General features: G+C 38.3%; 1 protein-coding gene across 2 annotated transcripts; it reads left to right on the forward strand.

Annotated features, from left to right (window-relative positions):
- Window positions 1–21305: 21305 nt before the first annotated feature.
- Window positions 21306–41921, forward strand: LRIF1 (ligand dependent nuclear receptor interacting factor 1). 2 transcript variants are annotated; one of them, XM_040232073.1, is made up of 4 exons: window positions 21306–21797; window positions 35527–37036; window positions 38179–38451; window positions 39344–40327. In XM_040232073.1, exons 1-4 carry the CDS (start codon window positions 21730–21732, stop codon window positions 39782–39784), a joined length of 2292 nt encoding a protein of 763 aa, XP_040088007.1. In that variant the 5' UTR covers window positions 21306–21729; the 3' UTR covers window positions 39785–40327. The 2 variants fall into 2 exon arrangements, with proteins under 2 accessions (XP_040088007.1, XP_040088008.1); XM_040232074.1 differs by lacking the exon at window positions 35527–37036 and having other exon boundaries at window positions 39344–41921.
- Window positions 41922–72089: the final 30168 nt, after the last annotated feature.

Genomic DNA, 72089 nt, shown 5'->3' on the forward strand with positions numbered 1-72089 from the left:
TTAGTGGTGTTCAGCATATTTTCATCTAACTGTTGGCAATTAGTATGTTTCCTTAGGAAAACATAGGAAAAATACCTATTTCCTGTTTACATAGGAAAAATACCTATTCAGGTCTTCTCCCCATTTTATAAACAGGTTGCTTTTTTGATGTTGAGCTGCATGAGTTCTTCCTACCTTTTAGAATATAAAGCCTTTATCAGATATGTTATTTGCAAATATGGTCTCCCATTCAGTAGGTGACCTTTTCATTTTGTTGACAGTTTCCTTCACCATGCATATGTTTTTTTTTTTTTTTTTTTAGTCTGATGTAGTTTAGGGCAGAAAGTGAAGAGGAACTAAAAAGCCTCTTGATGAAAGTGAAAGAGGAGAGTGAAAAAGTTGGCTTAAAGCTCAACATTCAGAAAACGAAGATCATGGCATCTGGTCCCATCACTTCATGAGAAATAGATGGGAAAACAGTGGAAACAGTGTCAGACTTTATTTTGGGCAGCTCCAAAATCACTGCAGATGGTGATTGCAGCCGTGAAATTAAAAGACACTTACTCCTTGGAAGGAAAATTATGACCAACCTAGATAGCATATTCAAAAGCAGAGACATTACTTTGCCAACAAAGGTCCGTCTAGTCAAGGCTGTGGTTTTTCCAGTGGTCATGTATGGATGTGAGAGTTGGACTGTGAAGAAAGCTGAGCACTGAAGAATTGATGCTTTTTGAACTGTGGTGTTGGAGAAGACTCTTGAGATTCCTTTGGACTGCAAGGAGATCCAATCAGTCCATTCTGAAGATCAGTCCTGGGTGTTCTTTGGAAGTACTGATGCTAAAGCTGAAACTCCAATGCTTTGGCCACCTCATGCAAAGAGTTGACTCATTGGAAAAGACTCTGATGCAGGGAGGGATTGGGGACAGGAGGAAAAGGGGATGACAGAGGATGAGATGGCTGGATGGCATCACCGACTCGATGGACAAGAGTTTGAGTTAACTCCTGGAGTTGGTGATGGACAGGGAGGCCTGGCGTGCTGCAATTCATGGGGTCACAAAGTCTGACATGACTGAGCAGCTGAACTGAACGCAGTCCCGTTTGTTTATTTTTGTTTGTCTCCCTGAAGAAACATTTTAAAGAATTACTAAGACAGATTTCAAAGAGATTGCCTATGTTTCCTTCTATATCAGGTTTAATTGCTTTTCATCTTACATTTAGGTGTTTAATCCATTTTGGGCTTATTTTTGTATATTGTATGAGAAATTTTCTAAATTTATTTTTTCACATGTAGCAGCCCAGTTTTCCTAGCCCCATTTATCAAAATACAGTCTGTGGACCACACAGCCCTTGAAATCACCAGGCCAGAATATAGGCGTGTGTAGCCATTCCCTTCTCCAGGGGATCTTCCCAACCCAGGGATCGAACCCAGGTCTCCCACATTGCAGGCAGATTCTTTACCAGCTGAGCCACCAGGGAAGACCAATAGTACTGGAGTGGGTAAACTATCCCTTCTCCAGGGGAACTTCCTGACCCAGGAATTGAACTGGGATCTCCTACATTGCAGACGGATTTTTTACCTTATCAACTCTAGCTGCCTTGTACCCTAGGCCATCAGCTCCATCTTCACAACTCAGCTAGTCTGAAATGTTCTTCCTCACTTTCCCCTCCCTGACTTGTAGTGTAGAAACTCTCAAAGCAGTAATCTGAGGCGTTTGTAAGCTTCAACTCAGTTGTTTCCCATCTTTCAGGGATCACTGTCTGATGGGAATGTTTGTGTCTCCCTAAATTTGTATGTTGAAATCCTACCCACTGGCTCCACGTGATGATATTTGAATATGGGGCTTTTGAGAAGTAACTAGAATTAGAAGAAGGCATGAAGGTGGAGTCCTCATGAATGAGATTAGTGCCCTTATAAGAGTTAGAACTCCTGTCCTCTTTCTGTTCTCTTTCACGTGCGAATACAATGAGAAGTTGATAGTCTGCTCTCAACAGAATCTGAACATGCTGGCACCCTGATATTAGCCTCCAGAACTGTGAGAAATAAATGCCTGCCGTTTATTAGCCACCATTTTATGGTAATTTTTATGAAAGCCCAAGCTGACTGAAACATTGTTCATTATCTGATTGTCTTGAAAACAGTTGTTTCATACATTCTTGTCTGATTGTTGTTATTGTCATTGCTTCAAGTTGGAAGTTAAATCCAGTCCCTGTTACTCTATCTTGTCCAGAAGTGATTTTACTAAGAGTTTTTTAAAAATTATCTTTTCAGTCATTTTTAATATAGCATGATATAGACATTCCTGAAAATCTCCACACCATGCAAAATTATGCAATAAAAACCCATTTTGCTCATAGGAAAATTAGGTTATGAACACAACACCAGAAAATAATGACACATTAAATAAAAATATAAGTACTAAATAAAAATGGAAGTACACTTTTTAACAGGTTTAATGACTAATAAATACATAAATACTATAATAAACATGGCACTTTACCTTGTGAAAAATCTGAAATTTACTTGTGGGAGGGCATGCTCATTCTCCTGCCAGCCTGCCCACCTCACCCTCACCATGCTGTATGTATGAGAAAGAAAGCAAAAGAGCTTTTAAAAACATTGAGAGAAATGGTAGATTAAAAAGAAAAACAAGAAAGAACATGGAGAAAAAAGTGCAAATAATCTGACAAGACAGACAGGAAATTAAAGCTAGAATGTACTAGGCTGAGCAGCCAAATTGACCATTTGAAGGGATATTTGTGAATTATTGTCAAGTGATAGGAGGATTGTCCAAGATAATATGGAGAATTTCAACACCAGACATGGATGTGTGGGGCTCATTGTCCTTGAGGCATGTGGGAACATGTGTTTTATGACCTACATTTCTCAGTTCATCTGTGTGCAGTCTTTTGCAGTTACCTAGTGTTTTTTAGGTACAAAATTGTGCTTCAGTCAGTTCAGTCATTCAGTCGTGTCCAACTCTTTGTGATCCCGTGGACTGCAGCATGCCAGGCCTCCCTCTCCATCACCAGCTCCCGGAGTTTACCCAAACTCATGTGCATTGAGTCAGCGATGGCATCCAACCATCTCATCCTCTGTTGTCCCCTTCTCCTCCTGCCTTCAATCTTTCCCGGCATCAGGGTCTTTACAAATGAGTCAGTTCTTTGCATCAGGTGGCCAAAGTATTGGAGTTGCAGCTTCAGCATCAGTCCTTCCAATGAACACTCAGGACTGATCTCCTTTAGGATGCACTGGTTGGATCTCCTTGCAGTCCAAGGGACTTTCAAGAGTCTTCTCCAACACCACAGCTCAAAAGCACCAATTCTTTGGCGTTCAGCTTTCTTTATAGTCCAACTCTCACATCCACACATGACTACTGGAAAAACCATCGCCTTGACTAGATGGACCTTTGTTGGCAAAGTAATGTCTCTGCTTTTTAATATGCTGTCTAGGTTGCTCATAACTTTCCTTCTAAGGAGTAAGAGTCTTTTAATTTCATGGCTGCTGTTAAGGAAATGCAAAATTTACATCCTCTCACATTCTTCCGTAATATACCAAATGTCTAGTAACAAATCATGTTTTCAAATCAAGCATTATAGAAGAACTATCTTCCCCTTTTATTTCCTGGACTTGTTTTTCTTTTTATTTTAGTATTTAATTAAAATACTTTTCATGTATATATTAGAATGAAAATCTTTTTAAGGATTTGAATATCATATTAAGTGATCATTTTTCTTCATATAAATTTCTTCATTCTTTCAGAAAATTTGGCAGGAAATGGAAAAAAGATGACACATTCTTTCAAAGGAATGCTGGACTTTATCCATAATTCTCTTTAAGGGTTATCAGAGTCTATAGAATTTACACTTTCCATTATCTCTGATAATTCTTCAACTCTTTAGTGACGAAGTTAACTTTTCAAAAGCCTGGTAGTGATGAAACAAATGGTTCCTCTTAAAAAAGATGCAAGTGAATTTTATATGGTAGAGATGCATTTGATTCTACACCTCTCTCAAGCCTCTGTGAGAGAGATAATTTTAAATATTACATTTTGCTTTATTACCCAACAGATATTGGGTAAATATCCTATTTACACCTATTATCAAATTCAGTTCAGCATTCCCCATTGCCTAAATAGTTGCCTGCTCTTAGGATTCTGTTTAAACCTATTTCAACATCTTAATTGTTCCCTCATTAATTAATAGGTTATATGAAATTATTAATACATGCCCATTTAATTTTACATGAAAGCCATAAATTTTACTTTTCTTCAATTATCATTTAACAGTTCAAAAACTCCATCACACTTTTTTCTTTTTTTTTTTTTTTTTTGCCATGCTGCACTACCTGTGGGATCTTAATTCCCAGACCAGGGATCAAACATACAACCCCTGCAATGGAAATATGGGGTCTTAACCAGTGAACTACCAGGGAAGTCCCCTTCACCTTACTTTTGCATCAACTGTTTTTTGAGATGTATGATGCCAATATCATTTTTTAATGCTTCCTAGTTGTGGCAGGCAGCCTTAAAGATTGGTCTCCAATGATTCCCATCTTCTTCTGTTGACTATCTAGTGCAATCATCTCTTTTCAAGTGTAATTAATTGAATTCATCAAAAATGATGGGGCATCACCTCTATGTTTAGGTCACATGAGCTTGTGACCTTCATCTTGTTACTAGAATCTCTTCCATGTTGGATTTGACAAAGCAAGGTGCCAAATTGGGAAGGTCAGAGAACTGTAAAACTTGTAGCTGCAAGAAATTGTGCTCTTATGATGGCCCTATGTTCAGTTCAGCTCAATCACTCAGTCATGTCTGACTCTTTGAAACCCCATGGACTGCAGCACGCCAGGTTTCCCTGTCCATCACCAACTCCTGGAGCTTGCTCAAACTCATGTCCATTGAGTCGGTGATACCATCCAACCATCTCATCCTTTGTCATCCCCTTCTCCTCCTGCCTTCAATCTTTCGCAGCCTCGGGGTATTTACCAATGAGTCAGTTCTTCACATTAAGTATCCAAAATATTGGAGTTTCAGCTTTAGCATCAGTCCTTCCAGTGAATATTCAGGACTGATTTCCTTTAGGATGGACTGGTTGGATATCCTTGGGTCCAAGGGACTCTCAAGAGTCTTCTCCAACAGTTCAAAAGCATCAGTTCTTCAGTGCTCAGCTTTCTTTATAGTCCAACTCTCACATCCACACATGACTACTGGAAAAACCATAGCTTTGACTAGACGGACCTTTGTTGGCAGAGTAATATCTCTGCTTTTTAATATACTGTCTAGGCTAGTCATGGCTTTTCTTCCAAGAAGCAAGCATCTTTCATTTTATTTTATTTTTTTACTTAAAAAATTTTTTTTTTAATTTTACTTTATTTTACTTTACAATACTGTATTGGTTTTGGCATACATTGACATGAATCTGCCACGGGTGTACATGAGTTCCCAATCCTGAACCCCCCTCCCACCTCCCACTCCACATCATCCCTCCGGATCATCCCCGTGCACCAGTCCCAAGCATCCTGCATCCTGCATCAAACATAGACTGGCGATTCGTTTCTTACATGATAGTATACATGTTTCAATGCCATTCTCCCAAATCATCTCACCCTCTCCCTCTCCCTCAGAGTCCAAAAGTCCGCTCTACACATCTGTGTCTCTTTTGCTGTCTTGCATACAGGGTCATCATTACCATCTTTCTAAATTCCATATATAGGTGTTAATATACTGTATTGGTGTTTTTCTTTCTGGCTTACTTCACTCTGTATAATCGGCTCCAATTTCATCCATCTCATTAGAACTGATTCAAATGTATTCTTTTTACTGGCTGATTAATACTCCATTGTGTATATGTACCACAGCTTTCTTATCCATTCATCTGTTGATGGACATCTAGGTTGTTTCCATGTCCTGACTATTATAAACAGTGCTGCGATGAACATTGAGGTACATGTGTCTCTTTCAATTCTGGTTTCCTCGGTGTGTATGCCCAGCAGTGGGATTGCTGGGTCATAAGGCAGTTCTATTTCCAGTTTTTTAAGGAATCTCCACACTGTTCTCCATAGTGGCTGTACTAGTTTGCATTCCCACCGACAGTGTAAGAGGGTTCCATTTTCTCCACACCCTCTCCAGCATTTATTGGTTGTAGACTTTTGGATCGCAGCCATTCTGACGTGTGAAGTGGTACCTCATTGTGGTCTTGATTTGCATTTCTCTAATAATGAGTGACGTTGAGCATCTTTTCATGTGTTTGTTAGCCATCTGTATGTCTTCTTTGGAGAAATGTCTAGTTCTTTTGGCCCGTTTTTTGATTGGGTTGTTTATTTTTCTGGAATTGAGCTGCATAAGTTGCTTGTATATTTTTGAGATTAGTTGTTTGTCAGTTGCTTCATTTTCTATTATTTTCTCCCATTCTGAAGGCTGTCTTTTCACCTTGTTTATAGTTTCCTTTGTTGTGCAGAAGCTTTTAATTTTAATTAGATCCCATTTGTTTATTTTTGCTTTTATTTCCAGTATTCTCAGAGGTGGATCATAGAGGATCCTGCTATGATTTATGTTGGAGAGTGTTTTGCCTATGTTCTCCTCTAGGAGTTTTATGGTTTCTGGTCTTACATTTAGATCTTTAAACCATTTTGAGTTTATTTTTGTGTGTGGTGTTAGAAAGTGTTCTAGTTTCATTCTTTTACAAGTGGTTGACCAGTTTTCCCAGCACTACTTGTTAAAGAGATTGTCTTTTCTCCATTGTATATTCTTGCCTCCTTTGTCAAAGATAAAGTGTCCATAGGTGTGTGGATTTATCTCTAGGCTTTCTATTTTGTTCCATTGATCTATATTTCTGTCTTTGTGCCAGGACCATACTGTCTTGATGACTGTGGCTTTGTAGTAGAGCCTGAAGTCAGGCAGGTTGATTCCTCTAGTTCCATTCTTCTGTTTCAAGATTGTTTTGGCTATTTGAGGTTTTTTGTATTTCCATACAAATCTTGAAATTATTTGTTCTAGTTCTGTGAAAAATACCACTGGTAGCTTGATAGGGATTGCATTGAATCTGTAGATTGCTTTGGTACTATACTCATTTTCACTATATTGATGCTTCCAATCCATGAACATGGTATATTTTTCCATCTATTAGTGTCCTCTTTGATTTCTTTCATCAGTGTTTTATAGTTTTATATATATATAAGTCTTTAGTTTCTTTAGGTAGGTATATTCCTAAGTATTTTATTCTTTTCATTACACTGGTGAATATAATTTTTTCCTTAATTTCTTTTTATACTTTCTCATTATTAGTGTATAGGAATGCAAGGGATTTCTGTGTGTTGATTTTATATCCTGCAACTTTACTATATTCATTGATTAGCTCTAGTAATTTTCTGGTGGAATCTGCATCTTTTAATTTCATGGCTACACTCACCATCTGCAGTGATTTTGGAGCCAAAGGAAATAAAGTCTCTCACTGTTTCCATTGTTTCCCCATCTATTTGCCATGAAGTGATGGGATCAGATACCATGATCTTAGTTTTTTGAATGTTGAGCTTTAAGCCAACTTTTTCACCCTTCTCTTTCACTTTCATCAAGAAGCTCTTTAGTTGTTCTTCACTTTCTGCCATAAGGGTGGTGTCATCTGCATATATGAGGTTATTGATATTTCTCCCAGCAATCTTGATTCCAGCTTGTGCTTCATCCAGCCTGGCATTTTGCATGATGTATTTTTCGTATAAGTTAAATAAGCAGAGTGACAATATAGGGCCTTGATGTACTCATTTCCCAGTTTGGAATCAGTCTGTTGTTCCATGTCTGGTTCTAACTGTTGCTTCTTGACCTGCATACAGATTTCTCAGGAGGCAGGTAAGGTAAGATAAACTTCCCATGTCAGTTCAGTTCAGTCGCTCAGTCGTGTCCGACTCTTTGCAACCCCATGAATCACAGCACGCCAGGCCTCCCTGTCCATCACCAACTCCCACAGTTCACTCAGACTCGCGTCCATTGAGTCCGTGATGCCATCCAGCCATCTCATCCTCTGTCGTCCCCTTCTCCTCCTGCCCCGAATCCCTCCCAGTATCAGAGTCTTTTTCAATGAGTCTACTCTTCGCATGAGGTGGCCAAAGTACTGGAATTTCAGCTTTAGCATCATTCCTTCAGAAGAAATCCCAGGGCTGATCTCCTTCAGAATGAACTGGTTGGATCTCCTTGCAGTCCAAGGGACTCTCAAGAGTCTTCTCCAACACCACAGTTCAAAAGCATCAATTCTTTGGTGCTCAGCCTTCTTCACAGTCCAACTCTCACATCCATACATGACCACTGGAAAAACCAGAGCCTTGACTAGATGGACTTTAGTCGGCAAAGTAATGTCTCTGCTTTTGAATATACTATCTAGGTTGCTCATAACTTTTCTTCCAAGGAGTAAGCGTCTTTTAATTTCATGGCTGCAATCACCATCTGCAGTCATTTTGGAGCCCCCCAAAATAAAGTCTGACACTGTTTCCACTGTTTCCCCATCTATTTGCCATGAAGTGATGGGACCAGATGCGATGATCTTCATTTTCTGAATGTTGAGCTTTAAGCCAACTTTTTCACTCTCCTCTTTCACTTTCATCAAGAGGCTTTTTAGTTCCTCTTCACTTTCTGCCATAAAGGTGGTGTCATCTGCATATATGAGGTTATTGATATTTCTCCCAGCATTTTGATTCCAGGTTGTGTTTCTTCCAGTCCAGCATTTATCATGATGTCCCATGTCAGTAGGTGCTTAATATGCTACTGGAGAACAGTGGGAAAATAATTCCAGAAAGAATAAAGAGATGAAGCCAAAGTGAAAACAACGCCCAGTTCTAGATGTGACTTATGATGGATGTAAAGTCCAATGCTGTAAAGAACAATATTGCATAGGAACCTGGAATATCAGGTCCCTGGATCAAGGTAAATTGGAAGTGGTCAAACAGGAGATGGCAAGAGTGAATATCAAAATTTTAGGTATCAGTGAAGTAAAATGGAATGGAATGGGTGAATTTAATTCAGATGACCATTATATCTACTACTGTGGGGAAGAATCCCTTAGAAGAAATGGAGTAACCATGCTAGTCAACAAAAGAGTCTGAAATTCAGTACTTGGAGGCAAAATGACAGAATGATCTCTGTTCATTTCCAAGCAAACTATTCAATATCACAGTAATCCAAATCTAAGCCCCAACCAGTAGTGCTGAAGAAGCTGAAGCTGAATGGTTCTGTGAAGACCTACAAGACCTACTAGAATGAACACCCAAAAAAGATGTCTTTTTCATCACAGGGGACTGGAATGCAAAAGTAGGAAGTCAAGAGGTATCTGGAATAACAGGAAAATTTGGCCTTGGAGTACAGAATGAAGCAGGGCAAAGGCTAACAGAGTTTTGCCAAGAGAACACACTGGCCATAGCAAACACCCTCTTCCAACAACACAAGAGAAGACTCTACACATGGACATCACCAGATGATCAATACTGAAATCAGATTGATTATCTTATTTGCAGCCAAAGATGGAGAAGCTCTATACAGTCAGCAAAAACAAGATGGGGAGCTGACGGTGGCTCAGATCATGAACTCCTTGTTGCCAAATTCAGACTTAAATTGAAGAAAGTAGAGAAAACCACTAGACCATTCAGCTATGATCAAAATCAAATCTCTTATGATCATACAGTGGAAATGAGAAATAGATTCAGGGATTAGATCTGATGGACAGAGTGCCTGAGGAACTATGGATGGAGGTTTGTAACGTTATACAGGAGACATGAATCAAGACCATCCCCAAGAAAAAGAATTGCAAAAAGGCAAAATGGCTGTCTGAGGAGGCCTTACAAATAGCTTTGAAAAGAATAGCAGCAAAAAGCAAAGAAGAAAAAGAAAAATATACCCATTTGAATGCAGAGTTCCAAAGAATAGCAAGGAGAGATAAGAAAGCCTTCCCCAGTGATCAGTGCAAAGAAATAGAGGGAAAGAATGGAATGGGAAAGACTAGAGATCTCTTAAAGAAAATTAGAGATACCAATGGAATATTTCATGCAAAGATGGGCACAATAAGGGACAGAAACGGTATGGTCCTAACCGAAGCAGAAGATATTAAAAAGACGTGGCAAGAATACACAGAAGTATACAAAAAAGATCATGACCCAGATAACCTCAATGGTGTGCCCACTCACCTAGAGTCTGACATCCTGGAATTCTAAGGATGACTCCACTAAAATGCCTGCCCAAGAAAGCTAAACACTGCCAAGAGAATATACTGTTTGCTCTACCCAGTACCTAATGATAGGCCACTGCTATCTTCATGCTCCCTTAATTCGAGCTTTTACTATAAAAGGACTTACAATTATGAATCCTTTCTCTGTCCTTTTGAGATGTATATCTATGTCCTACAACTAGATGTGTCTTTCTCAAAGACCAGAAAGTCATTGCTTCAAAAAGTAATCATAAGGAAGGATAGAGCACTCCCAGTCTCTAGGGGAAGATAAAATCTTAACCTTGATAATTGCCAGCTAGCAGACACTGGCCCACCTGCATTTATACTGACCGACCCTTCATAATTTTTCACTTCTTTAACTCTCCTTGAGTCTCCATTCACCTTTCCTTGATTTTCCCTTGAAAATACCAGAACACTTCCTCACAAATTGGTATGAGGCTCAGGTTCTTTCTCTTACTGGCAGCAGAAATGTTTTCACTGCTTTAACTAATCCCCAGCTGTGATTATCTTTTACAGCTCACATAGTAAAGAAGTGAAAGCAGCCTCTGAAGAAACAACCAGCAAGAAAGTGAGGGCCTCAATCTAACAGTTGCAAAGAACTGAATTCTGATAACCACAGGAGCTTGAATGTAGATCTTGCCTAGTTGAACCTTCAAATGAGACCGCAGCCCTGGACAACACCTTGACTGCAGCCTTGTGAGAGCCCTTAAAGCAGATGGCTCAGCTAAGCTATGCCTGGACTTCTGACCCAGAAAAACCATTCGATAATAAAGTGTGGGTTCTTCTCACCAGCCAAACTTGTGGTAATTTGTAATGCAGCATTATATAACTAATACAGTCTTCCTCTCTAGAAGCTTTAAATTTTCTCTTTCTCTTTTGTAGTCTATATTTTCTCTATTTTTAGGCATGGTTTTTGTTTCTGTTTTTTTCCTTTTCTTCCCTACTCATCTCTTTACGGCTCTTTTCATCTGACATCTTTCTGCTTTATTTAATCCTGAAAAAATAGTTTACAGATTTAAAAATTGTTTTCATTTTTCTCTTTCTGCAACTCTTGTTATCTAGATATTGGCACATAGCTTCTATCTAACACAATTTTATTATTTATTACTATTAAATTTCAAAGATTGCTATTAAATAATTAATATTAATTTTTTATATTTTCCAGCTGCTTTCCAACATTTTTCTTGATGTGTTCTCTCAGTTCCCTAAGTTTTCCTTAGGCTGTATGATTCTACTAATTGTCATATCTAATGTATTTTTAACTCATATATTACTGACCTAATAAATTCATTTTTGGTGGTTTCCCAATTATAATTTCCTTTAATTTCCTTATCTTAACTTGATTGATAATGCATATTTAAAATTTTGGTTTATCTGTTTTAGTATCTCTTCTTCATATTGTATTTTTTCAATAATTCCATTTGTCTTCTTCTGAAATAGTGTATTCCTTTTTACTTACTTTGGTTTGTGATGCCATATTCTCCTGTTGACTGTGGTTGCTTTACCTGGTAATGCGTTTTAAGCAAGGGCCAAAGGCCTTACCCATATTTATGTCATTTTTTTCCAGTAAAATGAAGGAGAGTGGGTAGGTTGAGTCTAGAACAGCGAACTCCAGGTATCCCCAAACAGTAAACTACTCCTGCTTTCTGTCTCCCCACAAACTAGGTCCCCAAGTGAGGGTTTCACTTGACTGAAATAATTCACCAGAATTTTGGGAGGAAGCTGCATCCTAGACTTTAATCTATAAGTCTTAGGATTTTTTAGAGAGACAGAGATGCCTGCATCTCAAACTACTTATCTATTAATATCTTATTCAACTCTTCACTGCAGCAGTGCACTTTGTGTGCTTAGTCACTCAGTTGTGTCTGACTCTTTGCAGCCACACAGACTCTAGCCCACCAGGCTCCTTTGTCCATGGGGATTCTCCAATCTAGAATACTAGAGTAGGTTACCATGCCCTTCTCCAGGAGATCTTCCCAACCCAGGGATCAAACCCAGGTCTCCTGCATTACAGGAAGATTCTTTACCATCTGGGCCACCAGAGAAGCCTAAAGTGCTCTTTGCTGACCTGATATTATCATGAACACTTGCACCAGGAATCTTGACTATTTCTTTAACTTCCTTCTGAGTGGATGGACAGACATTGATAATCTCAGGCAATGTGGGAGAAAGGGAACAGAAATAACTTAAAACTGCCTTTTTCAAACTTATGGCTTCAGTTATCTGAGCTCAGACTGCAACTACTTTCTTCCCTACACATTCATTTTAACACAGCGTTCAGGCGGCGACAGTGGGCCAGCACACTAAGTGTGGCCGAGAGCTACCTCGCCTCTGAGATGGGGGGGGGGGCGTGCCTGAGACCAGGGGCGGCGGCCGGGAGGAGCAACCCTACACCCAAGGAGTGGTGGCTGTGTGGGTGCAGGAAGGCCTAGAGGAGCCACTCCACGTTGAAGGTCAGGAAGGGCGGCGGGAGGAGATACCCCTCATCCAAGGTAAGGAGCAGAGGCTGTGCTTTGCTGGAGCAGCCGTGAAGAGATACCCCATGCCCAAGGCAAGAGAAACCCAAGTAAGATGGTAGGTGTTGCAAGAGGGCATCAGAGGGCAGACACACTGAAACCATACTCACAGAAAACTAGTCAATATAATCACACTAGGACCACAGCCTTGTCTAACTCAATGAAACTAAGCCATGCTCACGGGGCAACCCAAGACAGGCGGGTCATGGTGGAGAGGTCTGACAGAATGTGGTCCACTGGAGAAGGGAAGACAAACCACTTAAGTATTCTTGCCTTGAGAACCCCATGAACAGTATGAAAAGGCAAAATAGTAGGATACTGAAAGAGGAACTCCCCAGGTCAGTAGGTGCCCAATATGCTACTGGACATCAGTGGAGAAATAACCCCAGAAAGAATGAAGGGATGGAGCCAAAGCAAAAACAATACCCAGCTGTGGATGTGACTGGTGATAGAAGGAAGTTCGGATGCTGTAAAGAGCAATATTGCATAGGAACCTGGAATGTCAGGTCCATGAATCAAGGCAAATTGGAAGTGGTCAAACAGGAGATGGCAAGAGTGAACATCGACATTCTAGAATCAGTGAAATAAAATGGACTGGAATGGGTGAATTTAACTCAGATGACCAGTATGTCTACTACTGTGAGCAGGAATCCCTCAGAAGAAATGGAGTAGCCATCATGGTCAACAAAGGAGTCTGAAATGCAGTACTTGGATGCAATCTCAAAAACAACAGAATGATCTCTGTTCATCTCCAAGGCAAACCATTCAATATCACAGTTATCCAAGTCTATGCCCCAACCAGTAATGCTGAAGAAGCTGAAGCTGAACGGTTCTATGAAGACCTACAAGACCTTTTAGAACTAACACACAAAAAAGATGTCCTGTTCATTATAGGGGATTGGAACGCAAAAGTACGAAGTCAAAAAACACTTAGAGTAACAGGCAAATTTGGCCTTGGAATGCTGAATGAAGCAGGGCAAAGACTAATAGAGTTTTGCCAAGAAAATGCACTGGTCATAGCAAACACCCTCTTCCAACAACACAAGAGAAGACTCTACACATGGACATCACCAGATGGTCAACACCGAAATCAGATTGATTATATTCTCTGCAGCAAAAGATGGAGAAACTCTATACAGTCAACAAAAACAAGACCAGGAGCTGACTGTGGCTCAGATCATGAACTCCTTATTACCAAACTCAGACTTAAATTGAAGAAAGCAGGGAAACCGCAAGACCATTCAGGTATGACCTAAATCAACTCCCTTATGATTATACAGTGGAAGTGAGAAATAGATTTAAGGGACTAGATCTGATAGATAGAGTGTCTGATGAACTATGGAATGAGGTTCGTGACATTGTACAGGAGACAGGGATCAAGACCATCCCATGGAAAAGAAATGCAAAAAGCAAAATGGCTGTCTGGGACGCCTTACAAATAGCTGTGAAAAGAAGAGAGGTGAAAAGCAAAGGAGAAAAGGGAAGATATAAGCATTTGAATGCAGAGTTCCAAAGAATAGCAAGAAGAGATAAGAAAGCCTTCTTCAGTGATCAATGCAAAGAAACAGAGGAAAACGACAGAATGGGAAAGACTAGAGATCTCTTTAAGAAAACTAGAGATACCAAGGGAACATTTCATGCAAAGATGGGCTCGATAAAGGACAGAAATGGTATGGACCTAACAGAAACAGAAGATATTAAGAAGAGGTGGCAAGAATACACAGAGGAACTGTACAAAGGAGATCTTCACGACCCAGATAATCACGATGGTGTGATCACTCATCTAGAGCCAGACATCCTGGAATGTGAAGTCAAGTGGGCCTTAGAAAGCATCACTATGAACAAAGCTAGTGGAGGTGATGGAATTCCAGTTGAGCTATTTCAAATCCTGAAAGATGATGCTGTGAAAGTGCTGCACTCAATATGCCAACAAATTTGGAAAACTCAGCAGTGGCCACAGGACTGGAAAAGGCCAGTTTTCATTCCAATCCCAAAGAAAGACAATGCCAAAGAATGCTCAAACTACTGTACAATTGCACTCATTTCACACACTAATAAAATAATGCTTAAGATTCTCCAAGCCAGGCTTCAGCAATATGTGAACCATGAACTTCCTGATGTTTAAGCTGGTTTTAGAAAAGGCAGAGGAACCAGAGATCAAATTGCCAACATCTGTTGGATCATGGAAAAAGCAAGGGAGTTCCAGGAAAATATCTATTTCTGCTTTATTGACTATGCCAAAGCCTTTGACTGTGTGGATCACAATAAACTGTCGAAAATTCTGAAAGAGATGGGAATACCAGACCACCTGACCTGCCCCTTGAGAAACCTATATGCAGGTCAGGAAGCAACAGTTAGAACTGGACATGGAACAACAGACTGGTTCCAAATAGGAAAAGGAGTATGTCAAGGCTGTATATTGTCACCCTGATTATTTAATTTCTATGCAGAGTACATCATGAGAAACCCTGGGCTGGAAGAAGCACAAGCTGGAATCAAGATTGCTAGGAGAAATATCAATAACCTCAGATATGCCGATGACACCACCCTTATGGCAGAAAGTGAAGAGGAACTAAAAAGCCTGTTGATGAAAGTGAAAGAGGAGCGTGAAAAAGTTGGCTTAAAGCTGAACATTCAGAAAACGAAGATCATGGCATCCGGTCCCATTACTTCATGGCAAATAGACGGGTAAACAATGGAAACAGTGTCAGACTTTTTTTTTTTTTTTGGCTCCAAAATCACTGCAGATGATGATTGCAGCCATGAAATTAAAAGACGCTTACTCCTTGGAAGAAAATTAAGAGCAACCTAGATAGTATATTCAAAAGCAGAGACATTATTTTGCTGACTAAGGTCCGTCTAGTCAAGGCTATGGTTTTTCCAGTGGTCATGTATGGATGTGAGAGTTGGACTGTGAAGAAAGCTGAGTGCCGAAGAATTGATGCTTTTGAATTGTGGTGTTAGAGAAGACTCTTGAGAGTCCTTTGGACTGCAAGGAGATCCAACCAGTTCATTCTGAAGGAGATCAGCCCTGGGATTTCTTTGGAAGGAATGATGCTAAAGCTGAAACTCCAGTACTTTGGCCACCTCATGCAAAGAGTTGACTCATTGGAAAAGACTTTGATGCTGGGAGGGACTGGAGGCAGGAGGAGAAGGGGACGACAGAGGATGAGATGGCTGGATGGCATCACTGACTCGATGGACGCGAGTCTGAGTGAACTCTGGGAGTTGGTGATGGACAGGGAGGCCTGGCGTGCTGTGATTCATGGGGTCGCAAAGAGTCGGACACGACTGAGCGACTGAACTAAACTGAACTCATTTCCCTCTGGAGTTTTCAAAATGTTCTTCAGTTTAGTTCAGTTCAGTTGCTCTGTCGTGTCTGACTCTTTGCAACCCCATGGACTGCAGCATGCCAGGCCTCCCTGTCACCAACTCCCAGAGTTTACTCATACTCATGTCCATCGAGTCAGTGATACCATCCAACCATCTTATTCTCTGTCGTCCCATTCTCCTCTTGCCTTCAATCTTTCCCAGCATCAGGGTCTTTACAAATGAGTCAGTTCTTTGCATCAGGTGGCCAAAGTATTGGAGTTGCAGCTTCAACATCAGTCCTTCCAATGAACACCCAGGACTGATTTCCTTTAGGAAGGACTGGTTGGGTCTCTTTGCAGTCCAAGGGACTCTCAAGAGCCTTCTCCAACACCACAGTTCAAAAGCATCAATTCTTCAGGGATCAGCTTTCTTTATAGTCCAACTTTCACACCCATACATGACTACTGGAAAAACCATAGCTTTGACTAGATGGACCTTTGTTGATAAAGTAACTTCTCTGCTTTTTAATTTCTTCCAAGGGGCAAGCATCTTTTAATTTCATGGCTGCAGTCACCATCCACAGTGATTTTGGAGCCCCCTCCCCCCAAATAAAGTCTGTCACCATTTTCCACTGTTTCCCCATCTATTTGTCATGAAGTAATGGGACCAGAGTCTTCCCTCATGGCTCAGATGGGAAAGCATCTGCCTGCAATGAGGGAGACCTGGGTTTGATCCCTAGGTTGGGAAGATCTCCTGGAGAAGGAAACGGCAACCCACTCCAGTACTCTTGCCTGGAAAATTCCACGGATGGAGGAGCCTGGTAGGCTACAGTCCATGGGGTCGCAAAGAGTCGGACACGACTGAGCGACTTCACTTCACTATGGGACCAGATGCCATGATCTTAGTTTTCTGAATGTTGAGTGTTAAGGCAACAATGTTCTTAGTTCTTAGAATATGTTTTCATTTTATAATATAGGAGAAGGAAACAGCAGTTCTTAGCTCATCACTGTAGCTGCTGCTGCTGCTAAATTGCTTCAGTCGTGTCCGACTCTGTGTGACCCCAGAGAAGGCCGCACACCAGGCTCCCCCGTCCCTGGGATTCTCCAGGCATAAACACTGGAGTGGGTTGCCATTTCCTTCTCCAATGCATGAAAGTGAAAAGTGAAAGTGAAGTCCCTCAGTCGTGTCCGACTCCTAGCAACCCCATGGACTGCAGCCTGCCAGGCTCCTCCATCCATGGGATTTTCCAGGCAAGAGTACTGGAGTGGGTTGCCATTGCCTTTTCCCATCACTGTAACAGGAGTCAACAAATGTTGTGTTATAATTATTATTTATAGTACTTGCAAAGAAAAATCTCTGCTGTATTTATATTTATTTCCCTTTTTTAGTCTGTATTTTTGCTTTTTTTTTTTTGGCTTGATTAATCTCTCTTAATGTCTATCTCTAGTATTGATTTTATCAAAGAATCAGCTTGTGGCTTTGTTAACTTACTGCATTATTATTATTATTTACTTCACTTGCTTATTCTTGTTTCCTTTGGTGTTCTGTTGCTTCAAAAATATGTCTAAATTGGATTCTTAACTTTCTAAAAATTAATTAATTTGACTGTGTTGTGTCTAAGTTTTAGTATGCGAGATCTTCCTTGTGGTATTTGGGATCTTTTTTCAAATTTTTTTAGTTGCAGCATGTAGGATCTTTAGTTACAGTATGCAACTCATGTGTTTAAATATTATTATTTTATGACAAACATTTAAATCACTTAATTTCCACTATAATTTCATCTTTAATTCAGGCATACTTTAGTAATAGGTTACTCAGTTTACAAATATTATCTTAAAGCTAATTCTTAATTATCTGAATAACTAATTTTAACCAACTTATAGTTGGTAAACATAGTATGTATAGTACGTTATTTTATACATATTCTATATGGTCTCAAAATTAATGTGAATTATTCAATGAGTGGAGAGTTATTTACACACCTGATGTTCCAATCTGGTTTTTGCATTGTTTAGAAATTTGAAATCTATGCCTAGCTTTTGTATGTTTTAACTATTAATTTCTCAGAGATATATGTCTATAAAACCATCCTCTACATTTGTTGATTTGTGAATCTACTGATTTCTGTCAGTTGTTGCTAAATTTGTCACTCTTTTAGCTAACTATATCTTTATCTTAATATGCTCTTGTTTCTCTTTGGTGTCTCATTCCTTTATCCATGCTGTTGTATTATTCTCTGTGCATCAGTTTCTCCACCAAATGTATTATTTTCCACTAGCTGTTAAGAGTAAACAAATTAATATTTACAAAAAGTACTTAGGGTAGTGCTTGGCATGTAATATTATGTAGGTTTGGTTAGGATAAAAATGGCTAGAGGTGGTCATTGAAACCACAAGCATGTTTACAGTCACTTTAGGAGACAGGATAGTTTGAGAAAATAAAAGGATCAATGATCAAATTTAAGGAAATCTGCTTAATGGCCATATGAGGGATAAAACTTCAAAAGAAACTGAAAAGGAGTACACAAAAAAGTAGGAGGGAATCCAAGAAAATACATTACCAATGGCGCCAAATAGGATTAACGTGCTGCTGAATAACAGATCATGGCATCTGGTCCCATCACTTCATGGGAAATAGATGGGGAAACAGTGGAAACAGTGTCAGACTTTATTTTGGGGGACTCAAAAATCACTGCAGATGGTGATTGCAGCCATGAAATTAAAAGACGCTTCCTCCTTGGAAGGAAAGTTATGACCAACCTAGACAGCATATTCAAAAGCAGAGACATTAATTTGCTAACAAAGGTCCATCTAGTCAAGGCTATGGTTTTTCCAGTGGTCGTGTATGGATGTGAGAGTTGGACTGTGAAGAAAGCTGAGTGCCGAAGAATTGATGCTTTTGAACTGTGGTGTTGGAGAAGACTCTTGAGAGTCCATTGGACTGCAAGGAGATCCAACCAGTCCATCCTAAAGATCAGTCCTGGGCGTTCTTTGGAAGGACTGATGCTGAAGCTGAAACTCCAATACTTTGACCACCTCATGTGAATAGTTGATTCATTGGAAAAGACTCTGATCCTGGGAGGGATTGGAGGCAGGAGAAGAAGGGGACGACAGAGGATGAGATGGCTGGATGGCATCACCAACTCGATGGACCTGAGTTTGGGTGAACTCCGGGAGTTGGTGATGGACAGGGAGGCCTGGCGTGCTGCAATTCATGGGATGGCAAAGAGTCGGACACGACTGAGCGACTGAACTGAACTGAACTGAATAAAGATATAAGTAAATGTGATAAACAGCATCTACTGAAATAGCTGAATGAGTGGTTTAATGAATACACTTGACACTCTGATGCATCTCCCAGAACTTCTTTGAGAAATGAAGGTTTTATTCTGCTCACATTCCAACTGGGAATGTTGCCAGCAGATATGCTTTAGCTATGCCTCCTTGAGTAATTGCCTTGGCTAAAGAGATCCTCCTCACCTAAGCTCATGCACCCTTCCCTGGCAAAGCCTGAATCCCACTTGGGAAGGCTTCAAAAGTTCATCTTAATTTTAGAACTCTATGTGGGATTCTCTAAGGCCTTTGTTAAGACTGGGCATCACAACCTAATTTCTCCCTTTGCCCAACTTTGCTCCCTTTTCTTCCTTTCTAGGCTTCCCTGGTGACTCAGTGATAAGCAATCTGCTAGCCAGTGCAGGAGACTTGGGTTTGCAGGTAGGGAAGATCCTCTAGAGAAGGAAATGGCAACCCAGTAAAGCATTCCTCCTCCCATGGACAGAGGAGACAGGTTGGGCTACAGTTCATAGGGTCACAAAGAATCCAACAGGCCTTATAGCTAAACAATATGCCTTCCTTCCACAGACACTGATCCCTAATAAACTTCCTGCCCACCAAAGTCTATCTGAAGAGTCTGCCTCCCAGGGAACCCAATCTGTGACAATGAGCATCATTTATGAGCAGTGCTGATGGATATGAGGAGAAGTAAAGAAACGCAAAAGTTAAGAAATGAGTGGTGAGGAAAATGAAACAAGCCAAGAATGGGCAACTCATTTAAGTAATTTTGCTTTCACAGACAGGAAGTGAAGTCACTCAGTCGTGTCCGACTCCTTACGACCCCATGCGTTGTAGCCTATCAGGCTCCTCGGTCCATGGGATTTTCCAGGCAAGAGTGCTGGAGTGGATTGCCATTTCCTTCTCCAGGGGATCTTCCCGACCCAGGAATCGAACCCAGGTCTCCCGCATTGCGGGCAGACGCTTTACCGTCTGAGCCACCAGGGAAGTCTCACAGACAGGAAGAAGATAAAGATCAAAACCAAGATAGTAAAAAGGGCTCAACTCTCTGCCTCCTCTTTAGTATGGGAATATTTGACTGAAAGATAAATACCACTTACACACACAGGATTCGATATCGCCAAAATTAATCTTTAACAAAGAGTGAATAGTAGTTAAAAAGTATTACTCTATGATAATCGAGACGTCAAGATCTTTCATCATTTCATTAACGAGTTAGGAGAAAGACTAACCAGTATTTCTAAAAGACCAAAATAAACCTTTAACTTGGCTACCATACATCAGTCTCCTAAATTTGAACAGTATGAGCCTGTTTATATTTTTACTGCTGGTAGCTAATAAAACTAGATCTTTTAAACCACTCCTCCCACAACTTCCTCCTAGTCCCAGCTGAAGCCAAAGACTCAACCCGTTTCTCAAGTAAGAGACTTAACAACAGTAATCAAGAGACATCTGCCAAGTATTTCTCTGGATATTCAGATAAAGATGCCAAAAAGTAACTCAATACAAGTAATGAAACTTTTAGGGAATGAAGAAACTATATGACAGTGTTATTTCCAGCGAGTATTAACGGGTGGAGGGAGAGCGTAGATTAAGTCTCGAGGCAAACCTTTAAGTAAGAGAATAAAACCCGAGAAACCCTCAGGAAGTAGCAATAAAACAGGCGCTTGCCACAGGCAGGTGTCTTAAAATTTTCTCACTCCGGAAGTTCATATGATTCCGAAAGAGCCCTCCAATGTCTTTTAAAGCACGGGCGGAAAAGAAAACAGACGAGCGGCAAATACAAAGGGAGGAAATTTGCGATTGCCCCGGAAACATTTTATTTTGCGTAGGCATCTGGAGAATTTTCTTTTGCGATTCGTTACTTGATCCGGAAGAAGAGATGGCAGACAGCACCTTTGATTGGATCGCAGTATAAGGGCGGGGCGCTAGCGAGCCAGTCATCTTGGTGGCCGGATGTGACGATACGGAAGCTGGCAGGCTGAGCTTTGGAGCTGGCGGCTTTGGTGGGCGGGGTCGGTCGGGCCCTGCTGGCTGGGTGTTCACGGCTGACCCGGCATCCATAGGGGCGGTGCCACTAAGGCCACGCCTCCAGCGCTGACTCCGGGCGGCTCTGGAGCGAAGTCCCGGGCGCTGAGTGGGTGGAGACTCGAGACCCTTCTCTGAGAGGCTAGGGACGGAACCGCTCCGTCAGTCTCTTCTATTCTTCCGGTTTTTGGTGGCTGCACCGCCTCCCTCCGAAGCCTGAGGATACGCCCTCTCGAGAGCCTGCCATCTCTCTCCTTTCAGCTTCGAACGTCTCTGTGCTCCGGGACAACTCCAGCCCAACATTCTCTCGCTCTCGCTCTCGTTCTCTTCCCTTGGAGGACTTCGGCCCCGACACTGCCCCCTTTCCTGGATGTATTGGCCCCTCCCAACCCTATAAAATGTCCAATAACCCACAGAAGGTCTTCTTGAAACCTACAGAGGAAAAGTCAGGCAACGCCTCGCATTGGTAAGTACCGGTTTCTAATCTCCCTCGACCCGGCGGCCCCTCTCCCGTCTTTTAGCAGGATGTCGAGTCAGCCGTCGTTTCCTGACGTTCTGCAATTCAGACGCCTTTGATTCCTCTGGGTGAGCATCCCAGGGAAAGTGCGCGGCAGTTTGGCGCTTAGATCCCTTAGCGCACGTCCCTCTTCAGAGTCTGACGCAGTCAGCCTCTGCCCTGGCGCCGCAGGACTCCAGCGTCTGAATTTCATAGGCTGACAGAGTAGATCTCCATGGGAGAGGAAAATCAACATGGCCGGCGCGCCTGTATGACCAAAACCTTCTGGAAGATTCTCGCGCACTCGCAGAAAAACACGCAGCAATGAGAGCGAATTAGCAAATGCAGCACAGGTGGCGCTGGATCGTCAGGGAAAATAGCTGTAATGTAAGAGTTTGTGGGAAGGAAAGGTTGGTTTTTTTGTGGGTTTTTTTTTTTTTTTTTTTGGTAATATAGAAACTGAAAAATTGTTTTAGAATAAAGGAATCAATTTTTTTAAATTTGTTCAAATGATAGCTTTATTTGAAGATATTAAAAAATGAAAATAGGGGAATTATCATGTAAAATCCTTTGGAACAGCATATTTGAAGAAGGTGTAATGAAAATGCCATCTCGAATTGGATGTATATGTAGAGGAACTACATTTGTCAGAGGTAGATTCCTGTATTTCTTAGACACTTGTTTGTAAATTTAGGCAATAGTGTATCACTAACTCATTTTTTTTAAACATTATTCGAGATGAAATAAAACGAACAAAATTGTAAGCTAAGGTAGAATATTTTAAGTTAAACTATCCATGGTTTGTGAGTATATAATAAGTGGTGAGAAAAAAGTTTGAGTCCTTATAGAAGAAAATGTGAAGAAATAAAGAAATGGAGATGTAGAAATCATGGAAGAGCATTTATGTTTGAAGAAAACCAGTATCACTACGTTTAATCCTTGATTTGCTAGTTACTATTTGTGAGGCCAAGTGACTTGGTTTCCAGTCTGTAAGAACACCCAGAGGTATTTTAAGGATTAAAAGAATGAATATACTAAAATACTTAGTGCAGTAAAAATAGGAAAGCGTTGTTTAAATGTTAGCTATTATAATTTTAAGGATACGATTTTACTTCTGTAAAAATTTTAGCCCAGGAAGTAGGTAGTTATGAGTAGATATGAAACCTAATTGTGATAAACACTTTAAAAAAGCATGCTTAATAATCTAAAATGAAATGGTCATCAAAAGTGATTACCTAAAACTGCATTGAAAACTGCCAAGAAAGAGCCATTGTATTTCAGATCATAACAAGAACCAGCTTTTGTGCATGTATGTTTTTTGTTGGTTTATTTTTGGTGGAAGTTGAGAGGAAAGGCAGAGATAGTGCCTTGTATGGGTACGCAAAAATGGAACTAGTCTTTAATGGTTGCTGATTTCTTCTGTCTTGTTTCAATACCTGCGTATTTGATAACGTTTGATTTATCCTAGTTTAATACAATTTGTTTCAGGGTTTCATTTTTTTTAAATACCAGAAATTAGAGTAAGAACCTTACTTTTTGTTCATTGTGTACTTTATTATCCTGTTTCTACTTTTGGCTATATTTAAAAACATTGCAAATTGAATTATGTTTTCTACATTTATCAATTATTTGGAGTTAATTAACTCACTGGTTTATGCATTACTTTTATCATCTTTGAATGCATTTTTCTTCAAATCCTTGAGATTTTAAATCACGTATTTGGGACATTTGCCAGATTCCTTTCTGAAGCTCTTTGACATTTTGGTTACTGTTCGCATATTTGATTCTGTGGTTTTATAATTAATCTGAAGGACATTCAAAGATACTTTTGTAAATACGTGGATTAATGTCAGCTCTTTAGTTTTTTGGAAGCTTCATGGTCTTACATATCTGATAATTTTATTGTAGAAATCATTTTTTATAAGCTTAAAATTATTATATGATTTTCTTATTTTCTATGGATACTTGGATTTTTCTTGAGTTACCTCTTTCCTGGTGTAAAAGCTTTCAGTAATGTAATACAGAATGTTGATTGCTTTAAAAGTATCTCTTTAATTCATCAGGGTATAAAATGTAAAACCCAAATTTAATCTTATAGTACAAAGGAGAAATCTGGAAGATATCTGTGATAGTAGGCATTAAGTTTATTTAGATTTGGACTTTATATGTAAAGAGCAAAACTGGAGTCAGAATGGTACAATTGAGGTACAAAGACCTTGGTAGAGTTGGAGAAAGAAGATAGTTAGAGAGACCTAGATTCATGTTCTAGTTCATCACTTAGTATAGTTAAAACATTTGGTTGAAAGCTGTTCACTGAGTGCCTACTGTGTGACAGACTGTACTAAATGGAGAGACTGATTAAAGAATAGGCTATTTACCATGCCCATGAAAAACAACATCTAGGGGGAATTATAACGTAATACACTTGTTAATAATAATATGCACAGGATGATCCTGTGAGGGCATAGAGAAAGGAAATTGTGGGAAAGGTTTCTGGAGTGGCCGAGTTGGGGAATATTAAGTATTAGCTGTCCAATTAAAAGATGAATGCCTATACCCAAGCAGAGGAAATTGATTTTTTTTTAAAAAAGGCAGTATGATGTATTACTAGTAATTGATATTTATTGTTTGAGTCTATACTACAAGCAGGATAAATAGATAGCTCATAAGGATTTGCTAAAGAGATTAGACTTCTCTCCATTGGAGACCCTTCTGAGGATTTTAAGAAAGGAACTGTTACAGTCACGTGTCATTTTAGGTAACTGATGACAGTGTGGATTTGAGGTGCCGAGTCAGACGAATAAAGATTCTATTTCAGTTGTCCTTTCAGAGATTCTGAAAGCCTGTGCTAGAATGTAGAGCAAGGGTTGGATTCAAAGAAATACAGAAGGGCAAATGGGCAGATCTTGTCAGTGAATTGGTATGAAGAAAAGTGGGTCAATTATGATGCCAGTTTTCTGGGCGGATACTGGCAAATTAATTGAGATGAGGAATACACCAAGAAAGCAATTAGTGAGATATTTGAATCTGAAATTCAGGTAGAATCAAAGCTGGAAATTTGAGAGTCAGAGTTCACAAAGAGACTTGTGAGTCATCAGCTTAGAAGAATTATAATAAAAGCCTGTGATAATATATCCCACAATAATAAGAGTTAGGATGCCATGTGATTAGCAGTTGGCTTCTATCCGCCTTTGACCCTTTGTTCTTAAATAGGGAGCTAAATGGGTGTCCTCAGCAGGGGACTTGGTTTGGTTATAAAATGTTTCCTTGTCAGTTTGATGTGCATGTAGTTTTGTATTGTGTGTTATTATCTTTGTTTATGTGATTTGAGTGTGTTTGTGTACGAGAGAGAGACATACTATACTGGTTAAATGAAATCTATTTCTCGTTAATACCTCAGTTTATGCATGAATTTTGAGGACCATATTATATTGAGGTTATGCTAAAGTAAATACAAGAAAGTGAATGGGATTGCCCAAGAAAGCATGTCATTCTGAATAAGTTCTTTAATATTACTAAACTTCCATTTTCTCAACTATAAAATGGGAATGGCAGTACCTACCTTGTTGGACTGTTTATTAGGATTAGAGTTAATGACAACTATTTATAACAATATCTGTTATGCATATGATGTCATGTGAAATATATTATCATATATGTTACTACATTATGTACTTGTCTATGTTATGTGTGTGCATAATAGAGAATAATAATTATAATAGAGATTGTCATAATAATCATAGAGAATAAGTTGGAAAAAATCTCTTAGCAGTCGAAAATTTTGTGAAATTATCTACAAAATGTTTATTAACCTACAACAATTTTTAAAAATAATTTATTTTTGGTTGCACTGGGTCTTTGTTGCTGAGCACGGGCTTTCTCTAGTTGCAGTGATCAGGGGATACTCTTGGTCATGGTGCACAGGCTTCCCATTGTGCTGACTTCTCTTGTTGCTGAGCACAGGCTCTAGGCACATCATTTTCAGTAGTTACACCACAGGGGCTCGTTAGATGTGGCTCACGGGGTCTAGAGTATGGACTCAATAGTTGTGGCACGTGGGCTTTAGCTACCTGTGATGTGGGGAATCTTCTGGGACCAGGGATCAAACCTGCATCCCCTGCATTGTCACGAGGACTTCTATCCACTGTACCATCAGAAAAGTCCTAACCTGCAAAATTTTTATGATTCCGAATCAAATCTGTAAATACTTCATTCAAAATGAAAAGTCAAAAATGTTAAAAGTTATATAATGTTTATTTAATATCTTTCATTAAAGTTCTCACATTTTCAAAAGATTACCTGATTCATTTACTGTATCTTGGACAGCAGTTATAATATTTTAATGGAAGATGATGTCTAGCATGTATTGGGAGCTTATCAGGATCTCAACCAGTTATAGCAAAACTTACAAATAAAGAGAGATTCAAAGAAATTAGTTTACCAAAGTCAATTAATAATTGGGAGAGCTAGGATTAGAAGCCAGTAATCTTCTAATGCATTTCTCTGTTCTCTTTTAAAGTTTTAAACTATAACTTTCCAATGTAATTTCATAGTTCAAATCCTAATTGATTTAAAGTAACTAGCATGTTGATTATTCTTTGTTTAAGTGGCCTAACCAGAGCATGGGATGCAAAATCTGGCTCTAGTTTTAGTTCTAACTTTAGCTAGAATATAATCTTTATTATCTTAAATGGAATGTCTTTTCTGTATATGAAAAAAAATGTATAGTGATTGAAGAAGTATGAATTTCATCCTGGTTTATCACTTCTTTCCTTAGCATTCTGCATTTCAGTTTAATCTTTATAACTCATTCCATTTATTACTAGGAAATCATGGATTCTTTAAAAAAATTACAGCTTGTAGGATTCAGTTTTGCTAATATTGTTAATGGTGTGCCAGTTGCTCTATTAGGTATAGAGAACATAGATAAGAATAGGTCTCTGGCAGATCATATAAATCTCTACTGATATACTGACATAGAAGAGACTGTATTTTCCATCCATTTTTTGAGGGGAAGTGAAAAAGAGGGAAAAACTCTGGATTAGATTTTAAAAGAGTTTGTCTAGTATAAATATTTTTTATAAAATGAATACGAGGGTCATATAATAAAGTATGTGAATGACCTATTGGAAGCCTGTGTGATTTGCTTAACTACTGTGCTAATTAAAATGTGTTTATGTGTGTGCTAAGTCACTTCAGTGGTATCTGACTCTCTGTGACCCTATGGGCTATAGTTGGCCAGATTTTTCTGTCCATGAGATTCACCAGGCAAAAATACTGGAATGGGTTGCCATTTCCTCCTCCAGGGGGTCTTCCTGACCCAGGGATCGAACCTGCAACTCTTACGTCTCCTGCATTGGCAGGCAGGTTGTTTACCACTAGTGCCATCTGGGAAGCCCTTAAAAGACTGTGTTAGTTGCTCAGTCATGTCCCACTCTTTGGGACCCCTTGGACTGTAGCCTGCCAGGCTCCTCTATCCATGGAATTCTCCAGGCAAGAATACTGGAGTGGGTTGCCATTTCCTTCTCCAGCGGATTTTCCTGACACAGGGATGAAACCCAGGTCTTCTACATTGCAGGCAGATTCCATAGCATCAGAGCCACCAGGGAAGTCCAAAATGTGTTTTCCACTATGCAAATAATTAATTATAAAAGCATGGATTCTGTTCTGTTGAAACTTCTAATCTGTTAGTCAGATATTACTGACAGATGAAATACATTAACTAAACAATACAGATATTGAGGCATTTTAATATGTTTGAAATATTTCAAAGAGTTGCGTTATTTTTTACATAATTTTGTTAGGGCCTTCTGTGCTAGTTATTGGAAGAACAATTACAAAATAAATGATATAGTCTGTGACCATAAGGAGTTTCAGCCTTACTGAGGAAGACAATAGCTTACTCATTTTTAAAAATTAACTAATAGGTTAAAGACAATACAGAAGGCATTATATAACTCCCAGCATTAATGGCAACAACAAGAGTGCTTTAGGGATTCCAAGTTGGGAGAAATTAATGTGAGTTTGAGTGTCTAGGAGATATTTCGTAGAGAAAATGGATTGGTCCTCAATTTATAACTTTTAAATTGTTAGAGAAGAAAAAAAAAAACTTGAATAGTTAGAGTAAATATTGTACATGGGTCAATCCAGAATAGTAAATACCTTTATGATAAGACCAAAGATTTTATGTTGAGATGTTATAGGAGATTGGTTGGGACTAGGTTTTAGATGATTTTAACATTAAACTGAATTGGCGGTCATGAATTATTGAAACTTTGAGCAAGAAGGTAACAGGATGAAAACAATGATTTAGTCTGCCAGAGATACATGATAATAATGGCTTCAATCAAGCAATCTAGTTTAAAAGTCAAAGCCAAAAAATATAGGGATGAGATAATGAGGACAGGACACAAGGTGATACAGGTCTGATCTAGGAAGTAGAAGTGGCGAAGACGAAGAAAGAGAATATGACGAAGATATGTAAAAAAAGAGGGGGAAAATATGGACTTGGTGATCCATTCAGTATACGTTTATTGTATGTTTATCCTTTGTAGGTATCTAGGTATCTATACAAGGTACTCTGAGTGAATTAAAGGTGAATAGGAGAGTGGTAAAGATAGGGATGACTAGGTATTTTAAGACCTAAGTGACCGGAAAATAGTATGCTAACACATGACTGGATGGTAAGAAAGTATTAGTTTTCATTACAGAGTAATTTTAACTTTAATGGTTTTAAAAGTGAAAATATTTGGTCAGACAGTACAAATATGGAATTGAGATAAATATTAAGGAATAGGAATAAATAGAGATAAATAATAGAGTCATTATTGCACAGGAAATAATTCAAGATAATAGATGAAGCTTTGAACTGTTACCTTGATGCAGTCTTTATGGAAGAATGCCTTTAAAAACAGTTTTGTTTTGTTTTTTTAATTGAAGTATGGTTGATTTACAGAGGAATGTCTTGAAAGAAAAATAGTCAAGAACTGTACTTTCAGGAGTAATCATAGTTGGATGCTTAAAATGCAGAAAATTAATACGAAATAGAACAGTAAGAAAGACAAAAGAAATAAATACTGCACACAACGGAAACGATGTCAGGAAGAGGTTCCAGTTAGGGAGATAATTAGCTACCAATGTTAGCTTCAGCAGAGAGCACCTAGGAAATGAAGACAGAGAGTAAGCCAGATTTAAATGTGAGGACATACTTGGTAATCTTTGAAAATAAGGTGTAGTAGAATATGGGGTAAAAATAGATTGCAGAAGACAGTGAGCTTCAAGTCAACTTTCTAGCGTATCAGCAACAGAAAGTTGGTAGATGGTCTTAACTGTGGTTCATTAACACCATGTACCAACTTCCTGTCACTGAATGTAAGCACCCACATCCTAATTATCTCTCTAATCCAAATGACTTCAGCATCTATATGGGTAATCTCTTTTGTCACCTGGCCTTTCAGTTCATAGATCTTTTTCTTCAGTGTTTTCTCCATTCTATCACCATCAATCCACTTCTGTAGTTGTTATTATCAGATGAAATTGCTGCATTTACAAAATTCTTGGTTTTAGGCATCCTGCTATCCAAACACCAGTTCCTGTGTTTTAGCTTAGTTGTTTTAAGTACTCCCACGCTGACTTTTTTATCTGGCCTTTCAGTCCATTCCCTTTATTTTCTCCCTATGAAAGTGAAAAAGTGAAAATGTTAGTTGCTCAGTGACGTCCGACTCTTTGCAACATCATGGACTGTTGCCTGCCAGGCTCCTCTGTCTGGGGGATTCTCCAGGCAAGAATACTGGAGTGGGTATCCATTGTCTTCTCTAGGTCTTCTCATCCAGGGATCAAACCCGGCTTTCTTGCATTGTAGGCAGATTCTTGACTGTCTGAGCCACCAGGGAAGCCCATTTCTCCCTAAATGTTAGCCTTTTATCTTTTCATTTTCATCCCATCTAGAAGAGATTCTACATTTCATTATTTGAAAAAAATTTTCAGCACCCTAAAATCATTCGCTCCTCTTTGATTTTTGTTACACCCTTCTGAAACCACTGCAACCTTGGATGAACTTAGTGATAACACTTTCTCTTTGGCTATACCTGGTAAAACAAGGAGACTAACCAGTACAGTTGGTATCACTGTAAATTAGTGATCATTACCTACCTCTCTGGGCCATTTACAGTGTCTGATGATGCTGATATTTTCTAAAGTCAGCTTATTCTTGCTGAAAGACTGTTTTTGCATCTTTTTTATTTCTAGCTAAGTTTTTTTCGTATTTGTGTGCGTGTGTGTGTGTTTTTTTAACTTTACAATATTATATTGGTTTTGCCATACATCAACATGAATCTGCTACGGATGTACACGTGTTCCCCATCCTGCAACCCCCTCATAACCTCCCTCCCCATACCATATCTCTAGGTCATCCCAGTGCAGCATCCCCAAGCATCCAGTATCATGCATTGAACGTGGACTGGTGATTCGTTTCACATGATATTATGCATGTTTCAATGGCATTCTCCCAAATCATCCCACCCCTCGCCCTCTCCCACAGAGTCCAAAAGACTGTTCTATACATCTGTATCTCTTTTGCTGTCTTGCATACAGGGTTATCAGTACCATCTTTCTAAATTCTATATATATGCGTTAGTATACTGTATTGGTGTTTTTCTTTCTGGCTTACTTCACTCTGTATAATAGGCTCCAGTTTCATCTACCTCATTAGAACTGATTCAAATGTATTCTTTTTAATGGCTGAGTAATACTCCATTGTGTATATGTACCACAGCTTTCTTATCCGTTCGTCTGCTGATGGACATCTAGGTTGCTTCCACGACCTGCTGCTGCTAAGTCACTTCAGTCATGTCCGACTCTGTGTGACCCCATAGACGGCAGCCCACCAGGCTCCTCTGTCCCTGGGATTCTCCAGGCAAGAATGTTGGAATGGGTTGCCATTTCCTCCCTTCAATGCATGAAAGTGAAAAGTGAAAGTGAAGTCGCTCAGTCATGTCAGACTCTTCTTGACCCCATGGACTGTAGCCTACCAGGCTCCTCTGTCCATGGGATTTTCCAGGCAAGAGTACTGGAGTGGGTTGCCATTGCCTTCTCCATGCTTCCATGACCTGGCTATTATAAACAGTGCTGCGATGAACATTGGGGTACATGTCTCTTTCATTTCTGGTTTTCTTGGTGTGTATGCCCAGCAGTGGAATTGCTGGGTCATAAAGCAGTTCTATTTCCAGTTTTTTTAAGGAATCTCCACACTGTTCTCCATAGTGGCCATACTAGTTTGCATTCCCACCAACAGTGTAAGAGGATTCCCTTTTCTCCACACCCTCTCCAGCATTTGTTGCTTATAGACTTTTTAATAGCAGCCATTCTGACAGGCGTGAAATGGTACCTCATTGTGGTTTTGATTTGCATTTCTCTGATAATGAGTGATGTTGAGCATCTTTTCATGTGTTTGTTAGCCATCTGTATGTCTTCTTTGGAGAAATGTCTGTTTAGTTCTTTGGCCCATTTTTGATTGGGTCGTTTATTTTTCTGTAATTGAGCTTTGGGAGTTTCTTGTATATTTTTGAGATTAATTCTTTGTCAGTTGTTTCATTTGCTATTTTTCTCCCATTCTGAAGGTTGTCTTTTCACCTTGGAGTTTCCTTTGTTGTGCAGAAGCTTATAATTTTAATTAGGTCCCATTTGTTTAGTTTTGCTTTTATTTCCAGTATTCTCAGAGGTGGGTCATAGAGGATCCTGCTGTGATTTATGTCAGAGAGTGTTTTGCCTATGTTCTCCTCTAGGAGTTTAATAGTTTCTGGTCTTATGTTTAGATCTTTAATCCATTTTGAGTTTATTTTTGTGAATGGTGTTAGAAAGTGTTCTGCTACTGTTAAGTTGCTGCTAAGTTGCTTCAGCCGTGTCCGACTCTGTGTGACCCCATAGACGGCAGCCCACCAGGCTCCTCTGTCCCTGGGATTCTCCAGGCAAGAACACTGGGGTGCGTTGCCATCTCCTTCTCCAGTGCATGAAAGTGAAAAGTGAAAGTGAAGTTGCTCAGTTGCGACCCCATGGACTGCAGCCCACCAGGCTCCTCTGTCCATGGGATTTTCCAGGCAAGAGTACTGGAGTGTGGTGCCATTGTAGTTTCATTCTTTTACAAGTGGTTGACCAGTTTTCCCAGCACCACTTGTTAAAGAGATTGTCTTTTCTCCATTGTATATTTTTGCCTCCTTTGTCAAAGATCAGGTGTCCATAGGTGTGGATTTATCTCTGGGCTTTCTATTTTGTTCCATTGATCTATATTTCTGTCTTTGTGCCAGTACCATACTGTCTTGATGACTGTGGCTTTGTAGTAGAGCCTGAAGTCAGGTAGGTTGATTCCTCTAGTTCCATTCTTCTTTCTCAAGATTGCTTTGGCTATTTGAGGTTTTTTGTGTTTTCAATTTCTTTAAATCTTTCCCTATTTTTGCTCTTCTTAACAAATGATGTTACTTCCTTATTTCACAGTGAAAATAAAAGTCACTAGATCAGAATTACCTCAACCTTGTAATGCCAAAGCTTTAAACTTACCTCCAAATATACCTATCTTCTTTTCCAATGAAAAGAGACACTTCCCCAGGTCTCTTTAAGGTTTAGTCTCTTCACCTGACTTGTGGTCTCAATTTCCTACCTCCTTTTCAAACTTTACATTATTAATTATCCCTCTTTCTCCCTTATTTCCAGTCTCTTCCTTTTGGTGACTCACATGAATACTCATGCTCAAATTCAGAGATCCTCAGCTTCTAATTAGATCCTCAGATCTAATGCCTGATGGTCTGAGGTGGAGCAGATGTAATAACTGATGTAATAATAATAGAAATAAAATGCATGATAAATGTAATGTGATTGAATCATCCTGAAATCATCCCCCCACCCTGGTTCATGGAAAAATTGTCTTCCATGAAACTAGTCCCTGGTGCCAAAAAGAATGGGGACTGCTGCTCTAGTTTACCTAACATTAAAAAAAAAAAAATCTCCTCTTTGACCCCATTTAGTTTCCAGCTACTTGCCAGTTTTTCTGTTTCCCTTTACATCCAAAGTTCATAAAAGTGTTATCTATCCTTTCAGTGGAATTACCCAGTTTTCTTGAAACTCTTTCTTCCTTTGTCTTCAATTGCCTCAGAATCTCTTGGTTTCCTTTTTACCACTCAGAGAAAGTGGGTATTTGATGAAACATTTTAAGTAGGGAAGGGCCAGCCAGCTTTAAGAGTGCTAAGTAATTTGAAGAGAAGACGATAGACTGAAGAAAAGTGGTTGTTATGCTACTATAACAGACCAAGCCAGAGAGAGACTGGAGTGGGAACAATTGATTTGGAAACAGTTGACTAGATCAAGAGAAATTTAGAAAATAATATCAACAGGATTTTGAGATAGGTTGGATACATATGGTTAGAAAGCTGGAATTGTTTAGATTTAGGCATCTAAGATAGTTGGGATACCATTTACTGAAGGAAGAACACTGGAAAAGACCGTTTAGTGTTAGGTGCATTTGCGATTGTGAATGGAAATGTCAAGAGGGAAGTTGGACATACAAACCTGACTCAAAAGTGCTAAGATATAAATATTTGAATTGTTGATATATAAATGGTAATTTAAGTCATGTATATAAAATAAATCATGTGGGGCAAAGCTTATTGAGTAGGAAGAGTTCACTTTAAACTTTGTTGAATTCCAACATTTTAAGGCTGATTCAAGGATGGAGTTGGCAAAGAAAACTCAGGAACCACTACAAAGATAGAAGAATATGGTATCTAGGAAGCCTTAGGAAGAAAATGTTTTAAGAAAGGAGTAAGCATGTTTGTTGTCATACAAATAGATCATCATCTCAATGATAATTGCCTGTTTACATATTCATATACCCAACAGTTTAAGTTCTTTTAGAGACTGTGGGTTGAACTACATTGGAAGCTAGCAAACATTTTCTGTAAAGGGCTAGATAGTAAATACTTAGGCTATATAGGCCATATAATCTCTGCTGCAACTACTGAACTCTTGTAGCATGAGAACATCCATGTACAGTACATAAAAAGTAGGGGTGACTCTGTACTAATAAAACTATTTATGGATCAGTTCAGTTGAGTCTCTCAGTCGTGTCTGACTCTTTGCAACCCCATGAACCGCAGCACACCAGGCCTCCCTGTCCATCAGTGACTTTGAAATCCATAATTGTTACATATCACAAAATATTTGTGATTTTTTTAAAAAAGATTTTTTAAAAGCATTCTTAGTTTGTGTACTCCATAGAATTTTTTACTTTGATTTGTATTAATACCTGAGGCTTAAAAAACACCTTTAGGTAGTAAAACATACCTTTACACTACTGAGAATTCTAATTATTATTTCATTATTTTTCATTCTTAATTTTTTTTTCATCTGATCTTAGTCATATAAGGCCGTGTTAACTGTGTAGGACATGGACTCTGTACCCATATTGCTAGAATTTAGCATGAGAGACAGTACATAAACTGGTGAAAAAAAATTAAGATATGGTAAAAACTTGTGATATATGTATTCCATGAAGAACATTAATAGATGTAATGTTATTAATTATGAAGGAGGAGCAAGGCTAGTTAAAAGTGGCCAGAGGATGTATCTTCTGGGGAATATCATTTATGTTGAGACTTTAAATTACATGGGTGGATGAAGAATAACTAATTAATAACTAATAGCATGTGTGATGACCCTGATTCCCATACTAAGGGTTTAGTATTCCAAGAGCTGAAGGTTGGTTTTAGGTATATAGCTATAGTTGTCTGCATTTAACTAATCTACAGATAATTGATTATATAATCTGATACTGGTATGTATTTATTTTTTCTTTAAAATCAGACAATCTGTGCTAAGTAATAGCTAAAAACTATCAGGATCAAAATAGGTTGTTAAAAAGAAATACTGACTTCCAGTGTATTTGATAGTTTACAGTGAATGATGTCATTCATATTCCATATTCATTGAAAGCTATTCAGCTGAAATGATGTTGCTATTAAAATATGGATTGACAGTTAAAACTGAGTAATTGCCATACCAAGAGCTATTTAGTACTAAATGTCAAACACAGTGAAATCAAAGAATTTGCTTCCTACATAAGTAACTCAGTTTAGTCTCCAGACATGTGATGCATGAAGGTGGTGTCTTAAGAGATGTGTTGAGCAAAATAATAGGTTACAGTAGAACTTGTCATTATCAGTGGGAAGAACACAGAACAGATTAGCTAGAGAAAGAAAAGAGCAAGGGAAATAGAATGACATAAATGGAGGTAAAATGAGAATCATGGTCAGTAATAGTAAAGAAGAAGGACTAGAGGAAAGAATTTAAGGAAAAGAAGAAGGGAGAATACGTGGTTTAAGAGGAGCATATTCTAGTAGGTGAAATTTTATACAAGATAAAACCTTAGAAAAGTAAGTCTACTTTTAGTTTTAGGAATAAATGCTAATATCTCATATGCATTGCCTAATCATATAAGAAGATCTAAATCAGAGCTCGCCATATCTTTGATTATCTCTTCTACTTCAAAATCTTTCCTTTGCAGTATTTCACTTTGAAAACTCAAAGTGTCAAATTACATACTTATATTTTATAAATTTTTACTTTAAAAAATAATATTTACAAATACTTGTTTTTAAATAAAATGTATATACCATGTAGTATGTTGTATTTATTTACTCAATCTTTTTTTAAGTGTTTCAGGCTGCATGTACCAAGTAGTTCAGACGATTGGCTCGGATGGAAAAAACCTTCTGCAATTACTTCCAATTCCTAATTCCTCTGGAAATCTTATGCCACTAGTTCAATCTTCAGTCATGTCTGATGCTTTGAAAGGGAATACAGGAAGTCCAGTTCAAGTTACTTTTCAGACTCAGATTTCCAGCTCTTCCACAAGTGCATCAGTTCAATTGCCCATTTTTCAGCCAGCCAGTTCTTCAAACTATTTTCTTACAAGAACAGTAGATACAGCAGAAAAAGTTAGAGTTACTTCTGTGGGAACTGAAAATTGTACTTCATCAGTTTCTAAAGTTCAGAGTCATGGTGTGAAAATTGATGGACTCACCATGCAAACATTTGCTGTTTCTCCCTCTTCAACACAAAATGATTCATCTTACATTTTAGTAAATACCCAGAGTCTCCCAATGACTGTGAAGTCTCCGGTTTTGCCTTCTGGGCATCATTTACAGATTCCAGCCCATGCTGAAGTGAAATCTGTACCAGCGTCATCATTGCCTCCTTCAGTTCAGCAAAAGATACTTGCAACTGCCACCACAAGTACCTCAGGAACAGTTGAGCCCTCCCAAATACCTACTGTTATTTATGTATCTCCTGTAAATACAGTGAAAAATGTAGTTACCAAGAACTTTCAAAACATTTACCCAAAACCTGTTACAGAAATAGCAAAGCCAATGATACTAAACACCACACAGATTCCAATGAATGTTGCTAAAGAGACACAGTTAAAAGGTGGTCAGCATTCTCAAGCTGCTCCAGTGAAATGGATTTTTCAAGAAAATCTACAGCCTTGCACTCCATCTATTGTTCCTGTTAAATCTTCAAATAATGTGGCTTCAAAGATTTTAAAAACTTTTGTAGATAGAAAAAATTTGGGAGATAATGCTGTAAATATGCCACCATTGAGTACCATCAGTCCTAGTGGGACACAATCCAAAAGTATGCCTATTAAAGATAATGCTCTGGTTATGTTTAATGGGAAAGTCTATCTCTTGGCTAAAAAGGGGACAGATGTTTTGCCATCAGTAATTGACAAACAGAATTCAGTTTCTTCTGATATTCCACCAAGAAAAGATGCATCACAGATAGTGAGTTCAAGTCCAGTCACAGAAATATCCAGAGAGGTTGTAAATATTGTTTTGGCTAAAAATAAATCTTCCCAGATGGAGACAAAATCAGTTTCAAATACTCAGCTTGCTTCCATGGCCAATTTAAGGGCAGAGAAGAATAAGAAAGTGGAGAAACCATCTCTTTCTGCCCCAAACCCACATAGTATGAACCAATCTATTAACTACTTAAAGCAGAGTAAGACTTTATTCTCAAAGCCAGTCTTACCAGATGGATTTAGTACAGGACAAAATGCCCCCAGGAAAGGAAATATCATCCAGAGCATAGAGAAAATAAGTTCCTCTGTTGATGCAACAACTGTTACTTCACAACAGTGTGTTTTCAGAGACCAAGAACCAAAGGTAATTTTCCCATGTCAGGGTGTTCTTTTTATCTTATGTATGTAGAAAAATTTTCTGTCTTGATTCTTAAAGTTAGTTATCTATGATACCTCTTTTTCCCTCCTCTCCCATCCTCCTTTTCATCATATACATACCATACACACGTGAATGCTTAAGCCAAAGCTTTCATTTGAGGGAAATGTTTGAGAAGTGTAATAGAGCCCAAACAGTATTTTTCTCTTGAATCATTTGGCATGCCAAATCTTCAAAGCAAAATTAAATCACAGAGCAACAAGATTCAGAAGAGTTGGAGAAGGATAATGTGAATTCAAAGCTTCGTAAAATTATGTGTGTAAATATGTATATGTATGCTTATATTTGTACACATAAGTACATGTACATACATATATTTAAGAGCTTTTAATATATGAAGAGATTAATGTGACACATAGAGGAGAGCTGAGATTTGTTTGTTTTGTGGTAGGGAGCTATCTGGCAGTTTTTTAGGTAGATGGTGGAAGTGGTAGGGCTTGACTAATTAACACCTTTCATTAATATGTGGAAAAAATTTATCAACATCTTGATTGTTTTTTTTAATATACAAGTTTCCTTTTCCTTTTTCTAGCCCTTCTTTCTCATTCAGTTACCCAACATATCCACATAATTATTTCAGTTCTACTTAAGATATGTGTATGTGTGATCTCTAAATATTTATACTTAGAGGTCTACCTAATAATCTCAGTATTTTCCCCTTTTGTACAGAATTCACTGAACTCCAGGGATATAAGGAGGTAAATTCTGATTAAGTACGATTGATTAAAGGTATAAGGGTTTTTCAAAAAATGATAATTTCCAATATAATGTCATATAGATTATTTTCAACTTGTTATTAGTCTGTATTCTCATTTCATTTGTTTGAGAATTGACTACCTGTTACTTTCCTAGTACAAGAAAGTAAAATTGTAGGGGAGCATTTTGGTTTTGCCCAGTAAAGTTCAGCTTTTCAAGTGTGGGTGGTAATGTAAGAGTAATGCAATCCAACCATTTAGGACTTTAAAGCATGGCATTTTAAGTAAGATGAGGTAATTACTTAGTTCCTAGTGTGATAAAATAGCTTAAGTAATTGGCAGTATTGTTTGTGTGTTTTCTTTTCCTATTTCCAGATCCAGAATGAGATGGCATCAACATTAGAAAAAGTTACTCAAGAAAGAAATGGCAAGAACAGTTCTCAACGAAGAAGCAATAAGGTGTCATATCTGAAGAGTGATGCTGAACTTAAAAAGATATTTGGTATCACTAAAGATTTGAGAGTGTGCCTTACTCGGATTGCTCAGCAGTTGGGCTCTGGAGAAGGTTTTGATTCCTTTAGCCCTTTGGTGAAGAGTGAAACTTACAAAGAGGCAGAGTTTATAGTGAAGGAGGAAGGGAGAAAACAGGTAATAGATTTTAAAGTATCTTTTGTAAGTACTCCAAAGATACATGAATGTATTAATTTTTTTATTTTTATTTTTTAGTCTTATGCATTAATATGAGTGATAGTTCTTACAAATATTGCGTCTATATGTATTATACCAAAACATATAAGAAAATAAGATATGCACAGGTAAAAAGATATCCCCAGTTAATTAAAATGTTGTTTAGGGAATTCCCTGGCAGTCCAGTTGTTAGGACTGCCATTCACACTGTCGAGGGCCCAGTCCCTACTTGGGGAACTAAGATCCCTCAAGCTTCTCAGTGTGGCCAAAAAAATTTAAAAAGGAAAATAAATGACAGAAATGTAGGGAAAATATAAGCATGTAGATATTCACTACAGTACTGCTTTTAATATAAGCCTTAAGAGAAATCTACACAATAATGATGAACCAAAAAATCCCTGTGACATTGTCTACTGTCATTCTACTTATAAATGCTTCCTTATTTTTTAATATCCTGAACTTCAGATCAGAAACCAGTCAACCTTCCCCAGTGATAATCTTTCATACATACCTACTGTGCAGATGAAAAAAAAAAAATGTTAAATTCTATTTCTTAGGCTCTTCACAAATGATTGTTAGGCTTTTGTAGTAGATCAATATAGCTTCTAATAGTTGACTTAAGCAGGAAAATAGGCAATTTATTCTCAATGAGTATCATTGGGACATTGCCATTCACTTTGATACCATACAATGGCAAACATTACTTTCTCCCTGTAGTTGTTCTCAGTAGTTTTGTTGAGTTGAATTTAATGGCTAAATATTTGTAATTAAACATATTTTTAAATTCAAGAGCACAGTATATATTCAGCAATAATATTTTATTTTTCTTTTGACGTTTTACTCAAAATTGCAGCAGGGTATTGATAAGAAAAGAAAAGCAAAAACCGCTAAGAAGATGGATCACCCAAAGAAGAGAAGAACCAATAGTGTTAATAAGACAACTATAAATGGAGGAACTAGTGTCACCAGTTCCCAGCTCATTAGCAGTATTTTACCAACTTCAGATGTGTCAAACCATAACATCCTCACAAGCTGCAACAAAACCAGAGAAGAAAAGAGAACTGAGGTAGAGCACTGTACTCATGGAAACCAAGCAAAAGGCACATTGAGCTCAAGTACAGCTTTTGAACAAAGCCATTCCTTTAATAAAAGTTATACTGAAGATATTTTCCCAATGACACCACCAGAGTTAGAAGAAACCATTAGAGATGAAAAGATAAGAAGACTTAAGCAAGTGCTGAGAGAGAAAGAAGCAGCTCTTGAAGAAATGCGTAAGAAGATGCATCAAAAATAATAAAACGGCTGTTCTTAAAGGCATCAGTGAAATAGCTGTGTTTTTTCATATACTTTTGCATTAAGTTAGTTATAGGACATTCTGAAAGTGTTTTTGAATGTGAAAATTGTCTTTTCATCAGCTGATTGTAAAATTTTATGTAAGAAATACAGAAAAGGTTAACTCACATTTGACTTTTATGAATAACTCATAGGATATCTGAATCTTTGTCTATAGATACCTTTTTTTGAAAGGAAAAATTTTCTATTTTTCTATTACTTCAACTAGAATCCCCTAAGTTTGAATATTTGTTATTGTTTGTATGTTTAGCTAAATTGCTCAGATGTTATTCCAACAACAGTTAATTATTGTGTACTTTTAAAATTATATAATCCAAGATAGGAAATCAGCTCAAAACTTAGCTTTACCAATGGGCTTGTATCTTTATATGTCTCTTTACCCGTAAAATGACGATACCTTCTACTCACCGTTGTTGTTAAGTTTTTCTTAAATTTCATGAAAGAAAATGTATTATAGCAGCATTATTAAAAAATTCAAACATTTTTCAAGAGTGAGGGATGTTTGTTTTGTAACTTTTACAAAGTAGTTTCATATGATACAAAATGGGTTTTAGAATTCAGGCTATATAATGTATTGTTTGCTTAAAGTGGTATGTTATCTCTAGGCAAATGCTTCCCTTTTTTGAAATATGTAAATATATGACTAAGATTGTGTGAAAAGTAAATCTGAACATGGCCGCATTTAATATTTTTTAAAACTGTAAAGTAGTTTTTCTTAATAGAGCTAGACATTTTAATCTCTGGTTATCTTTGATTTGGAGAGTTTGAGAGTGGCATAGAGATAGGGATTATGGGGAAGGAGGAAAAGGTTCTTTTTAAGAAATGATAAATTTCTGGAAGTAAGGTCAAATAAAACCTGGACATTGGCAACAAAATAGAAAAGTCAGAAAATACTGAGAGGGAATAAAACAAATGCAAACTGAGTGTCAACTAGATTCTCCTGCCCCTCTTTTTTTTGGTAACAACTTTATTAAGATAGTTTGCATATTGTAAGTTTCACTCTTTTGAAGTGTACAGTTGTTATTCACAGAGTTGTATAACCTTCAACATGATCTAATTTTAGATCATTTTCATTACCACCTAGAAAACGTCATACTCATCAGCCGTCTCTCCCAGACCCTTCTTTCCCCATCCCTTGGCAACCCACCATTACACTTTCTGTCTCTCTAAGTTTTCATAGTTTAGACAGTCATATGCATGGAATGAACCATTCAGTATATTTTCCTTTGTGACTGATTTCTTTGAGTTAGTTTAATATTTTCAAGGTTCATCTGTGCTGTCACATGTATTCATACTTAATTTTTTAAATTGCTAATATTCCATTGTATGGATATACCATACTTTGTTTATCCATTCGTTTGTGGACATTTGGGTTGTGTACACTTTGGCTACTAGGATGTTATATTGCTGTGTTTTCCTGAATGTTTGGGTATATGTTTTTGTGTGGACATAATGTTTTCAAGTCTCTTGGATATATACCTAAGAGTGTAATTGCTGGGCCATACCCTAACTTTGAGGAACTGGCAGATTATTCCAAGCAGATTTTTCTTCCCCTTCTCCACCATATTAGATTTTGTTAAGGACAACAGCGACTACCGTGTTGCTAGATCCAGTGGTCAGTTGTCAGTCTTCTTAATTTATCTATCTGTGGGGGGATTAGTTCATGAATTAATTACCTCCTTTAAAAAATATTTAAGCTTTAAAAAAAGAAGCAGTACATGTCCATTGTGGGAAAATTGCAAATACAACAATCCAAAATATTAAAATTTCACTTTCCTATCAAGCTAAAATATTAAATGTTGGAGCTTGGGGATACATAGTTAAAGGCTATCAGTAAATAGATAGCATTTGAAGCCATGGGTCTGAATAACTTCACTTAGGGAAACAGTATCAACAGAGAAGGTGAAATTGTGGGCTCATGTCTTAATACAATTAAAGATTGGGAAAAGGGCAGTCTCAGGTGAATTTTGAGAATCAGAAGCTTCTTGAATGAATCGTATTTATAAATCCTTGGATAGTGCCTGACAGCGATGTATCAGTATTTGTTAAATAAAATCATCTAAAATCATCCTAATAGACATATTGCATCCATTTTCATTTCATTTTCTTACTTTACCTCCTCCTTTTGATATTTTCTGCTTTTATTATTAAGGTTTTACTGCTCATGGAATTATCAAGCACCCATTTCTTCTGATAATAAATTCCATAATATGGAAATGTAGCTTGAATTCTTTAGAGAAAAATTCTCAAAATTTATCAAAACTAATGGTCTCAAACTCTTATTTCTCATTCTGAAATTCACTCAAATTAGGGTTTTATCTTTATCACTCCATTAAAGCTATTTTTCTCAAGGTCTTCAAATACCAACATATTGCTAAATCTAATGGTCAGTGCTTAGTCTTTATATTACCTGACCTGTTAGAGCATTTGACAATTTTTATAAGTCATCGAAATTTGATACTATTTTCTTGGGCCCCAAAATCACTGCAGATGATGACTGCAACCATGAAATTAAAAGACTTCTTGCTCCTTGGAAGAAAAGCTATGACCAACCTAGACAGCATATTAAAAAGCAGAAACATTACTTTGCCAACAAAGGTCCATCTAGTCAAAGCTGTGGCTTTTCCAGTAGTTATGTATGGTGTGAGAGCTGGACGGTAAAGCTGAGCACAAAAGAACTGATGCTTTTGAACTGTGGTGTTGGAGAAGACTTGCGAGTCCCTTGGACTGCATGGAGATCAAACCAGTCCATCCTAAAGGAAATCTGTCCTGAATATTTGGAAGGACTGATGCTGAAGCTCCAATACTTTGGGCCACATGATACAAAGAACTGACTCATTTGAAAAGACCCTGATGCTGGGAAAGATTGAAGGCAGGAGGAGAAGGGGACAACAGAGGATGAGATGGTTGGATGGCATCACCAACTCGATAGACATGAGTTTGAGCAAGCTCTGGGAGTTGGTGATGGACAGGGAAGCCTGGAGTGCTGTAGTTCGCGGGGTCACAAAGAGACACGACTGAGTAACTGAACTGATACACACACCTATATACATACCAAGCAAGATGTGTTTCTGTTGCCCCAAAGAGTTTCCATGTACCTGTTTAGTCAATTTCTCATTTCTCCATCCAGTTGGACACAACTAAGTGACTGAACAACAACAACATTGAAATTTGTTCTTCACTCTTGCTACCAAGACACATATTCTTAATTTCCTGCTACCTTAGTCTCTCATTACTTCTTTCCCTCCTCCATGATCTCTTAATGTTGAAGTTACATACAGCTCAGTCCTGGTGTGTCTTTGATTTTATACCTATGTTCACTTAACAATAGTCTCATCTAGTTCTCATGAATTGAAATACCATCTATATACAGGAACTTTTCTCTGAACTTCAACATTGTGTTTCCAACCACCTTCTTGATATTTCTGTTTAGAAGTTCAGTGGGATCTCAAAATTAACAGACCAAACCCAAGTTCTAATCCATACCCACAATTTTCCTCAACCAAGATCTCTATCTCAGTTAATGACAAATCCAGGCTTCTACTTGTTCAAGTGTACACACTTGGAGTACACCTTGAGTTTTCTTTTCATTATACCCTAGTCTAAGCTTCTCTGGAGAAGGGATAGGCCACTCACTTCAGTGTTTTTGGCTTCCCTGGTGGCTCAGTTACTAAGGAATCCACTTGCAATGCACAGACCTGGGTTTGACCCCTGGGCTGGGAAGATGCCCTACAGGAAGGCATGGCAACCCACTCCAGTATTCTTGCCTGGAGAATCCCATGGACAGAGGTCCCTGGAGGGCAGCAGTCTATGGGATCGCGAAGAGTCAGACATGACTGAGTGACTAAGTACACCACAGTTGAACCTTGTAGTACACCTTGATTTTTCTTTTTCCCTTAGCCTAGTCAGTTAGGAAAGTGTCTTCATTTACCTGGAATCTGACCATTGTTTACCACCTGTTTGGTGACAGCCTTGCATTATCTGTCATTTGGATTATTGAAGCAACTGTCTCCCTGCTTCCACCAGTGTCCTCCTACAACCTTTACTTAGCACAATAGCCAAATAATTTTGCTAAAAGTATAAGTGCGTGCATGCTCAGTCATGTCCAACTCTTTGTGACCCTGAGGAGTGGATCTCCCAAGCTCCTCTGTCCATGGAATTTTCCAGGCTAGAATACTGGAATGGGTTGGCATTTCCTACTCCAAGGGATCTTCCAGACCCAGGGACTGAATTTGCATCTCTTGTGGCTGCTACATTGGTAGGCAAATTTACTTCTGCACCACCTGGGAAGCCCCAAAAGTATAGGTAATGAGAGGAAAAAGAACCAAAAGCAGAATGAGAATGGGCAAAATATATGAACAGATAATTCACGATGAAAGATATAACCTTCAAATGAAAAATATTCAAATTCATTTGAGATTCAGTTCAGTTCAGTCACTCAGTCGTGTCTGACTCTTTGCGACCCCACGAATCGCAGCACGCCAGGCCTTCCTGTCCATCACCAACTCCTGGAGTTCACTCAGATTCATGTCCATCGAGTCGGTGATGCCATCCAGCCATCTCATCCTCTCTCGTCCCCTTCTTCTCCTGCCCCCAATCCCTTCCAGCATCAGAGTCTTTTCCAATGAGTCAGCTCTTCACATGAGGTGGCCAAGTACTGGAGTTTCAGCTTTAGCATCATTCCTTTCAAAGAAATCCCAGGGTTGATCTCCTTCAGAATGGACTGGTTTAAATGCAAATTAAAATTCAACATTTTTCATTGGTATGAATGGAAAATACTTAAGAATATGGCAACACATGTTGGCAAGACTGTAAAGAAATAGTCATGTTCACATGTTGCTGATGGGACTACAAATGGATACAGTTTTTCTGGAGGGAAATTTGATGGTATGTAACAAAATATGAACCAATTTTGGTTCAACCAGTGGGGCCAGCTCCTCTGTTTTCAGGAATCCTGAAGATATCCCTCCAACAGTATTAAAGTATATACAAAAATATATTAATTATAATAGTTTTTAATTGCAGTGTATTGCAAACAATTTAAATGCCCATTCATAGGAGAGTAGTTGAAAAAAAAAATGTCTACATAGTGGGATGAGGAAGAGCTTTATGAACTGATAAGTGATTTCTAAGACATGGAGTAATTTCTAAGACATGCTTTAAAATGAAAAAAAAAAAAAAAAAGCAAAACACAGAAGAGTAGCATGTTACCCTCCATGTATCTACCCTTCATAATATCATATCTCCCCTTTGTGGCTCAGCAGTAAAGAATCTGTCTGTAATGCAGGAGACACAGGTTGGATCCCTGGGTGTGTAAGACCCCCTGGAGGGGGGCGTGGCAACCCACTCCAGTATTCTTGCCAGGAAAATCCCATGGACAGAGAAGCCTGGCAGACTGTGGTCCTTGGAGTCACAAAGAGTCAGACACGACTGAAGCGACTGAGCAGGCACAAGAGCTATAACAAAGTAAACATCTGCTCATTTGTACAAAATAAATACAAGAAGCATAAGCCAAAAGCTAACAAGACAGACTACCTAAAGGAAAGGGATAGAAAGAAGAAGAGAATGGCTATAGGTTAGCAAGAATGAAGTAGAGTAACATTTCTCTGATGATATCTTTTTGTATGATTCTTAGAATCTTGCATACTCTTCACATATCCTTAAATAAACAAATGACTAAAACACAAGCAGGAAATGACAAAAGAAAATTGGAATGCCAGTACTAACAAATGAAAGTAAATGTATTGTGAAAGAATAACATGACCATACTTAAGGAGATGGGGAAAAAAAAAAAACAGCCTAAGCACCTTAGAAGCAGTATCTTCACTAGGCACAAAGCTAAAATCTTAAGCACTGTGCTCTGATTAGTAAATGTTTTTCTCTCAGGTATATGAGTTAGTAACCCTGAAACTGCATTTGCCTACTATGAACTAGAATTGAACAAGTAAGTACATATATTGTGGATAGTGAGAGCCAGGCTTCTTACTGTTGGAGGAAAACTTTGTAAAGAAAGGAAGAAGGATAAAGTCAAGCCTGTGGTATTGGGTTAGAATAAGAGGCATCCATATAGATCCATGGTTTTTAGTATATAATTCAGGCACATACATATATAATATGGGCATATGTGTGGGTTAGTATACATTCATATTTCCTAACTCACTGAGAAGACCTAGAAGCAGTTGACACTCCAGAATAATGAGCACACCTAATACCAGATCTTGGTTTCTAAATGCCATGCTCCAACATAAGGAACCAGAGTTCCTTGGATAATTTGATTCCAGGGCAGCCTGGAGCAAAGAAAATAGAAAATAAACTTGGGGCATTTTGTGATGTCAGAAGGTAAGGAAATGCTCCTATAAAAGATGGAGGCTTATTAAAAACAGAAGCCAATCTGAAGGAGCATCTAATGGCCAAAACTGGAATAATATGAATAACACTATAATAGTGTTTGACTTTAACCCCTAGAAAAGTATACTCAGGAAGTATATGCAAATATAAAAATCAAATGCATAAATGAAGGAAAATAGACAGCTCTTCCTTACAGTTGAATTTCAATTAAATGTAGATGGAAAGGGGAAATAGAGAATCATCATTCTAAGTGCCCTAGTAATATTTGTTGCAGACAAGATTCACCAATGGATGCTAAAATTAGGGGGCAAAGTTTGAGAAGGATTTGCAATCTCAAAATACCTCCCCAAAGATACTTATTAACTATAAGGGGAAATAATTGCTAAGTCACTTCAGTCATGTCCGACTCTGTGCAACCCCATAGACGGCAGCCCACCAGGCTCCCCCATCCCTGGGATTCTCCAGGCAAGAACACTGGAGTGGGTTGCCATTTCCTTCTCCAATGCATGAAAGCAAAAGGTTAAAGCGAAGTTGCTCAGTCTTGTCTGACTTAGCGACCCCATGGACTGCAGCCTACCAGGCTCCTCCATCCATGGGATTTTCCAGGCAAGAGTACTGGAGTGGGGTGCCATTGCCTTCTCCGAAGGGGAAATAAAGTAACTATAATTTAGGGGAGAAACATAGCAGACACCAACCTATCCAAATGATCATGATAAATAACACTAGTAAGTAGACATATCATTATCATGAATCCCTTGATATGATGCATAAAGACATTTTTGTATGTGGTAGTCTTCCCCCAAATACAAAACCTTTCTGTTATGGGCTGAATGTTTGTGTCCTTTCTAAAATTCATACACTGAGGCCCTAACCCCTAGTGTGGAGATGAGGCCTCTAAGGAAGTAAATGAGGTTAAATGAGGTCATAGGAATGAGACTGTGATTTAATAAGATTAGTGTCCTTATGAAACTTTAGAATGATCCCCCACAATCACCCCTCCCAGCAAGAATGTACTGAACCAGCATGCTTGCTCTGAAGAAGATCAAGTGAAGACATGGTGAGAATGCAGCCATCTGCAAACCAGGAAGAGAGTTCACCTTGGAGTTCACACTAGACACTGAATTGACTGGAACCTTGTCCTTGGACTTGAGCCTCCAAAACTGAGAAATAGATATCTGTTACTGTAGCCACTCAGTCTGTGATATTTTGTTACGGCAGCCTGAATTAATACTCTTTCCAACCATGAGAAAATATTAGTAAACCCCATTTGAGGTGCATTCTACAAAATTACTGATTAGTATTCTCCCAAAGTGTCAAGGTCATGAAAGACAAGGAAAAGAGTAAAGAACAGTTGTGGACTGGGAGAGACTAGAGAGAGAAAAAAAAAAAACAACCCACAAAACTTCATGCAATATGGGACCTGTAGTAGGATTCTAGGACATGAATGAAAAATGTGAAATTTGTAAAAGATCTATAGCTTAGTTAATAGTATTGTGCTAGAATTAATTTCCTGTTTTTGATCTTAACATAGGGGAAGTGGGATAAGGGATATAAAGGAACTCTTTGTACCATTTTTTTTTTCAAATTTTCTGTTATTCTAAAATTAGATCAAAAAGTTTATAAACAAAACAAAATCTTTTAAAAATGCAGATCAGAATATTCCCTCCCCTGTTCAAAATCCTCATAGTGGCTTTCTATCTCACTCAAATTAGATGCCAAATTCTGTACAATGGGGAAGCTTTATACTAATTTCCTATAGGAAGCCCTATACTCACTGTTCCCTTGCTTCCTCTCTAACTTCATCTTCTATTAGTCTCCCCCCTCTCCACTGAACTTCAGCCAAACTAAGTTCTTATTTTTCCTTAGTATAGCAGGCACATTTCTGGCTTATGTCTTTGCATTGGTTTATTCCCAATACCACTGGCTGTTCTTCCTCTAAATAACTGCATGACCTGCTCTTTCACATTTTTTGTCTTCACGTAAATATCATTTTATCAGTGAAACATTTCTCACTACCCTATTTTATTTTATACCCACCAGCTACCTGGAATTCCATATTCTGATACCACTTTTTCCATTGCTCTTGTTATCATTATCAGTATACTGAATATTTTATTAATAATTATATTATTGTATGTTGATAATACAGCAGAGTTTAAGCAGCACCTAAGTTAAAGTTAGAGAGAGGTCTATTTTTTTTCACTGATGTATTCCCAGTGAACATGAAGAGAGAATGAATAGTCATGGGGAGGTTGCTTCATCTCCAATGTCTTATTATAGTTTCAAATGCAGGAAGAAAGACACACACACACATACACACACACTCAAAGAAGAAATAGGAAAGCAAAACCTCTCATCATATCTTCATGTGTTATCAGATTATTGGCCAAACTATTTTACACGACCATCTGTAACGAAGCCTGGGAATTTTTTTTTTTTAACCTAGGAATATTACTATTCAAACAAAATTTAGTTTCTGTTGAATAAAGAAGAAAGGAAGAGGTTACTGGGTAGGCTACTGATAATGTCAGCCACAAAAACCATATCTACATTTTTACAAAAAAATTTAGGTTTAGAGGGAAAAAGAATGAATATTCTAAACTATTTAGACAAATATAATATTACTTAAGAGGTAGCCAAAGTTTTCATAAATGTATACTTTTGTTTCAATAATTTTAAGAAGAAGGGGAAGCACAACTTTTATGGTTCTGAGTGATAAAGTGTAAAGAATTTTCCCAATCTCCCAATGTATCCCTCCCCAGTTTCTCCCTTATCTCCTGATAACCATAATTTTGTTTTCTACATCTGTGACTCTACTTATGTATTTTAAATAAGTTCATTTGTATCCCTTTTTTATATTCCACCTATTAGCAATACCATATGATATTTGTCTTTCTGTGTTTGACTTCACTCAGGGAACCCTACTCAATACTTTGTAATGACCTATATGGGAAAAGAATCTTTTTAAAAAAGGGCAGGACTTTCCTGGCAACCTACTGGTTAACAATTCCACTGCAGGGGTCATGAGTTTAATCCCTGGTCAGGGAACCAAGATTCCACATGCTGCAAGGTGTGGCAAACAAACAAACACAGAGTGGATATATGTAATACTGATTGATCTTGCTGTACACCTGAGACCTCACACTGTAAATCAATGATGCTCAAAAAAAAAAAAATTTTTTTTTTAAAGAATTTTCTGCATACCTAAGTTCACCCTGCTTATTTAACTTCTACGCAGAGTACATCATGAGAAACACTGGGCTGGGAGAAGCACAAGCTGGAATCAAGATTGCCAGGAGAAATATCAATAACCTCAGATATCCAGACGACACCACCCTTATGGCAGAAAGTGAAAAGGAACGAAAAAGCCTCTTGATGAAAGTCAAAGAGGAGAGTGAAAAAGTTGGCTTAAAGCTCAACATTCAGAAAACAAAGATCATGGTATCTGGTCCCATTCCTTCATGGGAAATAGATGGGGAAACAGTGGAAATAGTATCAGACTTTATTTTGGGGGGCTCCAAAATCATTGCAGATGGTGATTGCAGCCATGAAATTAAAAGACGCTTACTCCTTGGAAGGAAAGTTATGACCAACCTATATAGCATATTCAAAAACAGAGACATTACTTTGTCAACAAAGGTCCGTCTAGTCGAGGCTATGGTTTTTCCAGTAGTCATGTATGGATGTGAGAGTTGGACTCTGAAGAAAGCTGAGCGCCGAAGAATTAATGCTTTTCAACTGTGGTGTTGGAGAAGACTCTTGAGAGTCCCTTAGACTGCAAGGAGATCCAACCAGTCCATCCTAAAGGAGATCAGTCCTGGGTGTTCATTGGAAGGACTGATGCTGAAGCTGAAACTCCAGTACTTTGTCCACCTCATGCGAAGAGTTGACTCATTGGAAAAGACTCTGATGCTGGGAGAGATTGGGGGCAGAAGAAGGGGATGACAGAGGATGAGATGGCTGAATTGCATCACCGACTCGATGGACATGAGTTTGAGTGGACTCCGGGAGTTAGTGATGGACAAGGAGGCCTGATGTGCTGTGATTGATGGGGTCGCAAAGAGTCAGACACAACTGAGTGATTGAACTGAACTGAACTGAAGTTCTGAATGAAAAATGATATCTATAACACGATATTCTCAAATATACAAGAGCCCAGAAAATATGCTTCTCAGGTTTCCTTATTGAATAAAACTATTTTAACATGTGCTATTACAGCTCATTCACTGTAGGGCTTTTGTTTTAGCCCCACAGCTTGCAAAATCTTAGTTCCTCCACCAGGGGTTGAAACCAGGTCCCCTGCATTGGAAGCACAGAGTCCTAACCCTGGACCACCAGGGTATTCCTTGCATAATGTGTTTTAAAAATATATTAACCCTGAATATTCATTGGAAGGACTGATGCTGAGGCTCCAATACTTTGGCCACCTGATGCGAGGAGCTGACATTGGAAAAGGCCCTGATGCTGGGAAAGATTGAAGGCAGAAGGAGAAGGGAACAACGGTGGATGAGATGGTTGGATGACATCACCAATTCAATGGACATGAGTTTGGACAAACTCTTGGAGATAGAGAAGGACAAGGAAGCCTGGTGTCCTGCAGTCCATAGGGTTACAAAGAGTCGGACATGACTGAGTGACTGAACAACAGTGGCTTTGTATTAAGCTTGGCTAGGCTAAGCTACATTTCCTAGAACTTCCTTTTGTATGTAGTATTTCTAGTTAGAGTGAACTACAAGAGAGACTTCTGTGGGAAACTTGGGAGGCAATAGCAAAGCAGTAGCCATTTTATTGCTCACACAGATTGTCTGATCTACTGGCACATCTCTTTGTCGTGAGGTGTGGCCAGATCTGGAACTACTTCATCTTCCCTGTATCTTTCTTCAGCTTCTCTTACTTATTGGCCAAGTTACTAAGTTTAGGTCTGTGACAAAGAGGACATGCATACCGTCAAGGTCAGAGACAACAGGAATCGACACAAATTTCAATCTGTCCTCTGGCCCTTAGCTTGTCCTTGTGTGTTCTAACTTGTTCTTCCTCTCCCTCAGAATTTCTTGCTGATTTCCTGCCCTGTGGACTTGAAGTTTCACGATCAGATAGAGAGACAATAGCTCTTCACAAGGAGGCAAGAAGATTAAATTCCTAGAATGAATCCTTTTGCATATACACAAACATACATATTCCACATTCTAGTGGTTCTGCTTCTCTGATTGCACTCTGACTTATACAGTATCCTGAATTTATTTTAAAATTTTCCAACAATTTCTGCTAAGAGTTTAGAATTTTTTCCTTTCAAAGTCTGTTCTTTAAATTGCTTTCTATTGGTTTTCATGTATATACAGTGTGAATGAGTTCAGTTCCATTTCTTTCCAAATGATTAACCCATTGTTTCAAGATTCTTAATTGAAAAGTCCATCTTTTCACTTTTGACAGGTAACATCAAGTTTATCATATAGCAAGTGTCCATACATGTATGGGTTTGTTTTTTGGTCTTTCTCTTAGTATATCTATGTATATATATTAGTATAGCTGTACCCAACTTAAGTGCTATGTATAACTCAGTGAGTACTTGTGCCTTAATTACAATAGCTCTAATGTAAATCTTGGCATGTACCCTGTCTTACTTTTCTTGATCAACAGTATCTTGGTGTTTTGATCCTTAGCATCTTTACATAAATTTTAGGAATATCTTCTCAAATTCCATAATGTAATCTGTTGGTATGTATTCAGGTTGAATTATATCAATAGATTAAATTGGAGATAATTAACATGTATTATCTTGTATAATCGGAGAAGGCAATGGCACCCCACTCCAGTACTTTTGCCTGTAGCATCCCATGAACAGAGGAGCCTGGTAGCCTGCAGTCCATGGGGTCGCTAAGAGTTGGACACTATTGAGTGACTTCACTTTCACTTTTCACTTTCATGCATTGGAGAAGGAAATGGAAACCCACTCCAGTGTTCTTGCCTGGAGAATCCCAGGGATGGGGGAGCCTGGTGGGCTGCCGTCTATGGGTTCACACATAGTCGGACACGACTGAAGTGACTTAGCATCTTGTATAATGTTAACAGATACAATCTCTAAGCATGGTGCATTCCTCTATTTAAGTTTTCTATAATGATTTTCAACTGAGTTTTAAAATATTCTCCAAGAAACTCTTGTATAACTTTTTAGAAATTTATTTCTAGATATTTATATTTTTCCTCTATTAAAAATGATAATTAAATTTTTGATGGAAAATATAGCATAACTCTAAAGATTTTCAATAGAAATATATTGTATATATTTATTGGAGTGTTGTTTTTTAATTCAGTATTATGTTTTAAAACATCATCATTTAGTTAATTCATTTTCATTGACATCTAATATTTCATCACATGAATATGTCACGATTTATCTACTCTATTGTTGATAGACATTAGGAATTTCCCCAGTGTTCAGCTGCTATAGACAGTGTTTCTGTAAAACAAATTTATACTATGTCCCTGAGCATTTCACTATGCATTTCTGTAGGATGTTTATTTAAGAGTGAAATTACTGCATCAAAGAACGTGTCACACTGTTGTACAAGGGATTGTATTAATTTATGTACTCATCAGCAATATATAAGATTTCCCTATATTTCATATTTTAATACAGAAACTAGTCAGCTCTGTTATTTATTTACTTAGCCAAAATAATATGTATGCAGTGATATCTTATTTCCCTGATTGCTCATGAATTTGAGTAATTTATTATGTTTACCAGCTGTTTGAATTTCCTCTTTTGTAAAGTGCCATGTCAGCCTCTGGTGGAGGTGTGGGTCGGCAGTGGCCTGCTGCAGGGTTCGGGTCACTGAGCGTGGTTGTGCATGCATGGGACCTTTTGAAGGAGGTCAACATTATCTTCTTTACCTCCACCATAGTTTGGCCTCAGGTCAAACAACAGGGAGGGAACACAGCTCCACCCATCAACAGAAAATTGGATTAAAGATTTGCTGAGCCTGGCCCCACACATCAGGACAAGAGCCAGTTTCCCTCTTAGTCAGTCTCTTCCATCAGGAAACTTCCATAAGCCTCTTATCCTTCTCGATCAGAGGACAGACAGAATGAAAACCACAATTGCAGAAAACTGACCAATCTAATCACATGGACCACAGCCTTGTCTGACTCAATGAAACAATAAGCGATGCCATGTAGGGCCACCCAAGACAAATGGGTCATGGTGGAGAGTTCTGACAAAATGTGGTCACCTGGAGAAGGGAATGGAAAACCACTTCAGTATTCTTGCCTTGAGAACACCAGGAACAGTATGAAAAGGCAAAAAGATAGGACACAGAAAGATGACCTGCCTGGGTCAGTAGGTGCCCAATATGCTACTGGAGATCAGTGGAGAAATAATTCCAGAAATAATGAAGAGATGGAGCCAAAGCAAAAGCAACACCCAATTGTGGATGTGACTGGTGATGGCAGTAAAGGAGGATGCTGTGAAAAACAATATTGCATAGGAACCTGGAATGTTGGGTCCAGATCAAACAGGAGATGGCAAGAGTGAACGTCGACATTTAAGGAATCAGTGAACTAAAATGGAATGGAATGGGTAAGTTAAACTCAGATGACCATTATATCTACATCAGTGGGCAAGAATCCCTTAGAAGAAATGGAGTAGACTTCCTAGTCAACAAAAGAGTCTGAAATGCAGTACTTGGATGCAATCTCAAAAACGACAAAATTATTTCTGTTTATTTCCAAGGCAAATCATTCAATATCACAGTAATCCAAGTCTATGCCCTTTTCCAGTAATGCTGAAGAAGCTGAAGTTGAAGGGTTCTATGAAGACCTATGAGACCTTATAGAACTAACACCCAAAAAAGATATCCTTTTATTATAGAGGACTGGAATGCAAAAGTAGGAAGTCAAGAGATACCTGGAGTAACAGGAAAATTTGGCCTTGGAGTACAAAATGAAACAGGGCAAAGGCTAACAGAGTTTTGCCAAAAGAACATACTGGTCATAGCAAATACCCTCTTCCAACAACACAAGAGAAGATTCAACACATGGACATCACCAGATAGTCAATACTGAAACCAGATTGATTATATTCTTTGCAACCAAAGATGGAGAAGCTCTATAGAGTCAGCAAAAAAGACCAGGAACTGAATGTGGCTCAGATCATGAACTCCTTATTGCAGATTTCAGACTTAAATTGAAGAAAGTAGGGAAACCACTAGACCACTCAGGTATGACCTAAATCAAATCCCTTATGATTATACAGTGGAAGTGAAAAACAGATTCAAGGGGTTAGATCTGATAGAGTGCCTGAATAACTATTGATGGAGGTTTGTGACATTGTACAGGAGGCAGTGATCAAGACCATCCCCAAGAAAAAGAAATGGAAAAAGGAAAAGTAGCTGTCTGAGGAAGCCTTACAAATAGCTGTTAAAGAAGAGAAGCGAAAGGCAAAGGAGAAAAGGAAAGATATACCCATTTGAATGCAGAGTTCCAAGAATAGCAAAGAGAGACAAGAAAGCCTCCTCAGTGATCAGTGCAAAGAAATAGAAGAAAACAATAGAATGGGAAAGACTAGAGATCTCTTCAAGAAAATTAGAGATACCAAGGGAACATTTCATGCAAAGATGGGCACAATAAATAACAAAAATGGTATGGACCTAACAGAAGCAGAAGATATTAAGAAGAGGTGGCAAGAATACACAGAAGGACTATACAAAAAAGATCTTCAGGACCCAGATAACCACGATGGTGTGGTCACTCACCTAGAGCCAGACATCCTGGAGTGCAAAGTCAAGTAGGCCTTAGGAAGCATCACTAAGAAGAAAGCTAGTGGAGGTGATGGAATTCCATTTGAGCTATTTCACATCCTAAAAACTGATGCTGTGAAAGTGCTTCACTCAATATGCCAGCAAATTTGGAAAACTCAGCAGTAGCCACAGGATTGGAAAAGGTCAGTTTTCATTCCAATCCCAAAGAAAGACAATGCCAAAGGATGTTCAAACTGTTGCACAATTGCATTCATCTCACATGCTAGCAAAATAATTGCAAAATTCTCCAAGCCAGGCTTCAGCAATATGTGAACTGTGAATTTTCAGATGTTCAAGCTGGATTTAGAAAAGGCGGAGGAACCAGAGATCAAATTGCCAACATCTGTTGGATCATTGAAAAAGCAAGAGAGTTCCAAAAAAAAAAAAAAAATCTACTTCTGCTTTATTGACTAAGCCAAAACCTTTGACTGTGTGGATCACAAGAAACCATGGAAAATTCTTAAAGAGATAGGAATACCAGAGCACCTCACCTGCCTCCTGAGAAATTTGTATGAAAGTCAAGAAGCAACAATTAGAACTGGACATGGAACAACAGACTAGTTCCAAATCGGGAAAGGACTACATCAAGTTTGTATATTGTCACCCTGCTTATTTAACTTATATGCAGAGTACATCATGAGAAACACTGGGCTGGATGAAGCACAAGCTGGAATCAAGATTGCTGGGAGAAATACCAATAACCTCAGATATGCAGATGACACCACCCTTATGGCAGAAAGTGAAGAAAAACTAAAGATGAAAGTGAAAGAGGAGAGTGAAAATGTTGGCTTAAAACTCAACATTCAGAAGACTAAAATCATGGCATCCAGTCCCATCACTTCATGGCAAATAGATGGGGAAACAATGGAAAGAGTGAGAGACTTTATTTCCTTCAGCTCCAAAAGTACTGCAGATGGTGATTGCAGCCATGAAATTAAAACATGCTTGCTCCTTGGAAGAAAAGCTATAACCAACTTAAATAGCATGTTAAAAAACAGACATTACTTTGCCAACAAAGGTCCATCTAGTCAAAGCTATCATTTTTCCAGTCATCATGTATGGATGTGAGAGTTGGACTATAAAGAAAGCTGAGTGCCGAAGAATTGATGCTTTTGAACTGTGGTGTTGGAGAAGACTCTTTAGAGTCCCTTGGACTGAAAAGAGATCAAACTGCTGCTGCTAAGTCGCTTCAGTCGTGTCCAACTCTATGCAACCCCATAGACGGCAGCCCACCAGGCTCCACCATCCCTGGGATTCTCCAGGCAAGAACACCAGAGTGGGTTGCATTTCCTTCTCCAGAGATTGAACTTTAGTCAATCCTAAAGGAAACGAGTCCTGAGTATTCTTTGGAAGAACTGATGCTCAAGCTGAAGCTCCAATACTTTGGCCACACTATGTGAAGAACTGGCTCATTGGAAAAGACCCTGATGCTGAGAAAGATTGAAGGCAGGAGGAGAAGGAGATGGCAGAGGATGAGATGGTTGGATGACATTACCAACTTAATGGACATGAGTTTGAGTAAGCTCCGGGAGTTGGTGATGGACAGGAAAGCCTGGCTTGCAGTCCATGGGGTCGCAAAGGGTCGGACATGACTGAGTGCTTGAACTGAACTTATATCAAATCTTTTGCCCATTTTCTCTGTATTATACTTTTCTTATCCAGTTGCAGGAATTCTTTATCAATTTTGAATATAAGCCTTTTTTCATTCTCCATGATGTAGATATTTTCTCCTCTTCTGTGGTGTGTTCTGATTTGGTGACTTTTTTTGATATGATGAATGTAAGCAACCCTTTCATGGATCACAGCCTTGTCATGGGAAAGGGGCTTGTGTAACTCAATGAAGCTATGAGCCCTGCCATGTGGGGCCAACCAAGATGGATGGGTCATAGTGAAGAGTTCTGAGAGAATCTGGTCCATTGGAGGAGGGAAAGGCAAACCATTCCAGGATTCTTCCTGTGAAACCCCATGAAGAGTTTCAAAGGACAAAAAATTTGACACCAGAAGATGAGCCACCCAGGTCAGAAGATGTCCATTATGCTATGGGGGAAAAGTGGAGGGCAATTACAAATAGCTCTAGAAAGAATGAAGCGGCTGGCCAAAGAGGAAATGATGCTCTGTTGTGGATGTGTCTAGTGGTGAAAGTAAAGTCTGAGACTGTTAAGAACAATATGGCATAGGAACCTGGAATGTTAGGTCCATGAATCAAGGTAAATTGGATGTCATCAAGCAGGAGATGACAGAGAACTATTGACATCTTAGGAATCAGTGAACTAAAATGTACAGGAATGGGTGAATTTTATTCAGATGACCATTATATTTACTAAGGGATTGAGAAAGAATCCCTTAGAAGAAATGGAGTAGCCCTCATAGTCAACAAAAGAATCTGAAATGCAGTACTTGAGTGCAACCTCAAAAGCGACAGAATGATCTCAGTTCATTTCCAAAGCAAACCACTGAACATCAGAATAATCCAAGTCTATGCCCAAACTTAAGTAAACCAAAGTCAACCTAAAACCTAAGTAAACCAAGTCTATGCCCAAACCGAAGATGTTGAGGAAGCTGAAGTTGAACAGTTCTATGAAGACATACTAGAACTAACACCAAAAAAAGATGTCCTTTCATCACAGGGAATTGGAATGTAAAAGGATGAAGTCAAGACTGGAGCCTATTATATAGAGTGAAGTAAACCAGAAAGAAAAACACCAATGCAATATGCCGCTGCTGCTGCTAAGTCACTTCAGTCATGTCTGACTCTGTACAACCTCATAGATGGCATCCCACGAGGCTCCCCTGTCCCTGGGATTCTCCAGGCAAGAACAGTGGAGCAGGTTGCCATTTCCTTCTCCAATGCATGAAAGTAAAAAATGAAAGTGAAGACGCTCAGTCATGTCTGACTCTTAGCGATCCCATGGACTGCAGCCTACCAGGCTCCTCTGTCCATGGGATTTTCCAGGCTAGAGTACTGGAGTGGGTTGCCATTGCTTTCTCCCCAGTACAGTATACTAACACATATATATGGAATTCAGAAAGATGGTAATGATAACCCTATATCAGTTCAGTTCAGTCGCTCAGTCGTGTCTGACTCTGCGACCCCATGAACTGCAGCATGCCAGGCCTCCCTGTCCATCACCATCTCCCGGAGTTCACTCAGACTCGCGTCCACCGAGTCCATGATGCCATCCAGCCATCTCATCCTCAGTCGTCCCCTTCTCCTGCCCCCAATCCCTCCCAGCATCAGAGTTTTTTCCAATGAGTCAACTCTTCGCATGAGGTGGCCAAAGTACTGGAGCTTCAGCTTCAGCATCATTCCTTCCAAAGAAATCCCAGGGTTGATCTCCTTCAGAATGGACTGGTTGGATCTCCTTGCAGTCCAAGGGACTCTCAAGAGTCTTCTCCAACACCACAGTTCAAAAGCATCAATTCTTCGGCGCTCAGCCTTCTTCACAGTCCAACTCTCACATCCATACATGACCACAGGAAAAACCATAGCCTTGACTAGACGGACCTTAGTCAGCAAAGTAATGTCTCTGCTTTTAAATATACTATCTAGGTTGGTCATAACTTTCCTTCCAAGGAGTAAGTGTCTTTTAATTATGCGAGACAGCAAAAGAGACACAGATGTATGTAATGGTTTTTTGGACTCTGTGGGAGAAGGCGAGTGTGGGATGATCTGAGAGAATAGCATTGAAACATGTATATTATCATATGTGAAACAGATTGCCAGTCCAGGTTCAATGCATGAGACAGGGTGCTCAGGGCTGGTGCACTGGAATGACCCAGAGGGATGGGATGGGGAGGGAGGTGGGAGGGGGGTTCAGGATGGGGAACACATATAAACCCATGGCTGATTCATGTCAATATATAGTAAAAAAAACCACTACAATATTATAAAGTGATTAGCCTCCAATGAAAATAAATAAAATTTTAAAAAAGATCAGTCATAATTCTAAAAAAAAAAAAAACAAAGAAATACATGGAGTAACAGGAAAGTTTGGCCTCAGAGTACAAAATGAATTAAGGCAAAGGCTAACAAAGTTTTGTTAAAAGAACACACTGCTCATAGCAAACACCATTTTCTAACATACATGAGATGTCACTACACATGGGAATCACCAAACTGTCAATACCAAAATCAGATTGATTATATTCTTTGCAATCAAAGAGGAAGAAGCTCTACACAGTAAACAAAAAAAGACCTGGAGCTGACTATGGCTCAGGCTGTGAGATCCTTATTGCAAAATTCAGGCATAAATTGAAGAAAGTAGGGGAAATCACTAGGCCATTTTGCTATGACCTAAATCAAATCCCTTCTGACTATACAATGGAGGTGACAAATAGATTCAAGGAATTAGATCTAGTAGTTAGAGTGCCTGAAAAACTATGGACAGAGGTTTGTAACACTGCATAGGGGGCAATGACCAAAAATATCCCAAAGGAAAAGGAACACAAGAAGGCAAAGTGGTTGTCTGATGAGGCTTTACAAATAGCTGAAGAAAGAAGAGAAGTGAAAAGCCAGGAAGAAAGGGGAAAATATATACAACTGAATGCACAGTTCCAGAGAATAGCAAGGAGAGATAAAAAGGCCTTCTTCAATGAACAACACAAAAAAACTAGAGGAAAACAGTAAAGTTGGAAAGACTAGACATCCCTTCAAGAAAATCAGAGATATCAAGGAAACATCTCATGCAAGGATGGGTATGATAAAGGACAGAAAAAGTAAGGACCTAACAGAAGCAGAAGAGATAAAGAAGAAGTGACAAGAATACATAGAATAGAACTACATACAAAAAAGGTCTTAATGACTTGGATAACCACATGGTGTGTTCATTCACCTAGAGCCAGACATCCTGGAGTGTGAAATCAAGTAGGCCTTAAGGAATATTACTACAAACAAAACTAGTGCAGGTGATGGAATTCCAGCTCAGTTATTTAAATCCTAAAAGATTATGCTCTTAAAGTGCTTCACTCAATATGCTAGCAAATTTGAAAAACTCAGCAGTGGCCACAGGACTGGAAGAGGTCAATTTTTATTCCAATCTCCAAAAAGGGCAATGCCAAAGAATGTTTAAACTACCATACATTTGTGCTCATTTCACATGCTAGTAAGTTTAGGGTTGTTTATCTATTTTGTATATAGAGTGTGTATATGTTAATCCCATATTCCTAGTTTATCTACCTCCCACCCCCAGTATTCTCTTTAGTAACCATAAGTTTATTTTCCAGTTCTAAGAGTCTATTTCTCTGTTGTAAGTTCATTTATATCATTTTTTAGATCTCACATGTAAGTGATATTGTATGACGATTGTCTTTATCTGACTCACTTCACTTAGTATTATAATCTCCAGGTCCATGCCTGTTACTGCAAAAGGTATTATTTCATTCTTTTTTATGACTGAGTAATATTCCACTGTGTATATATACACCACATAGTCTTTACCCATTTATCTGTCAATGGACGTTTAGGTTGATACTGTCTTGACTATTGTAAATAGTGCTGCTATGAATACTGGAGTGCATGTGTCTTTTCAAATTAGAGTTTTCTTTGGATATATGCCCAGGAGTGGGATTGCAGCATCATATGGTAGCTCTATTTTTAGTTTTTTAAGGAACCTCTGTACTGTTCTGCATAGCGGCTGCATCGATTTACGTTCCTGCCAATATTGTAGGAGCATTCCTTTCTCTCCACGCCTTCTCCAGCATTTATTATCTGTAGACTTTTTAATGATGACCATTTTGATTAGTGTGAGGTGATACCTCCTTATACCTTTGATTTGCATTTCTCTAATAATTAGCAATTTGAGTGTGTTTTCATGTTCCTGTTGGCCACCTGTATGTCTTCTTTACAGAAATTTCTATTTAGGCCTTCTGCCAATTTTTTGACTTCTTTTTTTTTTAAATTTTAAGCTATATGAATTGTTTGTATACTTTGAAAATTCATCCTTGTTGATAGCATTGTTTGCTAATATTTTATCCCAGTTTGTAGATTGTATTTTTGTTTTGTTTATATTTTTGTTTTGTTTATGGTTTCCTTTGCTGTGCAAAAGCTTTTAAGTTTCATTAGGTCCCATTTGTTTATATTTGTGTTTATTTCTGTTACTTTAGGGGACAGACCCAAAGAAAAATATTGCTGCAGTTTATGTCAAAGAGTGTTATGCTTATGTTTTCCTCTAGGAGTTTTAGGGTATCTGGTTTTACATTTGAGTTTACATATTTTCTCCTTAGTGTCTCGAGAAAGAATCAAACCTGATGGAGTCTTGACTTTAGACCTTAAGATTCATTTTAGACATTGAATATCCAGGACTACAAGATAATAAATTTATGTTATTTTAAGCCAATAAATTTGTGACACAGTAATAGGAAACTAATAGTATGTGTATTTGAAAACAATCTGCATTGTTCAGATTGGATGGGTAACATTCTATTGGGCTGGCCAAAACATTTGTTTGTTTTTTCCCATAAGATGTCTCTAGTAGCATTTGGTTAGATTGTATTGTGACAGCTGTATTGTCATATCAGCATGCATTAAAAAAAAATCTTATCAAAATTGGTGAATTTTTATGTAGCTATTTTAATATTGAAGATGGAAGAAAGAGCAACATTTTCAGTATATTATACTATATTATTTCAAGAAAGGTAAAAACACAATTGAAATGCAAAGAAATGATTTGTGCTGTGCATGGAGAAGGTACTGCGACTGATCAAATGTGTCAAAACTGGTTTGCGGACACAGAAGGAGAAGTATCCTACAACATCCCTTATATGTGAAATCTGAAAAGAATGATGCAAAAAAAAATTTTTTTAATGGTTTGCAAAGTTTTATGCTGGAGATTTCTTGCTGGATGATGCTCCATGCTCAGCTAGACCAGTTAAAGTTGATAATGACAAACCGAGACATTATTTGAGAACAACCAATGTTATACCATACAGGAGATAGCTGACATACTCAAAATATTCAAATCAATCATTGAAAGTTATTTGCACTAGCATGGTTATGTTATTTGCTTTGATGTTTGAGTTCCATGTAAGTTAAACAAAACAAAAAACAAAGTTGACCATATTTCCACATGTCTTTGTCTACTTAAATGTGAAATAATGGTCTGTTTTAAAAGTAAATTGTTATGGGCAATGAAATGTGAATACTGTGAAACAAAAGATATCATGGGGCAAGCAAAATGAACCACTACCAACCACACCAAAGACTGGTCTTCATCCAAGGAAAGTGATGGTGTGCATATGGTGGGATTGGAAAGAAGTCCTCTATTATGAGGTCCTTTCAGAAAACCAAATGGTTAATTCCTACAAGTACTACTCCCAGTTAGATCAACTAAAAGCTGCACTTGATGAAAAGTGTCTGGAGTTAGTCAATAGAATAATGCATAATCTTCCATCAGCATAATTTACAGCTTGGCTTGGAAGTTCTGATTTATCCACCATATTCACCAGACACTACTCCTTCAGATGTCCATTTATTTCAGTCTTTTACAAAGTTGTCTTAATGGAAAAAGAATGTAATTCCCTGGAAGACTATAAAAAGCACCTGGCACAGTTCATTGCTCAAAAAGATTAAAAACTTTGGAAAGATGGAATTATGAAGTTGCCTGAAAAATGGCAGAAGGTAGTTGAACAAAATGGTGAATACATTGTTCAATAAAGTTCTTGATGAAAATGAAAAATGTGTCTTATTTTTACTTAAAAACTGGAAGAACTTTTTGGCTAACCCAATATATGAGTATGTTAGGTCAACTTTATCATATTTACTAAATCTTCACTGATTTTTTAAAAATGTTTGTTCTATCTACCACTGAAACAAATTTTCTAGAAATTTTTAACTGTACTTGTCTATTTCTCCCTGTGGTTCTGTCAATTTTTGCTTTTATATATTTAAAAATTGTGTAATTAGATATATAAACTTTTTTAAATACTTTTTTTTTCTGGTGAAGTGATTTTTCACCTAAAATAATACTGTTTTACTTAAAGTACTTTTTGCCTGATTTAACAACAGGTTTTGTTGTTATTGTTAAACTTTGTTTTTATCCAATTTAATAATATTTTAAACTGGACCTTTACAAATCTTACATTTGGCTTTTCTATTGAAATAGTTGGATTTATATTTGTTCTTTTATTTTGTGCTTTCTGTTAGTTCCACTAATAGAAAATTTCTTTCTTGATATTTTGGGGTTCAATAAGTATTCTTTTAAAGTTATTTTACCTTTTACCTCTACTAGTTTGGAAGCTAGTTGTGGTATTTGTACTTTCATTGGTAACCAACCAGTGACAACCTGCAAACTTAATTTAATTAGTCTTAATTTAATTTAAATCTCTACTCATCTCAAATTGTGGTACTGGAGAAGACTCTTGAGAGTCCCATGGACAGCAAGATGGTCAAACTAGTCAACCCTGAAGGAAGTCAACCCTGAATACTCATTGGAAGGACTAATGCTAAAGCTGAAGCTCCAACACTTTGGCCACCTGATGCAAACAGCCCTGGAAAAGATGAGGGCTGATGGTCTTTTGGAAAAGACCCTGCTGCTGAAAACGATTGAAGGCCAAAGGAGAAGAGAGTGGCAGAGGATGAGATGGTTGGATAGCATCACCAACTCAATGGACATGAACTTGGGCAAACTCTTGCAGATAGTGAGGGATAGGGAGGCTTCAGTTCAGTTCAGTTCAGTCGCTCAGTCATGTCCGACTCTTTGCGACCCTATGAATCGCAGTACGCCAGGCCTCCCTGTCCATCACCAACTCCTGGACTTCACTCAAACTCATGTCCATCGAGTCCGTGATGCCATCCAGCCATCTCATCCTCTGTCGTCCCCTTCTTCTCCTGCCTCCAATCCCTCCCAGCATCAGAGTCTTTTCCAATGAGTCAACTCATCTCATGAGGTGGACAAAGTACTGGAATTTCAGCTTCAGCATCATTCCCTCCAAAGAAATCCCAGGGCTGATCTCCTTCAGAATGGACTGGTTGGATCTCCTTGCAGTCCAAGGGACTCTCAAGAGTCTTCTCCAACACCACAGTTCAAAAGCATCAATTCTTCAGTGCTCAGCTTTCTTCACAGTCCAACTCTCACATCCATAACATGACTACTGGAAAAACCATAGCCTTGACTAGACAGACCTTTGTTGGCAAAGTAATGTCTTTGCTTTTGAATATGCTATCTAGGTTGGTCATAACGTTCCTTCCAAGCAGTAAGCATCTTTTAATTTCATGGCTGCACTCACCATCTGCAGTGACTTTGGAGCCCCCCAAAATAAAATTTGACACTGTTTCCACTGTTTCCCCATTTATTTCCCATGAAGTGATGGGGCCAGATGCAGGGAGGCCTAGCATTCTGCAATCCACAGGGTTGCAAAGTTTCAGATATTACTTATCAACTGAACAACAGCACTCATTTCCCAGATTATACAAAGACTTTAAAACAGTTTAACTTCTTATATACCTCTCTTTAAATACTATTGTTATATGACAGTTGAGTATATCTTTTAACTAGATTTTTAAAATTCCAGTAAACCCTAGTTTCATATACTCATGTTCACTTACATTTGCCCACTTTCTTTTCTCGTTATTAATTTGTACATCTCAGATCTTCTGTCTAGGATCACTGTACGTGCTTTAAAGTACAAATCTCCCCAACTCCCCAGCCTCCCACCCCTGGAAACCACTTTTATACTCTTTGTTTCAATGACTTCAATGATTTATAAGAGAATATTTCACATATAAGTGACATCATATGGTATTTATCTTTTTCTTTCTGTCTTATTATGGTTAGCATAATTCCCTGCAGGTTCATCCATCTTTCTATAAACAATAGGATTTCCTTCTTTTCAGACTTCAATAATATTCCAATCTGTATGTGTATATCACATTTTCTTCATCCATTCATTCATAATAAACACTTAGGATCTAGGTTATTTACATATTTTGCTATTGTAAGTAATGCTGCAATGAACATGTGACTACAGATATTTTTCCAAGATAGTGGGTTTGTTCCCTTTGCACATAGACTCAGAAGAGGTATCACTGAGTCATTTGATATTTCTATTTTTAATTTCCTGAAGACCCTCCATACTGCTTTTACCTGTTTACATTCTCAGCAGCAGTCAATGTGCAAATATGCTCTTGTTTCCACATCCTCATCAATATTTTTGTTTCTTGTCTAATGATAATAGACATCTTAATAGACAAGAGAGGATATATCATTGTGGTTTCCATTCATATTTCCCTGATGATTACTGATGTTAGGCACTTCTTTTATGTACCTGTTGTATTTGTATTTCTTTTTTTTTAATTTATTTTAATTGGAGGCTAATTACTTTGCAATATTTTAGTGGTTTTTGCCATACATTGACATGAATCAGCCATGGGTTTACATGTGTTCCCCATCATGAACCTCTTTCCCAGCTCCATCCCCATCCCATCCCTCTAGGTCATCCCAGTGCACTAGTCCCGAGCACCCTGTCTCATGCATCAAACCTGGACTGTTGCTCTGTTTCACATATGATAATATACATGTTTCAATGCTATTCTCTCAGATCATATCACCCTTGCCTTCTCCCACAGAGTCCAAAAGACTGTCCTATACATCTGTGTCTCTTTTGCTGTCTTGCATATAGGGTTATCATTACCATCTTTCTAAATTCCATATATATGCATTATATACTGTATTGGTGTTTTTCTTTCTGGCTTACTTCACTCTGTATAATTGGCTCCAGTTTCATCCACCTCATTAGAACTGATTCAAATGTATTCTTTTTAATGGCTGAGTAATACTGCATTGTGTATATGTACCACTGCTTTCCTGTCCATTGGGCTGCTGACAGACACCTAGGTTGCTTCCATGTCCTGGCTATTATAAACAGTGCTGTGATAAACATTGGGGTACATGTGTCTCTTTCAATTCTGGTTTCCTTGGTGTGTATGCCCAGCAGTGGGATTGTTGGGTCATATGGCAATTCTATTTCCAGTTTTCTAAGAAATCTCTACACTGTTCTCCATACTGGCTGTACTAGTTTGCATTCCCACCAACAGTGTAAGAGTGTTCCCTTTTCTCCACACCCTCTCCAGCATTTATTGTTTGTAGATTTTTAGATAGCAGCCATTCTGCCCAGCATAAGATGGTACCTCACTGTAGTTTTGATTTGCGTTTCTCTGATAATGAGTGATGTTGAGAATCTTTACATGTGTTTCTTAGCCATCTATATGTCTTCTTTGGGGAAATGTCTGTTTAGTTCTTTGGCCCATTTTTTGATTGTGTCGTTTATTTTTCTGTAATTGACCTGCATGGATTGCTTGTATATTTTTGAGATTAATTCTTTGTCCATTGCTTTATTTTCTATTGTTTCTTCCCATTATGAAGGCTGTCTTTTTATAGTTTCCTTATTGTGCAAAAGCTTTTAAGTTTAATTAGATCCCATTTGTTTATTTTTGCTTTTATTTCCATTACTCCGGAAAGTGGGTCATAAAGGATCCTGCTGTGATTTATGTCGGAGAGTCTTTTGCCTATGTTTTCCTCTAGGAGTTTTATAGTTTCTGGTCTTACATTTAGATCTTTAATATATTTTGAGTTTACTTTTTTGTATGGTGTTAGAAAGTGTTCTAGTTTCATTCTTTTACAACTAGTTTTCCCAGCACCACTTGTTAAAGAGATTATATTTTCTCCATTGTATATTCTTGCCTCCTTTGTCAAAGATTAGGTGTCCATAGGTGCATGGATTTATCTCTGGGCCTTCTATTTTGTTCCATTAATCTATATTTCTGTCTTTGTGCCAGTACCATACTGTCTTGATGACTGGCTTAGAGCCTGAAGTCAGGTAGGTTGATTCATCCAATCCATTCTTCTTTCTCAAGATTGCTTTGGCTATTTGAAGTTTTTTGTATTTCCATACAAATTGTGAAATTAATTGTTCCAGTTCTCTGAAAAATACCGTTGGTAGCTTGATAGGGATTGCATTGAATCTATAGATTGCTTTGGGTAGTATACTCATTTTCACTATAGTGATTCTTCTGATCCATGAACATGGTATACTTCTCCATCTATTTGTGTCATCTTTGATTTCTTTCATCAGTGTTTTATAGTTTTCTATATATAGGTCTTTTGATTCTTTAGGTAGATATATTCCTAAGTATTTTATTCTTTTCGTTGCAATTGTGAATGGAATTGTTTCCTTAATTTCTCTTTCTGTTTTCAATTGTTAGTGTATAGGAATGCAGGGGATTTCTGTGTATTGATTTTATATCCTGCAACTTTACTATATTCATTGATTAGCTCTAGTAATTTTCTGGTAGAGTCTTTAGGGTTTTCTATGTTGAGGGTCATGTCATCTGAAAACAGTGAGAGTTTTCTTCTTTTCCCATCTTGATTCCTTTTATTTCTTTTTCTGCTCTGATTGCTGTGGCCAAAACTTCCAAAACTTTGTTGACTAGTAGTGGTGAGAGTGGGCATCCTTGTATTGTTCCTGACTTTAGGGGAAATGCTTTCAATTTTTCACCATTGAGGATAATGTTTGCTGTGGGTTTGTCATATATAGCTTTTCTTATGTTGAGCTATGTCCCTTCTATTCCTGCTGTCTGGAGGGTTTTTTTTTTTATCATAAATGGCTGTTGAGTTTTGTCAAAGGCTTTCTCTGCATCTATTGAGATTATCATATGATTTTTATTTTTCAATCTATTAATATGGTGTATTACATTTATTGATTTATGGATATTAAAAAATCCTTGCATTCCAGGGATAAAGCTAACTGGGTCATGATGTAAGATCTTTTTAATGTGTTGCTGGATTCTGTTTGCTAGAATTTTCTTAAGGATTTTTGAATCTATGCTCATCAGTGATATTGGCCTGTAGTTTTCTTTTTTTGTGGCATCTTTGTCAGGTTTTGGTATTAGGGTAATGGTGGCCTCATAGAATGAGTTTGGAAGTTTACCTTCCTCTGCAATTTTCTGGAAGACTATGAGTAAGATAGGTGTTAGCTCTTCTCTAAATTTTTGGTAGAATTCAGCAGTGAAGCCATCTGGTCTGGGGCTTTTGTTTGTTGGAAGATTTTTTATTACAGTTTCAAATGCCTTGCTTGTGATGGGTCTGTTAAGATTTTCTATTTATTCCTGGTTCAGTCTTGGAAAGTTATACTTTTCTAAGAATTTGTCCATTTCTTCCATGTTGTCCATTTTATTGGCATATAATTGCTGATAGTATTATCTTATGATCCTTTGTATTTCTGTGTTGTCTGTTGTTATTTCTCCATTTTTATAGCTTTTGGCTATTGTGTCTTTTATTTCTTTTGCATTTATTTTTGCCCTAATTTTTAAGATTTCACAGAACTGTACAAAAAAACTTCAAGACCCAGATAATCACGATGGTGTGATCACTCACCTAAAGCCAGACATCCTGGAATAAGAAAAGTGGGCCTTAGGAAGCATCACTATGAACAAAGACAGTGGAGGTGATGAAATACCAGTGAGCTATTTAAAATCCTGAAAGATGACGCTGTGAAAATGCTGCATTGAGTGTGCCAGCAAATTTGGAAAACTCAGCAGTGGCCACAGGACTGGAAAAGGTCAGTTTTCATTCCAATCCCAAAGAAAGGCAATGCCAAAGAATGCTCAAACTACTGCACAGTTGCACTCATCTCACACACTAGCAAAAGAATGTTTAAAATTCCCCAAGCCAGGCTTCAGCAATACGTGAACTGTGAATTTTCAGAGGTTCAAGCTGGTTTTAGAAAAGGCAGAGGAACCAGAGATCAAATTGCCAACGTCGGTTGGATCATCAAAAAAGCAAGAGAGTTCCAGAAAAACATCTATTTCTGTTTTGCTGACTATGCCAAAGCCTTTGACTGTGTGGAGCACAATAAACTGTGGAAAGATCTGAAAGAGATAGGAATACCAGACCACCTGAGCTGCCTCTTGAGAAATCTGTATGCAGGTCAGGAAGCAACAGTTAGAACTGGACATGGAACAACAGACTGGTTCCATTAGGAAAAGGAGTATGTCAAGGCTGTATATTGTCACCCTGCTTATTTAACTTCTATGCAGAGTACCTCATGAGAAACGCTGGGCTGGAAGAAGCACAAGCTGGAATCAAGATTGCCGGGAGAAATATCAATAACCTCAGATATTCAGATGACACCACCTTAATGGCAGAAAGTGAAGAGGAACTAAAAAGCCTCTTGATGAAAGTGGAAGAGAAGAGTGAAAAAGTTGGCTTAAAGCTGAACATTCAGAAAACTAAGATCATGGCATCTGGTCCCATCATCTTATGGCAAATAGATGGGAAAACAGTGAAAACAGTGTCAGACATTATTTTTGAGTCTCCAAAATCACTGTAGATGGTGACTGCAGCCATGAAATTAAAAGATGCTTCCTCCTTGGCTGAAAAGTTATGACCAACCTAGATAGCATATTAAAAAGTAGAGACATTACTTTGCCAACAAAGGTCCGTCTAGTCAAGGCTATGGTTTTTCCAGTAGTCATGTATGGATGTGAGAGTTGGACTGTGATGAAAGCTGAGCACCAAAGAATGATGCTTTTGAACTGTGGTATTGGAGAAGACTCTTGAGAGTCCCTTGGACTGCAAGGAGGCCCAACCAGTGCATCCTAAATGAGATCAGCCCTGGGTGTTCATTGGAAAGACTGATGCTGAAGCTGAAACTCTAATACTTTGGCCACCTTATGCAAAGAGTGTACTCATTGGAAAAGACTCTGATGCTGGAAGGGACTGGGGGCAGGAGGAGAAGGGACGACAGAGGATGAGATGGCTGGATAGCATCACTGACTCGATGGACATGAGTCTGAGTGAAGTCCAGGAGTTGGTGATGGACAGGGAGGCCTGGCGTGCTGCGATTAATGTGGTCGCAAAGAGTCGGACACGACTGAGTGACTGAACTGTACTGAACTGTTTATTTATGCTTTTTTCATTCGTGCTCTTGGTGTCAAATCCAAAAATTAATTGCCAAGGTTAATGTCAAGAAGCTTACAGTCTCTGTTTTCACCTAAGAGTTTAATGGTTTCAGATCTTATGTTCAACTCTTCAAACCATTGTTAATTGAAATTATTTATGGTGTAAGCCAGTGGTATTTTTCTTTTCTTTTTTAAATATAAATTTATTTATTTTAATTGGAGGCTAATTACTTTATAATATTGTATTGGGTTTGCCATACATCAACATGAATCCCCCATGGGTGTACACGTGTTCCCCATCCTGAACCCCCCTCCAACCTTCCCCATACCATCCCTCTGAGTCATTCCAGTGCATCAGCCCCAAGCATCCTGTATCTTGCATCGGACCTGGACTGGCGATTCATTTCACATATGGTTATATACTTGTTTCAATGCCATTATCCCAAATCATCCCACCTTCGCCCTCTCCCAAAGAGTCCAAAAGACTGTCTATACTCCATTCTATATACATACCACAGCTTTCTTATCCATTCATCTGCTGATGGACATCTAGGTTGCTTCCATGTCCTGGCTATTATAAACAGTGCTGCTATGAACATTGGGGTACATGTGTCCCTTTCAATTCTAGTTTCCTCGGTGTGTATGCCCAGCAGTGGGATTGCTGGGTCATATGGCAGTTCTATTTCCAGTTTTTAAAGGAATCTCCACACTGTTCTCCATAGTGGCTGTACTAGTTTGCATTCCCACCAACAGTGTAAGAGGGTTACCTTTTCTTCACACCCTCTCCAGCATTTATTGCTTGTAGACTTTTGGATAGCAGCCATTCTGCCCAGCATGAGATGGTACCTCATTGTAGTTTTGATTTGCATTTCTCTGATAATGAGTGATGTTGAGCATCTTTTCATGTGTTTGTTAGCCATCTGTATGTCTTCTTTGGAGAAATGTCTGTTTAGTTCGTTTTCATTCGTTTCTATGCATATTTTGACTACTTTTTTGATTTCTTCTGTGATTTGTTCGTTATTCAGCAGCGTGTTGTTCAGCCTCCATATGTTGGAGTTTTCAATAGTTTTTCTCCTGTAATTGAGATCTAATCTTGCTGCATTGTGGTCAGAAAAGATGCTTGGAATGATTTCAATTTTTTTTTTTTAATTTACCAAGGCTAGATTTATGGCCCAGGATGTGATCTATCCTGGAGAAGGTTCCATGTACACTTGAGGAAAAAGGTGAAATTCATTGTTTTGGGGTGAAATGTCCTATAGATATCAATTAGGTCTAACTGGTCTATTGTATCACTTAAAGTTTGTTTCCTTGTTAATTTTCTGTTTAGTTGATCTATCCATAGATGTGAGTGGGGTATTAAAGTCTCCCACTATTATTGTGTTATTGTTAATTTCCCCTTTCATGCTTGTTACCATTTATCTTACATATTGTGGTGCTCCTATGTTGGGTGCATATATATTTATCATTGTTATATCTTCTTCTTGGATTGATCCTTTGAGCATTATGTAGTGTCCTTCTTTGTCTCTTTTCACAGCTTTTGTTTTAAAGTCTATTTTATCTGATATGAGTATTGCTACTCCGGCTTTCTTTTGGTCTCTATTTGCTTGGAATATCTTTTTCCAGCCCTTCACTTTCAGTCTGTGTGTGTCCCTTGTTTTGAGGTGGGTCTCTTGTAGACAACATATATAGGGGTCTTGTTTTGTATCCATTCAGCCAGTCTTTGTCTTTTGGTTGGGGCATTCAACCCATTTACGTTTAAGGTAATTATTGATAAGTATGTTCCCCTTGCCATTTACTTTATTGTTTTGGGTTCGAGTTTATACAGCCTTTCTGTGTTTCCTGTCTAGAGAAGATCCTTTAGCATTTGTTGGGGAGCTGGTTTGGTGGTGCTGAATTCTCTCAGCTTTTGCTTGTCTGTAAAGCTTTTGATTTCTCCTTCATATTTGAATGAGATCCTTGCTGGGTACAGTAATCTGGGCTGTAGGTTATTTTCTTTCATCACTTTAAGTATGTCTTGCCATTCCCTCCAGGCCTGAAGGGTTTCTATTGAAAGATCAGCTGTTATCCTTCTGGGAATCCCCTTGTGTGTTATTTGTTGTTTTTCCCTTGCTGCTTTTAATATTTGTTCTTTGCATTTGATCTTTGTTAATTTGATTAATGTGTGTCTTGGGGTGTTTCACCTTGGGTTTATCCTATTAGGGACTCTGGGT

The sequence above is a fragment of the Oryx dammah genome, unplaced genomic scaffold, assembly GCF_014754425.2.
Source record: "Oryx dammah isolate SB20612 unplaced genomic scaffold, SCBI_Odam_1.1 HiC_scaffold_28, whole genome shotgun sequence".
Classification (NCBI taxonomy): Eukaryota; Metazoa; Chordata; class Mammalia; order Artiodactyla; family Bovidae; genus Oryx; species Oryx dammah.

What these genes read in the sequence shown, in the direction of transcription:
- LRIF1 (XM_040232073.1), top strand. Translation starts at nt 21,730, where the DNA reads ATGTCCAATAACCCACAGAAGGTCTTCTTGAAACCTACAGAGGAAAAG. An exon ending in TCAGGCAACGCCTCGCATTG is followed by an intron (nt 21,798 to 35,526) that starts GTAAGTACCGGT and finishes TCTTTTTTTAAG; the next exon opens with TGTTTCAGGCTGCATGTACC. An exon ending in TCAGAGACCAAGAACCAAAG is followed by an intron (nt 37,037 to 38,178) that starts GTAATTTTCCCA and finishes TCCTATTTCCAG; the next exon opens with ATCCAGAATGAGATGGCATC.